The following is a 72,089-nucleotide window of genomic DNA, read 5'->3' as shown; positions in this document are numbered from 1 at the left end:
TTTCTGGATCTGGATTACCTCACTGAAGATGATTTGTTCTAGTTCCAGCCATTTGCCTGCAAATTTCATGATGTCAGTTTTTTTTTTTTTTAAACATCTGAGTAATGCACTCTGCCTTTTAAAAGAAAATTTAACATATAGAGATATCAAATCAACAAAATAGTAAAGTCTGGAGCAATTATCACTTTGGAGCCCTGGAAGGTTCACCCTGGCCCTTTAGAAACAATAGCTTTCCTCCTCCATTCATCCTTTAAATTGAATTGATCTGTAGTTAGTGAAACAAGCTACAACCATTACTGGACACATTCCTGGTGACGATTCTGGGCTGAGGGCCAGGGCCACTTTTTCCTGCTTCAGGTCAGCATCCAACTTTGTACAGTTGTATCCAGAGATGCTGGTTCAAGTATGTGGGATGCAGGATAGTAGTATAGACAGCCTGCTCCACGGAGAGACTCTCAGGTCCCATCTCCTCTGTCAATCAACTGCCGAGACAACTTTATCCCCTAGTCTAAGGTTTTCCTTATTCTTCTTTAAATTCCAACAGGCTTCTGGCAATGTTTACTGCAAACACACCCCTGTTATGAGTTTTGTGGAGATTCATAAGTGGATTAAACCCCTCGTCACCTGGGCCAGGTGTCCTAGACAGCTTCTCATTTACCACCTGATCCCAGGGAAGAGAGGAGGTCAAGGACTCGTGAGGGTCAGATGACAGACAGCCTGTAGGACAGGGCAGGAGGGATGTCTAGGAGGCTAGAATTCAAAGCAGCGCTGTTAGCCCTGAACCATCTGTATCCTGGGATTGGGGGGCCTAAGGAAGAGTGGCAAGAGTTGGGGAGCTCAGTGGTTAAGGGGCCTCTACTGTGAGCAGAATGCTGGGTTCAGTCTCCATTAACAAGAAAAAGGCGAAAAGCCAGACCTCTGCTTCTACAGCAGAGAGGGAGAGAGAACAGCACTGAAACTGGGACAGTTAGGTTCCTGCCTCCTTAGACTCATCACATTCCTGGGAAAGAGCAACAGTCACCTTCTCCTCACTCTTCTGATGGTGCTACATGCCTCGTGGCTCCCAGTGACTTCTGAGTAATGCACTGTAACTGGCTTCCTTTTCTGTGATTTTTCAGCAAAACACTTCACTCAGGGAACTTAGCTGGCTTGGTCTCTATAACATTGCAGTAGAATATACACATAGTGGAGCTCTGGCTCTGCTAATGAAAGCAGCCTTAATTGATGATATGACTGTGTGCACTCCAAGAGGCCACTTGTGCACAGTGGTGTGCATTACCTGGTTACCTAGTTCATTTTCACACTGCCTCTTAAAAAATATTCCTGTGGCTGTGTATGGTGGTGCACACCTTTAATCCCAGCACTTGGGAAGCAGAGGCAGGCAGATCTCTATAAGTTCGAGGCCAGCCTGGTCTACAGAGTGAGTTCCAGGTCAGCCAGGGCTACACAGAGAAACACTTTATTGAAAAAGCAAAAAAGGGAAAAGAAATAAAAGAGCTTAAATACCACTCACATCACAATAGTCAAAAATGATGCCAAATAAGGGCAGGGGTTTTGGTCCAGGAATTCCAAGTTTCTTAAAAGTCCCATATCTGTAAAGTAACAGCGAAATCTAAGTTGCTGGGATTGTGATTGTGACTTTACACAGATGGACACGTGTCATTCATTGACTCAGGAACTGTAAGAATCAAACCACAGAAGTAAGATCCAGGTAACAAATAGCAGTAAAACCCAAACAGCTACTATCTCAATCACTCGCCTCCTCCCAGTGTCCACTAAGTAGGCCACCCTAGTTTATATGATGGGATAGGGACAATGGAGGCTTTAATGCTTCTAGTCCAAGAGACCATAATTGATGAAAACCCCCAGATTTGGATTTTAGACCCCCTGAAAGAGTCAGGCTCAAGGTTTCCCAGGGTGTTTCATTTGCTCCTGTCCATTTAGAAAATTCTATGAAGAAGTGAGTCTCATTAGCTAAGGGGTTTTATTTGCATAACTGAATGCACTTTATGGCATAGGGCATTGGAGATCTTACGGTATTGTTCTTCCAGATTGGCCAGAGACATGTTTTTCCTTTTCTCTAAGCCATGGGCTTGTTAGAGGCTCTAACTGTTCTGAAAAGTTCCTTTCTAGAAAGCTTTCAGATCTTTCTAGATCTGAAACTCCATGATGTTCTTATGTCCATATAATGACAATTGAGTTCTGAAACTGTAAGCCAGCCCCAATGAAATGTTTTTACTATGGTCATGGTGTCCCATCACAGCAACAGAAACCCAATTAATACAGAAATACCAGGGACTGGAATATTACTGTGATAGACCTGTCCATGCTTTTATTTGGAGGCATATGGACTTTGGATTAGAAAAGCAGCTGAATGTTTTAAGTGGACCTTAGTGGGCTGTACTAGGAACATGGAAGCCAGTAGCACTGGAGTAATTGGAACTGTGGAGGTCTGGCTCAAAATGTTTCAGAGGAGCAGAATATTAGTATATGGCCTACAGGCTGTTCTTATATTTTGGCAAAGAATGTGGCTTTCTGCACTTGTCCAAAAAATCTGCCTGAAGTATATAACCTTTCCCAAATCAGATGGCTAGGTGGTGTGTGTGTGTGTGTGTGTGTGTGTGTGTGTGTGTGTGTGTGTCCTCTTCCTCATCAGAGCCCAAATGAGCTGCCCTACACCATCAAAGGCCTGACACCACTCAGTGTCTTCTAGGACCACCGTCAGCCATTTTTTGATGGTGTAACGGTGATTGCTGCCTTTGTCCTGTGGAGGATTGCCAGTATATAGTGAACAGTAAGACTGCATCCAATCCATTCCCCACAGACAAATGTATAAAATTTCCATGGGCTCAACATCTTTTGCCAGTCACACTCAGAATTGTGGGGAAAGCCTGGCAATTCTTTATGAAAATGATCTGTTGATGGGCTACAGAGATGGCTCAGAGGTTAGGAGCACTGGCTACTTTCCCAGAGGTCCTGAGTTAATTCCCAGCGACCATCTAGAATGAGATCTGGTGTCCTCTTCTGGCCTGCAGGCATACTTGCAGACAGAACACTGTATACACAACAAGAAAATGATCTGTTTAAACATGTTAGGTGGGGTGTGACAAAATGTCACAAGGAGCAGTGAGTGTATACGCATGCCTCTGGGTTCAGGGTGGACACCATTACAGCTTAGCTGACTTCACTGCACGGCTCTGCTGTCCAGTTGACAGAGCAGAAGCCCAGGAAGAAAGGGAAACCCTTGTCTGTGGACCCCAGTGTGTTTGAGCTCAGAAGCTACGTCCCTAACTGTCAAGGGCGCCACTGAGCACAGGACTACCCATTCACACTTGTATCCTTTGCATTCCTTGCCATTTTCTGCCACATCAGCAGTTTGATTTCCCCTGATTCTAGGATGCTCTGCAAGGGTCCTCCTTCCATGTTCCATATTTAGCTCAGAGCTGCCATCCGCACCTTGACACAAGTAGATTGTACTACGTGGGGAGAATAGACATCATGTCCCTGAACAATATCACTTAAAATGAATAAACAATACCTTTTTATTCAACAATGAAAACAATAAAACATAATTGAAATTTAAGGAGGTATTTAAGAGAGGAAGGACAGCTTATACATGGAGCTGGTTCTGTGTGGAACTCAGCAGGTAATTCTATTACCTAACTATATGTCAACATCAGGCAGAGGGGAAATAGGCTCTGGTGCCCCTAACTGCACAACAGCAGGTAGAAATACCTGCCTGGCAGCTGGAACATCTGCAGCCACACATAGAGATTTTTGTGTATCAGCTGATGCGGGCAGAGACTGATCTAAAGGCAGAAGCTGCACGGATTCAGCTTCTGGCACAGCTGGTTCTCTAACTGCTGGGTCCATGAGCTCAGTGTTCTCTTGGGGTTTCAGATCTCCCTGTGGCCCTGCCACAGAAGCTGGTTTCAGATCTCCCTGTGGCCCTGCCACAGAAGCTGCTCTCAGATGCACTGTCTTTTGCATCCCTGAGGCATCCAGCATTGGGGCTTCTGAAGTTGTTGACCTGATGAGCCCACAATCTAGGACAGAAAGAGACAGACCATTAGTGGAGGTGGCCTAGAAATTTCCAGGATGCAGTGAGCTTCCCAGAGACCTGCCTTGCTGGTCACACAAGGCCTGCTCATGTCAGATAATCCCCAGTCCCCTCTTCCCACAAGTGGCCATGTCATCTGACCGATGGACACCTCTGGTTGGAGGTCAAGGTTTCTGGGGAATTCCCTCTCGGAACCCATCACAGAAACTACGCCCTCCCTTCCCAGGCACCTACCTCGAACCTCCCCATCTTCAAGCATTTCACAGCTAGCTCCTCTAGCTGTGGTATAAGCTTCTGGACATGGATGCGGAGGTTTGAGAGAGGCATGCTGAGCCACAGGTAGACCAACAGCTCGTTTGGGGTGACCCGGACTGGAGACCCCTTATAATCCTGGGGCACTCTTTGCATCCACAGTGCCAAAAAAGAATTGTAGGGCACTGCATGGCCGAGTAGTAGGTTGGCACGAGTAGACTCAGAAGCCTGGCCTTGCTTCACCAGCACAGCAGAGGTCCCTCACATGAGTAAAAGGCTGCCCGGCCCACTTGTTGCTAGACATAGTAGTCAGGAGTGTGGGGTTGTCTTCCCTTGGAAGACAGACTGGGCACACTGGGCTGGTCTGTGGTGGGGATGGACTCCCGTAGGGCCCTTTAGCTTCATCCATCCCTCTGTTCCTCAGAACCAAGGAGACCATGGAGATCTGTTTTTCTCCACATGCAGGTGAAGTCTCTGCTACTGTCCTCTAGTGGGAATCCCAAGGGGAGGTGACTGGTGACGGCTTAGTCCTCAACCCTAGCCACCCCAAACATCCCACTGTGCATATCTGTGCTCTTACCTCCCTCCCCACCCAAAGCCCGCTCACATCTTTATATGCCCGTCATCCACACAGTCAGGCCTGTGGCATTTCTTGAGGGCAGCTAAGGCCATGTATCCCCCACCCACCAGAGATCTAGAGGGAGCTGCTTGAATAGAAATAGAAGCCAGGGAGAGAGTGGGAGTTCAGGGGGCTCTCTGCACTGTTCTGGCTTCCATGCTGAGGGACTGGGGATGAGCTCACAGATCTTCAAGGATCTTCATGCAATGGGTGGAACCCAAGCTACTCCTTTTTCAGGTTGGACAGGGCTTCCTGGGGACTCCGCGGGGATCCTCGTCTGGCTCCATTGGTCCCATATAACCCAGATAGGGTCTAGAACCTTCTTTCCAAATGGGGAAAAGGCTTTGCTCAAAGCATAAGATAGTGTTTGACACTTCTTGGGCAAAAGTAAATTTCCCAAACTAGATTCATCTTCCTGCCCTCAATCTTTGGTCCTGTCACTTTGAAGGGACAGGCAGCAGACAAATGCTGCCAGGGGACAGTTGTACTATTCCTATGAGAGACGAGTCTTCCTCAAACCAAGCCAGGGGCTCACGGCCCTGAACTTAGTTGTAGCCACTGACGCTTTCATTAGGAGGTTCAGCACCTCCCAGGGGTGGCACCAAGGAAAGTAATGACGAAGTATTGGTCATGGGTTTTCACAGCAGTTGCTAGGTATTTCACTACTTAGTTTGGGCTGTTATGACCAAGCCTGAGGGCCTTAAGGTGGGAGTCTGGGTCCATTTTACCTGGTGGAAGGACCAACGAAGAAAGCAGGTTTAAATGGGGAAACTCTGAGAGGCATCATCAACCCATTGCCACACACTGAAGTGAAAAGCAGGCATAAAGGATGCTTCTCAGGGTTCTCACAGGATCACACACCCAGGCAGGGACTGTGGTGGATCAGGGGGACCAGAAAGGAAACCTTGGCCTGCCTGTGTTACCTCGATTTTTCTTTGAAAAAAACAGCGAGTGGGTGCCCCCAATGTCTCCAAAGGTGGCCAAGGCCACAACTCTTGATGTTTCTGTGGCCTGAGGTGCAGAAGTATAGAACTCCTTAATCTCTGAAGCGCTTCCGGGCGAGTCGGTTTTATCAGTTGAGTCAGTTGAGGGTGCTGAGGCTGCTGCTGGCCTCTGGTTACCTGGCAACCAGGAGTCCTTGTTCCATCTGGACCATTTTAAGGAAGTGAGGTCACTTCCTGGGGCCCTCCAGCCTGAGACTCTTCCACATACGCTCTCTCTGGGGCTGACCAGGGCTGCCACTGCTCTCCCTCTGCCTTTCCATGTGTACAATGGGACACAATGGCATCTATATGTTCATGCCACACACTGACCTGTGGAGCCTGTTTTCAGCCAGACCCTCAACTTTGAGAAGCTAGAAGAGCTTTCCAAACTATTCCCTCTATACCACAAGCATCCCAGGAAAAGGAATTTCTCTTAGGGTCTTCCACTGTCCTGGCCTGCTCCTTATAGATCATTCTAGTGTTGATTTCCTAGTGTGTCATCATGTGGATATGATCACAGATACCCTATACCTGGGAAACCCCATACCACTGTCACAAGATGTGAAGGCACAAATAGAGACAGGTGCCCATGTCCTCACACCCACACTCTCACAAGGGCACACAGAGGACCCACTTACAGATGCCCAGGAGCATGTTAGTATTGAAAGGAACATGCTTAGGTGGCCTTAGGGATATTTAGGATGAGGTTAGGGTTGGGGAAAGAGACAGAAGCAAACTGTATGCGCTCATGTTTAATGGTGCCTTTCCATTAGAGGACCAGGCTGGGCTTCTCTCCTTTTCTATGCATTCTAGTGTTTATTCCACAGGCAACCGTGTGCCTCTTCTGCATCCCCAGGCACTAGTGTCGGCCTTCTGGTTTGTAGGTGTCAACACCTCTCCCAACATTCCTTACCCCAGGGAAAGTATGAACTAACTTTAGGCAAACTTCCAAAGCTACAGAGAAACCTTGTCTCCAAAAAACAAAAAAAAAAAAAAAAAAAAAAAAAAGGGCTGTGGTAAAATTTCCTGATCTTCATTCTTCAATGACCAGTTCAAAATTCATTCATATTTAAGTAAGTTTCAGGCTTGTTTATGGATAAACGAGAAAATTTAAAATTCTATGAAAAACCAGAAGGAAGGAAAAAGAATGGACTAAATTTACGATCCCTAGATTTTACAGAAATACAAAATGCATATATATATATATATATATATATATATATATGCTGTAAAGTGTCTAGCAAGTTAAAAGTGACCAATGACCAATGGAGTTCAAAGGGACTTATGGGGATAGAAGTATGTATGCCAGGGGATATGCTCAATATATATATATATATATATATATATATATATAATATATGACAGCATTCTCATATTACACATTACATAATCAAGAACAATGATCATTTACATAACTAAGAAAATGGTTTTGTTCTTTAGAATGATCATTTACATAATTGAGAGAATATTTTAGTTCTTTAACAAATTTATCTTATTATTTTTCGTGAATGAGTGCATGTGTCTATGCAGTGATGTGTGCAGTACCCAGAGAAGCCAGAAGAGTGTGTTGAATCCCCTGGAACCGGGTTGTGAGCTGCCGTGTCAGTGCTGGGAACTGAACCTGTATCCTCTGCAAGAGCAGCCAGTGGTCTTAACTGCTGAGCCATTTCTCCAGCCCATTTCTGTTCTCTCTGTGGTCACAGTAGCCCATTGTAGAAACCATGATTAGTGTCACTTATTTCTGTACTGTTAATTAAAATATCATACCACGAACTATAGTTGGTTTCTTTCTTTTTCTTTTCTTTTCTTTTCTTTTCTTTTCTTTTCTTTTTTAACTCTTAGCTCTTTGGGAGCCTGCCACCCAACTCCACAATAAATACACTTACGAATACCCAACCTTAGCTTGGCTTATTTCTAGCTAGTTTTTCTAACTTAAATTAACCTGTCCTTCTTCTACATTTTGCCTCTGGGCCCTTAACTTTCCCTATTCTACATGTCTTTTCTTCCTTTCTTACTTGGTGGTTGGCTGTGTAGCAGGATGGCTGGCTCCTGGCATCTTCCTCTCCTTCTTTTCTGGGTCCTCCCTCTTCTCTCCTCTCCTATTTATTCTCTCTGCCCCCCAGTCCTGCTGATCCCTCTCCTGCCCAGCTATTGACATTCAGCTCTTTATTAGACCAATGAGGTGTTTTAGGCTGGCACAATAACACAGCTTCAAAGAGAAACAAATGCAACATAAAAGAATGCAACACACCTTTTCATCATTAAACAAATGTTTTACAGCATAAATGAATGTAACAAATCTTAACATAATATTCCACAACAAAGAACCTCAAATATTAGCAACCTCGGTTGATGGCCACACTTATTTTGGCTACAGCTGTGCAGTTTTGGTGACAGGTCAGCGTGGAATGGGTGGAGCTGTAGCCCAGAATGCAGGCAGGGCTACAGCAGCTGGGGTCTCAAGGGTCTAAAGCCTTGCTGACTCAGGTCTGCCAAGGGATGCTATGCTGTCTGCCAGTGGGGACAGCTGGGGTCTGGCTTCCCCACAGCACACTAGTGGTGACCCAGCAGACGGTCTCTCAGAGCCTGGCCTTAGATGTCAGTCATGCAACAGGGCAGGGTCAAAAGCCCAATAGCTTCATTAGAGGGAAACATAGTCAACCTGTTCTTATGGAGTAGAAGATTCTAGAAGAAATACTCTTGTCACTTCTAGAACCTGTCTTAGTTTGTATAGGGCAAATATTTTTTTTTTCATTTTAAATTGAGGATTGCTAAATTGTGCTCCTGAGAAATTGCACAAATTCTCTCCCAGTACCATGGTGAGGAAATGTAATATATATATGTATATGTATATGTATATGTGTATGTGTATGTGTATGTGTATGTGTATGTGTATGTGTATGTGTATGTGTATGTGTATGTATACATGTATATATGTATATATGTATATATGTATATATGTATATATTATATTATATATAATATATATAAATGCAATATATATTTATTTATATTTATATATTTATATATATTACATTAATATATATAAATGTTATATATATACATATATATATAGAGAGAGAGAGAGAGAGGAGAGAGAGAGAGAGAGAGAGAGAGAATTGGAGTGCCTGTGAGCCTTTCCTTAAGGACATTGTTCTTCCTCTTCTGGCCACTAGAGGGCAGTGGTTCTCCATGGAAACACAAGGAGACCTTCCTTGACCTGTTTGTTGGCATCTCAGTGACATTTCATATAGGATGGGAATAGGGGTAGCTGCTGAGGTGAACTTAATACAACAGGATTGGGAAGGGCTTCACTCCTAACTTGGATGTCTTTGATAGGCTGTTAAGATGAAATCCGATGTTGTAGCTTTCCATTTATCTGACTCTCTGCAGAGCAGGTGCCGGTGGCTCTGTGAAAGGTGCCTCCCTCCTGCAGCAGCATGAGCCATATCAGGACTGGCAGTTTGTTTTCTGGGGCTCTGAGGGTGGTGGGGTAAGTGATGGAAATTCTTCAAAGGCAGATTTCCAGATAGTTTTAACTTTACCTAGGAGTGCTGAGGCTTGTCCCACGTTCAAGGAGAACCAAGCCCTTGTGTGTTCTGGGTGGCCCTGCGTGACATCCCCATCCCAGTCTGTGTTCACATGGAGACCGTGTTCACTGAAAGAAAGTGTGAGTGTGAGGAGGTTCTGAGAGATCAGGCACCAGAAGGCAAGACTAATGCCATTTTAGGCTGGATACCATCTTGAGAAGCAGCTGACTGGCCCCTGCAGCCAGTTCCTGGTAAAACCACAAACAGCTAAAAGTTGCTCCAGGGCCCCCACATCCTGCTGAATCGGCCTGACACTAGGAAACACATCTTATCTTGGTCACCAGATGCTCTAATGAAAATTTCTGAATGTTGGCTTAACTCCAGGGCCAATCCACCCAAGAAACATCCCCCCTGAACCAACCAGAAAAACACCATGGCTTGTACTCCCCTAGCTTGTGGTTTTCCCTTTATAAGCTCACTCCCCTGCTGGTTCTGGGCTGCTCCTCTCACCTGCTGTGTCTGAGTGCTGCTGGAAGGCCTGAACTCAAGTTTGCTCTCAATAAATTCCTGTTTGATTGCATTGGTACCTAGCTCTGTGGTGGTCATGTTTTGGGGGTCCTGCATTCTGGGCATAACAGTTCAAGCTTCAGGCCTGGAGCACCATCAGTGGAAGGTCTGAATCCCAGCCCAGAAGCAGAGGCTTCATACAGAGGGAGGTATGAGCTTCAGGCAAGAACTTCAGGCCTGGAGCAGTGTCAGTGGAGCCATGAGCCTCAGATCCAGGGCAGTGTCAAAGGGAGGCCCCAGCCTCAGGCCCAGGAGTGAGGAGCAATTGCTGGGTGAGACTACAGCAGCAGTTTCCAGCAGTAGCTTCTAGAAATTATCACAAAAAGTTCTTCTGGGAAAGAGCACCTGTGTCCCAGCCAGCATCCACTGCCATTTCCTGGCTGGAGATACCCCACTGAGGCTCCAGATACCCTCAGCCCCATCCACACTTCCAGGGGGAGGAGTGTCCTTTGGAACCTTAGCCCCACCTGTATCTGAAGGAGCTACCACCCGAGCCTTGGGCCCACTTCCACCAGGAGGAGCATTCACTGGAGGCTCTGCTCTGCTTGTGCCTGAAGGAGTAGTCAACAGAGCCACAGTCCCCAACTGGAGAAAGAGAGACTCCCACCTGAAGCACAAGCTCCACCTATATGTATTAGAGAAAGAGATGTGTAGACAACAAGGTAAGAACACACTTAACAATACAAAGAGCAATAAGGCACCACTGGAAGCTAGTGGTGCTACAACAGCAAGACCTGAACATCCCAACACACATGAAGTAGAAGAAAATGACCTAAAATAACTTGATGAGGATTATTGAGGCCCTTAAAGAGGAAATTAAAAATTCCCTTAAAGAAATTGAGGAAAAGACAAACAAAAATGGAAGGTATCGACAAATCCCTTAAAGAAAACCAAGAAACAGCAATCAAACAAATGAAGGAAATGATTCAAGACTTGAAATCTGAAATAGAGGCAATAAAGAAAACACAAACTGAGGGAATTCTGGAAATGGAAAATCTGGGTAAATGATCAGGAACCACAAATGCAAGCAAGCACAAACAGCAGACTACATGAGATGGAAGAGAGAATTTCAGGTGTTGAAGATCCAATAGAGGAAATAGATTCATTGGTCAAAGAAAAATTTAAATCCAACAAATCCTTAACACAAAACATACAGGAAATCTGGGACACCATGAAAAGAACAAACATAAAAATAATATCTATAGAAGGAGAAGAACTCCAACTCAAAGGCACAGAAAATACATTCAAAAAATCATAGAAGAAAATGTTCCCAATCTAAAGAAGGATATGCCTATGAAAATACAAGAGGCTTACAGAACACAAAATAGACTGGACAAAAAAAGTTCCCTCACCACATAACAATAAAAACAATAAACATACAGAAGAAAGAAAGAAAGAATATTAAGAGCTGCAAAGGAGAAAGGCCAGGTAACATATAAAGGCAGATCTATCAGAATTATGCCTGACTTCTCAACAGAAACAAAGAAAGTCAGAAGGTCCTGGTCTGATGTTATGCAGATACTAAGTGACCATGGATGCCAGCCCAGACTACTTTACCCAGCAAAGCTTTCAATAACCATAGATGGAGAAAACAACATATTCCATGATAAAAAACAAATTTAAACAATACCTATCCACAAATCCAGCCCTACAGAAAGTACTAGAAGGAAAACATCAACCCAAGAAAATCACCCACATCCACAAGAACAAAGGAAATAGATGAGCTTACAGCAGCAAACCCCAAAGAACGAAACTGAACACACAATACCATCATGAACAACAAAAACAAAAATATCAGGAACTAACAATTACTGGTCATTAATATTCATTAATATAAATGGTCTCGGTTCATCTATAAAAAGACACAGGCTAATAGATTGGATATGAAAACACAATCCATCCTTCTGCTGCATACAAGAAACACACCTCAACCTCACAGAGAGACAATACCTCAGAGTAAGGGGTTGGGAAAATTATTTTCCAATCAGATGGATCTAAGAAACAAGCTGGTGCAGATTGTGTATATTTACACAATGGAGTACTACTCAGCTGTAAGAAACAATGACATCCTAAAATTCACAGACAAGTGGACAGAACTAGAAAAAAAAAACATCTCAAGTGAGGTAACCCAAAACCAGAAAGACAAATATAGTATGTACTCACTCATAAGTGGATACCAGACATAAAGCAAAAGATACACAGCCTACAATCCACAACCCCAGAGAAGCTAGATTCCTCTTCCAGAAACAGATGGAAGCAGATGCAGAAATCCACAACTAACCATGAGACCAAGTTCCTGGAGTACAATCAGAGAGAGGAAGGAGCGATAATATGAACAAAGGAGTCAAGACCATGATGGGTAAACCCACAGAAACAGCTGACCCGAGCTAGTGAGAGATCACTGTCTCTGGTCTGACAAATGGGGAACCTACTAAGACCAAACTAGACTCCCTTAATATAGGTGACAATGGTGCAGCTAGGACAATATATGAGGCCTCTGGCTGTGGGTCCAAGATCTAACTCTAATGCACAAACTGACTTAGTGGAGCCCATTCTATATGGAGAGATACCTTGCTCAGCCTAGACACAGGGCTGTGGGTGGAGAGGTGCCTTGGTCCTGCCTCAACGAGATGATGGGACAGACTTCATGGACTTCCTAGTAGAGGACTTACTCTCTCTGAGGAGCAGCTGGGAGGTGGGGAGCAGTGGAGGAGCGGGAGGAGAGGAGGGAAGGGGACTGGGATTGGAATGTAAAAATAAAAAGAAGGTAGGTCTAAGAATTTAGCCCCCAACCTGGTCTGATTAATCATCTTTTGCCTAGGTAACCAAGGGGGGCCTGTTGTTCATCTCAGGGGTAGTGTTGGGGCCTTCTTGGCGCAGTATTCCACCAGTCAGACTCCACACCTTGTCTCCTGACACCCCAGTTCCTCAGACATTCACCTGAGGGCTGTTCATAGGATAGCTTACAGGCAGGGATGCTCCGGGGGCTTGTTAGGGTCAGAGCCTGGGCTCTGGCACGTCTAACAACCAAGACTTTGGTCACCTATCCTCCACAGGCCTGGTAGACAACAGTGAAGAGCAGGGAAAGCCTGGGTGTGGTGGTACACACCTTTTCTCCCAGCATTCCGTAGGCAGAGTCTGGTGGATGTCCATGAGTTTAAAGGCCAGTCTGGCTTATCTACATAGTGAGTTCTCAGAAAGCCAGACGGAGAGATCCTGTTTCAAAACTAAAATACAAACAAACAAACAAACAAACAAAAACAAGCAAAAGAACACAGAGAAAGAGATTTAGTTCAAGTAGCCACATTGGGAAGAGGAGCTAATAATGGGGTCCAGTGACACCCACTCATATTTACGGACCTGACCTGAAGAGTTGGTTTTAATATGAAGCAAGAAGTATGTCAAACGAAGCAGTCCTGATTAAGGTGTGGTCGTGTCCACCACTGAACCATCAGTCCCTCTGCTCCAGTGTCCCCTGCAAGGTGATCTGACAAGTGACCAGAAGTCTGTGAATCTTACAGGGAGCCAAGTTTTCCTTCCCTAAGTCCAGCACCAGGCTTCATTCTTTTTCCTTTGCCTGCATAAAATTCCTGGAGTGATTCCCATTATTACTGGGGTGCATTGACCCAATCTCCTTGTGTCCAATTGGGAAGGCACAGTGTCTCTTTGGAGGACCCTCACTGTTTCCAGGACAGTTATATTGCCCCCATCTTCCTTTACACTACCGGTTTTTGAGGTAAAAGGTCTGATATCTAAATCAAATAACATAAAGGGAACGCAAGCAGGAACACTGGAGGCCATGCCAGGCAACCATGCACAATGATCATTTCTCTATACTGCCTTGTTTTAGCTGTTCATGAAAGGACTGGCACTAGTGACTCCATTTTTGTTGGTGGTGTGGTGACAGGTTCTAGCCACAGAGCACAGGCTGGCTTCAACAACCTTGCTATTCTCTGCCCCAGCTTCCCCAGCACTGAATGACATCTGTGCCAGTTAGTTTTGTCAACTTGATACAGCCAAGGTCATCTGGGAAAACATCTCCCTCAGGTTGTCCTTTAGGCAAGTCTGTGGTTCATTTTCTTGATTAATGGTTGATATTGTAGGGCCCAGCTCACTGTAGGAGGTGCCACCCCTGAGCATGTGGTCTTTGTTTACATAAGATGTGGCTTGATCTGTTTGGGGGAGGGCTGGCGGTGGGATGAGGACTTATCCTGGGTGTATGAACTGGCTTTTTGGAGCCCATTACCTAGGTCGGGATACCTTGCCCAGCTTTGACTCAGGGTGGAGGGGCTTGGTCCTGCCTCAACTTTGTATTCCTGAGTTTGGTGACTACCCCAAGAAGGCCTTAAACCCTCTGAGGAGTGGATGAGGTTGAGGGATAGGGGGAGGGGGAAAGGGGAGAAGGGAAAGAATGGGGGACTGAGGTTGATATAGAAAATGTAAAAAATTTAAATCAAAATTTAAAATTAAGAATATAGAAATTAAAAAAAGAAAGAAAACAGCTGAGAATGTGGAGAAAGCCAGTAAGCAGTGTTCTATCATGGCTGTTGTTTCAGTTCCTGCCCTGACCTCCCTCAGGATGCATTGTGATGGGGAAATGGAAGTCTAATAAATCCCTTTCTTCCCCAAGATGTTTTTGGTCAGTGTAATAGTGTAATGCTTTTGGTCACAGTAATAGAAACCTAATGAAGATGACAGGCAAAGGTTACTCTGCCCAGAGAGATTCCTTTTTATTCAGTCAACTCTTCCCTCATCTTTTAGTAATATTCCCAGTAGACATCACTGATCTACCATCTTGTTCCATCTTGTCCACCTGTCACCACTGAGGAGATCATTTCATCTGGTCTGAATCTGTGATGGGGAAGAAAGTGTCAGATGTCAAGGAGCCAGGGCCACTAAAACTCTCCAGCCAGGTTTTAGCAGCTCAGAGCTGCAATCCACTGGTAGACATGAGTAGAATATACCACATGGGGAATAGACATGGAGTCACTGAGCCATATAATTTAAAACAAGTAAAAAATAAATTTTTATTAATATTAAAGCATAAATAACAACCCAACAATAAAAAAGAATTAAACAAAATTTTAAGTAATATTAACAATAAAAACAACAATAAAAAGAATGAAGTGAAATGAAAGGCAACGATAACAATGTAAACAACAATAAAAAAATCAACATTAAAAATGTTTTCTCTGAAGAGGGGAAGTGGAGCTGGTTTGAGATGGAATTCAGCAGGTAACTCTATTACCCAACTATATGTCAACTTCAGGCAGAGGGAAAAAGGGCTCTGGGTCACCTAACTGCACAACACCAAGTACAAATATCTGCTCGACAGCTGGAACATCGGGGGCCACATCTAGAGGTTTCTCTGTATCAGCTGATGTGGGCAGAGGCTGGTCTGGAGGCAGAAGCTGCACTGGTTCAACTTCTGGCACATCTGGTTCCCCATCTTCCAGGTCTATGAGTTTAGTGTCATCTTGGGGTTTCATATCTCCCCATGGCCCTGCCACTGAAGCTGCTCTCAGAGGCAGAGTCTCTCCCATCCCTGAGATATCCAGCACTGGGGTTTCTGGAGTTCCTTCCCTCAAGAGGCCACAATCTAGGACAGAAAGAGATGGACAGTTACTGGAGGTACCCTAGACGTTTTCAGGAAAAGGTGAGTTTCCTGGAGGTGTCCTTGCTGGTCACACAAGGTCTGTTTCATGTCAGAGAATCCCCAGTTCCCTGTCCCCACCACAGGACATCTCACCTGACTGGCGTCCAGCTCTAGTTCAAAGCCCGGGCATCTATCTGGAGAATTCCCTGGTACAACCCATCACCAAAACCACCTCCGAGCTTCCCAGACACCTACCCGAGGCCTCCTCATCCTTTTCCAATTCCTGCTCCTCCAGCACTGATAGGAGATCCTCAGTTTGGATAGTGACATCTGAGGAAGGCACATTGAGCCTTATGTAGTCCAACAGCCGCTTCATTGTGGCCACGTCAGGATAATCACAGAAGTCCTGGGGGTGTGTGTGGACCCACATGGACAGAAAGCTGAATATGGCACTGCATGGGAGAGAAGGTTGGCAAGAAGTAGAAGTAGAGTCAGAAGCCTGGCCTTTCTTCACCAGCACAGCAGAGGTCCCTCACATGAGGAAAAGGCTGCCCAGCCCACTTGTTGCTGGGCATAGAGGTCAGGAGTGTGGGTTATAGAGAGAGGGCTCCAGACACTTTCTGTCCCTTGGAGAACAGACTGAGAAAACTGGGCTGGGCTGTGGTGGGGATGGATCTCCCTATGGCCCTTTAGCTTCATCCATCCCTGTGCTCCTGAGAACCAAGGAGACCATTGGGGAATCTCTGCTTTTCTCCATCTATAGGTGAAGTCTCTGGCACTGTCCCTCTAGTGGAAATCCCTCAACCCTAGCCACCCCAAACATCCCACTGTTCAGAGAGGCTCTTACCTCCCTCCTCACCCAAGCCCACTCACGTATTTGTTTCTTGATCCTCCACACAGTCAGGCCGGAAAGATCCATACCTGTGTCAATCCATGAGCGTGTCACTGCTAAGTCCAAGTGTCCCCAACCCACCAAGAGATCTAGAGGGAGCTATTGGAATCTGGTGTGTGTTAGAAGCCAGGAAGAGGATGGGGGTGCTGAGGGTTCTTTGCACTGTTCTGACTTCCATCCTGAGGTTCTGGAAATGAGCTCACAGCTCTTCAACAATTTTCACGGAATGCGTGGAACCTAAGCTCCGCCCTGCTAGGTTTCTCGGTTGGTACAGGGCTTCTTGGGTAACCACCAGGGACTCGTGTCTGGCTCTATTCATCCCATCAAACCTAGATAGTGTCTTGAACTTTTGGTACAAATGGGGGAAAGGCCCTGCTTGAGGCATAAGAAAGGAGAGTGTCTGACAGTTCTTGGGAGAGTGAATGACACAATCTAGAGTTGCCTCCCCCAACCCATCTCTGGCCATGCCACTTTGAAGGGCCAGTACCCAGGACCAATGATGCCGGGGTACAATCATCCTTGTCCTATGAGAGCATACAGTCCTAGAGAAGAGTAGAGCCTCCCTAAAACCAGAGCAGGAAGCTTGAGAGCCTGAACTTGCATGGAAGCACTCACATTTCCATTATCAGGTCCAGCACCTCCCAGGCGGTGGCAAACTTCGGGTACACAGCCAAAAATACATATATCTCAAGGATGTCCTGGTTCTTAATTGCAGTTGGAATATAAGATATGAAGTTTTCCAGGTAGTCTGGGCTGTTAGGTTTGAACGTGGGGGGCTTATTCAGCTTCCTTTTACTCTGAGGAAAGACCAAGGAAGGAAGGAGAATTTAAAGTAAAAACTCAGAAACATCACCAACCCATTAACACATGCTGAAGTGAAAAGCAGACGTAAAAAATGTTCCTCAGGGTTCTCACAGGAACACACACCCCATCAGAGACTGTGGTGGATCAGGGGGCCCAGAAAGGTTTCCTGCTACAGGTTGGCCTGTATTACCTTGGTTTCCCTGTGGGAAAGTGGCCATAGGTATTGTGTAATTGGGCGCACCCAACGTCTCCAAAGGTAGCCAAGGCCACGCCTCTTGGTTCTTTGGTGGCCTGAGCCTTCAGAAGTCTGGAAACAGCAGAACATCCTGAATGTTCAAACACCTCCAGAGAAGTGAGTCAGTTGAGGCTGCTGCCAGCCTCCAGCTACCTAGTAACCAGGATTCCACATTCCATCTGAAGAATTTTAAGGAAGTGAGGTCACTTCCTGGGGCCCTCTTCCTGAGACTCTTGTACATGCGCTCTCTCTGGGACTGACGAGGGCTGCCAACTGCTCTTCCTCTGCCTTTCCATGTGTACAATGGGACACAATGGCATCTATATGTTTATGCCTCTCACTGACCTGGGGAGCCTGGCTTCAGCCAGACAGACCCTCAGCTTTGAGAAGCTAGAAGAGTTTTCCAAACTATTCCCTCTATACCACAGGCATCCCAGGAAAAAAGAATTTCTCTTAGGGTCTTCCCACTGTCCCAACCTACTCCTTGTAGATCATTCTAGTGTTGATTTCCTAATGTGTCATCATGTGGATAGGATCACAGATACCCTATACCACTTTCACCAGAGGTGAAGGCACAAATAGAGACAGGTGCCCATGTCCTCACACCAACACTCTCACAGGGACACACAGAGGATCCACTTACAAATGCCCTGGAACATGTCAATACAGAAAGCAACATGCTTAGGTGGCCTTAGGGATATTTAGGGTGAGGTTAGTGTTGGGGTAAGAGACAGAAGCAAACTGTATGCGCTTATGTTTAATGGTGCCTTTCACTTAGAGGACCAGGCTGGGCTTCTCTCCTTTTCTATGCAGTCTAGTGTTTATTTCCTTTGGCTTTCCACAGGCAACAGTGGGCCTCTTCTGCATCCCCAGACATTGCATGTGGGTTCTGTTTTACAAAGTGTTCCCCACTGCTCACAGCATTCCTGCCTCTGAGCACACATTAACGTGAAGACTTTGCAAGTTTCTGTATCTTCATTTGTTGATGACTAGTTTAAAATTCATTCATGTTTAAGTCTCAGACTTGTTGAAGGAGAAACACGAAGCTTAAAAATTCAATGCAGAGATGTGGATTGCCTGTGCTGCAACCCAGGGTCATGGTGACAGCAGGGCCTGAGCTGCCAAGGCTTATGTCTGGGTCTGTAACCCTACCAAATCCAGGGTCTGCGTTGATGTCCATTGCTCTTGTTCCAACCAAAGGCCATGGGGATGCCTGAGGTACGCGTTGACACCTGAGGCCGTTTGTTTCTAAGGCCATACTGATCTGAGTGGCCTGTGCTGCAACCTAGGTTCATGGTGGCATCTGGGCCCAAGCTGCTAAGGGCCATGTCTGGTGCTGTGGTCATGCTACAACTGTAGTCTGTGTCGATGTCTGTGGCCTGTTTTACCACAGGGGGCATGAGAATCATGTGTGTTGAAATCCAAGTGTCATGCTGAGAGGACCCTGCCTTTTGCTGGCCTTGGGAGATCTGCCCCTACCCTTCACTGACTGCTGCAGCAGGAGTGCTGGCCCTTACCCTCAAAGAAAGCTGTCCCCACCCTTCAGCGGCACCGAGAGACCTGGCTCTGATGACCCAACCCTGGGAAAGCTGGCTCCATATTCAGGAGATGATGGGGGATATCCTTCTGTATGCTGTGAATGTATGTTTCTCTTATTGGTTGATGAATAAAGCTGTTTATGCCAATGAACAGGCAGGATTTAGCCAGGTGGGAAATCCAAACCGGGATAGAAAAAGGTAGTAGACAGAGTCAAAGAGATGCCATGTAGCTGCTGAGTAAGCAAGAGACTCCAAGATCACGTGGAGATACACAGATGAATAGAAGTGGGTTAATAATTAAGAGAAAGCTAGCCAATAAGAAACCTGAGCCATCGGCAATACAGTTTATAATTAATATAAGCCTCTGTGTGTTTATTTGGGAGTAAATGGCTGTGTGACCGGTTGGGGCAGAAACTTCCATCTACAAGGAGAGCTGGCCCCACACCTCACCACAGGCATGGGACAACTGACCCTGATGGTGTGGAAGTCCTATCGGAGGCCTGGCTTCACCAACTGAGCTACCACCCAGACCCACATCCAGTACCTTGAGTTGGCCCAACCCAACATCTACCCCGCCTATGACCTGCTGGAGTATATGAAGGGACTGGTCCTGTGAACCAGAGCTTCTGGGTCTCCATGACTCAAGGCAACATCATGAGATCCAAGAGGACTTCTGATGAGGGTCCAGCATTAATGGTGTACCTTGAACCAGACCAACATACTCTTACAATTAACATTTGCATGTAAAGCTGTTTGGACAAAAGGGTCTACTGTGTGATACACTACAGATCCCAATGCCACTAAGACAAATGACAAGGTGATGGAGAGGTGGCAAAGACTGAGAAGTGATGTATTGTTTTATTATTCATATTTTTATTTTTAAAATAAAACTTTCTTTTGGGGGAGGGATACTGCAAAGGTGATTGGCAGATATGGAGGGACTGGGAAATGAGTGGGACTGGGGTGCGTGATGTGAAATTCTCAAAGAATTAATAGAAATATTATGTTTAAAAAATCCAATGCAAGCTACACAGTGGTACATGCTTATTATCCCAACACTTGGGAGGCAGAGGCAGGCAGATCTCTAAGTTCGAGGCTGACTTGGTCCACAGAGCCAGTTCCAGGGCAGTCAAGACTGCACACAGAGAGGCCCTGCCTCAAAAACTAACAAAACAAACAAACAAACAAAAGAACAAAAAAGTATATGCAGAAACAGACAAAGAAGGAAGGAAAAAGAAAGGAGTAAGTTCCTGGTTCCAAGATTTATAGAAATATATAAACTCATATTGGTATACATGGCATGAAACTTTCTAGGGAATTGAAGTGACCAGTGGAGTTTGAAGGGACTTCTGGGGATAGAAGTATGTATAGGAGGGGATATGCTCAATGTATTTTCTGACAATATTTTCATGTCACACATTCCATAATTAGGAACAATGATCATTTAGATAATTAAGAAAATATTTTAGTTCTTAAAAACTATCTTATTTTTTTTTTGTGTATGAGTGTATTGTGTCTATGCACTAGATTATACAGTACCCATGAAAGCCAGAAGAGGGTGTTGGATCTCCTGTAACCCAGGTTATGGGTGGTTGTGAGCTGCCATTTCAGTGCCGGGAATTGAACCTGGATCCTCTGCAAGAATAGCCAGTGGTCTTAACCACTGAGAGATTGTCCCAACCTGCAGGACGTCAACTTGGGGCAAGAGAGTCAGGGATAGGGAATGGGGACAAAAGACGCAGAAAGAACGACCACAGGACAGGATTCCTATCAAGTGGCAAATTTTACTTTTCTCAGGCTAGCTTATATAGTCAGGATATGGGGAGGGGCAGAATGGATTGTTTGTGCACCAAGTGTTAGTATAGGCAGGATATTAGGAAGCCACAACGAGGATGTTTGGCAGGGTAAAGAGTTCATGAGTAATAGGTCCAGGAAAGGGTTGCCTAGGTGACTGAGCCTGTGGGTGGAGGACTGGGTCAAGTTGTTTCTTTTCTTGAGCTGAGGTTCTAAGGAGCTGCTATGTAAAGGCTAACTATGTGGCCTGCCAAGCGTGGCCTAGGAGCTCATGCCCAGCCCCCAACAAGCAATCTCTCTAGCCCAGTTTTGTTCTCTTTGTGGTCACAGAGGAGCTCATTGTGGAAACCATGATCAGCATGCAGTGCTACCCAGTAAAAGTTTCCAACTGGGATATTTTATACAACTTGGTGGTGTCATTCATTTCTATTCTATTAATTGAATTCCTGTACAAAGAACATCAAATATTAGCAACCTCAGTTGATGGCCACACTTATTTTGGCTACAGCTGTGTAATTTTGGTGACAGGTTGATGCTGGGATAGGTGGGGCTGTATCCCAAGATGCAGGCAGGCTGCCCAGCAGCTGGGGTCTCAAGGGGCTGAAGCCTTGCTGATTCAGGTCTGCCAAGGGATGCTATGCTGTCTGCCAGCTGGGCCACCTGTGGCCTGGCTTCCCCACAGCACACTGGTGGTGACCCAGCAGAAGGCCTCTCATAGCCTGGCCTTAGATGTCAGTCATGCAGCAGGGCCAATGGATAGCTGGGAGGTGGTGAAAACTCCTTTAATCACAGCACTTGAGAGGCAGGGGCAAGCGAATCAGTTAAGACCAACCTGGTCTACAGAGTGAGTTCCAGGACAGCGAGGACTGTTACACAGAGAAGCCCTGTCTCAGGAAAATAAAAAAGCACAATAGCTTCAATAGAGGGAAACATGGCCCACTTGTTCATAGGGAGTAGAAGATTCTAGAAGGAATACTTATTACCAGTTTTGGAAAACTCCAGCCTGCTTTGGATATACTTCTAGGACCTGAGCTGCTATGTTTGGAGCACATATGCCTGGGCCCTGGCAGCCCTAACACTCAGACTTTGGCCACCCATTCTCCAAAGGCCTGGTAGACAACAGTGAAGAGCAGAGAAAGACTGGGTGTGGTGGTACATGCTTTCTCTCTCTCTCTCTCTCTCTCTCTCTCTCTCTCTCTCTCGCTCGCTCGCTCGCTCTCTTTCCCTTTTTTATGAAACAGCAGCGGCAGAAGCAGGGGATATCTATGAACATAAGGCCAGCCTGGTCTACAGAGTGAGTTCCAGGATAATTCATGCTCCATAATGGAGAGAACTTGTCTCAAAATCAGGAAAGCAAACAAACAAAAAAAGAGCAGAAAAAGCAGATTTAGTTCAAGTAGCCACACTGGGAAGAGGAGCTAATAATGGGGTCCAGTGACACCCACTCATATTTACGGACCTGACCTGAGAGTTGGTTTTAATATGAAGCAAGAAGTATGTCAAACTAAGCAGTCCTGATTAAGGTGTGGTCGTGTCCACCCGACTGAACCATCAGTCCCTCTGCTCCAGTGTCCCCTGCAAGGTGATCTGACAAGTGACCAGAAGTCTGTGAATCTTACAGGGAGCCAAGTTTTCCTTCCCTAAGTCCAGCACCAGGCTTCATTCTTTTTCCTTTGCCTGCATAAAATTCCTGGAGTGATTCCCATTATTACTGGGGTGCATTGACCCAATCTCCTTGTGTCCAATCGGGAAGGCACAGTGTCTCTTTGGAGGACCCTCACTGTTTCCAGGACAGTTATATTGCCCCCATCTTCCTTTACACTACTGGTTTTTGAGGTGAAAGGTCTGATATCTAAATCAAATAACATAAAGGGAACGCAAGCAGGAACACTGGAGGCCATGCCAGGCAACCATGCACAATGATCATTTCTCTATACTGCCTTGTTTTAGCTGTTCATGAAAGGACTGGCACTAGTGACTCCATTTTTGTTGGTGGTGTGGTGACAGGTTCTAGCCACAGAGCACAGGCTGGCTTCAACAACCTTGCTATTCTCTGCCCCGGCTTCCCCAGCACTGAATGACATCTGTGCCAGTTAGTTTTGTCAACTTGATACAGCCAAGGTCATCTGGGAAAACATCTCCCTCAGGTTGTCCTTTAGGCAAGTCTGTGGTTCATTTTCTTGATTAATGGTTGATATTGTAGGGCCCAGCTCACTGTAGGAGGTGCCACCCCTGGTCTCATAATCTTAGGTTGCATAAGAAAACAAGCTGAGCAAGCCTTGGGAAGCAAGCCAGTAAACAGCATTTCTTCACAGCCTCTGCTTCAGTTCCTGCCTCCAGGTTCCTGCCCTGACTGACAACCCTCTGGATGGATTGTGATCTGGAAATGGAAGTCATCTGCTCTGAACCTGTGATGGGGAACAAAGTGACAGATGTCAAGGAGACAGGGTCATTAAAACTCTACAGCCAGTTTTTAACAGGTAAGACGGATATCAGGAATAGCTCTTAGCACAGACCTACCTGGAGTCCTTTCTTGGATTAGATTCTATTTGTACTGTGAGTATGTCCTAGCATCTCAAAAATGCTGCTCAGGCTCTTTCACTAGGTGATGTTTTTCCGCATAGTGTTAATAGACAACAGTTAAGAACTTTACAAGAAAAACAAATGATAGCAACAACAAAAAAGAATAACCATTTGTTGCATTAAAAAAAATTCGTGTGGATGTTTTTTCTGCATGTGTCTTTGCACCATGTGTATGCTGTACCTATAGAAGCCAGAAGAGGGCATTGGATCCTCTGGAACTGGAGTTAGTACATGATCCTTCAAGTGGGTTCTAGAAACTGAAACTTTTCCTAGGAAGAGTGGCCATTGTTCTTAACCACTGGACCATCAGCCCCTTACAGCACACACTTAAAGAAGACTTCAGATGCAGTCCTTAGGTGTCCAATACCTTTCAATTATTTAAAGGCACTGGTTGGAATGCAGAATTGTTTGCTTGTTTGGTTGCTTCTGCTTACAGATTCATGGCACAGTTGGGACTTAGTGCTAGTGACAGACAGACTTTCTTTTAGATAAAAATTGCATCTTATGCCAGGTAGTGGCGGCACACGCCTTTAATTCCAGAACATGGGAGAAGGAGGCAGGTGAACCTATGTGAGTTTGAGCCAGCCTGGTTTACAGAGTGAGTTCTAGAACTGCAAATGCTACCTAGAGAAATCCTGTCTCGAAAAATGAAAATGCAACAAAAGAATTGCATCATAGATACCATAGCACACTACTTGTTTTCTCAAAGCATCATAGATACCATAGCACACTACTTGTTTTCTCAAAGCAAGTAGACATAGAGAGGACAACCTGAATGGCAGGTTTTCTCTCTGAATGGCACTGATAAGGATTAATAGACCTGTCCAAAGAACCTCACGGGCTACTTTGTATGTTGGGAGTCCAGGCATAATGTAGATTTTACATATTCATGAAAAACACTGAATGGCTTCTTAGCATGTATTTAGCTGACAGATAACCCTATAAACTTGTGCAAATATATATAAAGTTCAAAGACACAGCCCCAACCATTGTTAGACATGGAGACATAGGGTATTAAAGCAGTTGCTTATAAAGTGCCCATTTCAAATGCTTCAACAATGGATACTTAAACACACCTCGATAGGATAATTCCTACGTAGCCAAAAGCCTGGCAAAATCAGTGAATAACAAAAACAATTAATTGGTTTTTATGTTTGATTTATTTGTGTGTGTGCATGTGATGCATGCAATCCTGGGTATGCGGGTGTGTGTGCATGTGTGGGTCAGAGGTCAGCCTCACGTGTCATTCCTTAGGTGCTATTTTTGGGGCCAGATCCCTCCCTGACTGGAGACTGCCTAAGGCTGGACTTGCTGGCTAGTGAGCCCTGGGTATCCACTCATCTGTGTTTCCTAACCACTACCATGTCCAGCTCTTGTTTAGTTTAATGTGGGTTCTGGGAATCAAACTCAGGCCCTCATATTTGTATGTTGAGTACTTAATACCAACTGACCTAGCTCTTTTTTTCTTTTTTTTTAATATATTTGAATTACAAACAAGATTGAATTACATAACAATCCCAGTTCCCTTCTCCCTCCCTTCCTCCCCTACCACCCCCAACTAAAATCCTGCCTATCATATGTCCTTTCTTCTAATCTACACCTGACTCAAACTTTCTGCTTCCTCATGACCTCAGCATCCTTCCTTTTCTTCCCTTCTCATTCTCCTAGCTTCTTCCCCCCTCTTCCCATGTTCTTAATTTGCTCAGGGGGTGGTGACCCTTTCCCCTTCTTCAGGGGACAAAGTTTGTCTCTGTTAGGGTCTTCCTTGTTTACTAGTTTCTCTGGCAGTGTAGATTGTAGGATGGTAATCCCTTACTCTATGTCTAAAATCCACATATGAGTGCGTACATATGTTTGTCTTTTTGTCATTGGGTTACCTCTGACCTAGCTCTTTAGAGCCCAGTTATCAGAGTAAACCATAATGTCTTGGTAATTTCCCATTGTATATACTGTGAATAAACGACCACAGAATGAAAGCTGTATGTACACCTCCTCTGAAAGCCGATCAGCTGATGAACTTCAACAATTACAGAGAGATTGAGAACCCAGAGTCAAATTATCTTAGGGCATCTATAGTCCCTTTCATATCTATTCATTACTAAACATTTTTGTGACCATTAGGTAACTCATTGGAACTTAACAGAGCACTACTTTCCAACCAACCAAAAGCTGAGGTGCCCCCAGACAACATCTGAGGACTGTAGATCCCCTGCTCTGCTTTAACTCACCTTCCTAATGTTTCCACCAGTGTATGTGACAGGTTCCCTCATTTATAACTATCCATGAAGCAGTCACCACATAGGAACTTGGAATTTGGGGGAAAACTTAAATCTGTATTACTGAGCCACAGCCATTACAACTTCATCATCTTTCTGTCTTTCCCCGCCTAACCTTGACTATGTTGAAACTTGCTCTGTAGACCAGGCTATGAGAGCAACTCCACAGCTTTAGAGGCTCAACCATTGGCTAGAAGCACACATGTGGGTGCAAACTGCCCCCTGGATCTGGCCTGCAAGTTGCTATGAAAAGACTTGGAATGGTCACTCACTTTGTAAAACAGACATCTCTGGGAGACATTTGGGTCCTCAGACTCACACTTTCATTTTGCCAGCACATCTTGGCAGCTTCAGACACCTCCAGCACAGTGACAAGTATCTTGAGGTACCACTAGCATCCCTCTACAGCCTGAGTGGCAAGTTTGCAAGAACAGGTCTGAGCAGAGGGCTGAGCTTGGAGCCTCAATTCTGTCTCCAGGCAATGGGCTGGCTTCTGTGTTTTCCCCTGGAAGATGGTGGAGTTTCTACTGAAATCCTGCTTCCAATGAGAGCAAGTGTGAGAAGCAGCACAGATGTCTGGGGCAGCATCTACAATCAAAGACTGGATATGCCATGTATTTAAAGGCAGTTTACATTTACTTTCTGCTTACAAAGGTGGGAAACCTGTCCTCTCATTTCATCATTTACCAAGACACTGCTCACTCTCCAGGAGCCTGGGCACAGAACATAGGCTTCTGGGTAAGTCAAACACTGTGCTCCAGGCTGTGCAAAGACTCTGGCCTCCTGTGTTGACTCCCAGTGGAGGCAAACAGGGCACTCTTGGTGTTCAAAAGCAGCCATCCAAGGAAGCACACATTCATTTCCTCACTACCTACCCAGGCTAGGCTTGATTTCCACTGCTCCACAAATGGAATGCTACCCCCTGCTTGTGTTCTGTATCTAGCCAGGTCACAGTCAACAGTGCGGCTTTACTCTAGTTTCCTTGGGGGGAAAGAGGGCAAGCATCCTCCTGAGAAGATGTAAGTAAAGTACCTCATATGACACGAGGGTCACAGATAATGCATGATTTTTATGGAGACTCAATGCAGCTAAGACTGCCACTGTCCTGGTCTCTCTACCCAGTGACCATGTTGTCACCATCTGAAGGGCCATCTACCTATACACTAATCCTTCCCCATGGCTTTTCTAGAATTCACTCTGAACCTGTGGTCAGAGAAATTTAATGCAGATCATGGTGGGATCTCCCACTGTCTCCTGAGGATAACATCAACTACAGATCCTGTATGTGCTCAGCTTCTCTCTCAGTGGGGTTGAGCACATAGTGTTTTCATAAATAAACAGAGCCATGTAGGGTTACACGTGTGATTTTATTTAGATGTTACTTGTGATCTATAGTAAGATATACAAACAGATTAAAAATTGTTTGACAGTTTTTAATACTTTAGATTCAATTCACAACTGCATTGATAATACTGCAATATAACAGATACTCTCGTTCATAAAACAAAAACTCCTCATTAGTCTTGCTGATACACTCTTTGCAGTCTTTAAACGTTCCAATATATCACACATTTCTGCAGAAAATCTTACAAAGCTTTCATGACCCTTCCCATCCTATGCTCATAACAATTTTGATGTGTTAAAAATGAATGAGGATGAAAACATCCACCTTCTAGCAGCATCTTAGTGAATAAAATCTAAGTACGAAGCTCATGGTTTGTGCACTTATTTGCCTTCTGTAGGGCAGTGATGTGCAGACTCAGGAATCTTCTGTCCACCACCTTTCCACACATCCATCCATCTCCCACCCATTCATCCATCCACTCACCAATCCACCTACCCACATATCCATCCATTCACTCACCCACCCACCCATCTACCCACCATCTATCCGCCTACCCACCCACTCACCCATCTATCTACCCATCCATCCACTCATCCACCCACCCACCCATCTATCCATCTACCTACCCACACATCCATCTATCTATCCATCCGCCATTCACTCCCCACCCACCCCTCCATCTATCCATCTGCCTGAGTCTATACCATGAGGAAAAAAAAAAAACATGTCAGATACTCAGTTAAAATACATAGGGAACAATAAAGCTTGGGACAATTTAAAACAATCTTAAAATTTATAACTGTAATTCTAAGCATGAACTTTATAGAGATCAAATATGCTATGAAATTCTGTTCTCCATTTGTTTCAGTAGACTCTTTTAAAAAATAGAAACAGAAAATTTAAACTTTCTTACTTTGTGCTCTTTTGTAAAGTAGTGTATTAGAAGCAACCTGGGTTTACATTTTAGACTAGATCAAATTTGCCGAAAAGATACTCTGGAAGTAATCTAAACTGGATTTTAGCCACCTTCCATTCTTTCAAAGGGTACAGAACACAGTGGGCAAAAGCTTTCTCACTAGCTACAACAAACCAAAACTAACTGGTTGATGAAACTACAGGACAACCAACAACTGATAAGCTCATGACTATTTATGAGTAAAGTGCCACTAACTTCATTATGATGTGATATCAGGAAAAGAAACCCTGACAATGGCTGGTAGCTGTAATGCTTTTCCTCCACCCTGAGAACATAAGGACCCTACCACATGAAGGAATGCTGCCAAATGTGAGTTCTGGAGTTCCACAGGGCACAGGAACACAGGAGGAACAACAGAGGCAAACCACTGTAAGTATAACAAAAGACTCAAAGTGGCAAAGTCATGAGGATGATGCCAACAAGTTAGGTCTCAGTACTGGAAAAACAGAAACGAGAAAGAAACATAAAAGCTTCTTAAACTTAGTAATATGGCAGCAAGTCACAACATGGCCGTGTGTGTACAGGCTCCAGGATGATCACTGGAAGTGACTGCCAGTCCACCCAGCAGCAGACATCACTGGAACACACGCCAAAGCAGGGCATAGGGAGGGGGCTGTAGATGGGTTTTTAGTGTCAAACTTGATGTGACGAAAACCTACTACTGGCAGGTGTTGCATGACGGCTGCCCAAGTGGACAGATGTCCACTCACACAGAGGGTGATGTGGGCAGCTGGGTGATGTCCCCAAACTCATGAGCAAAAGTCACTTGTCACTACCCCAATGACATTCTGCACCAACTGACACAACTTCGCCCCAGATCTAGATTCTGCTTTCCATCAAAAGTGAGTGATATAACGGGCTGCAGTCCATTGGGCATGTGCACCTAAGGAGGCCTGGGGAATCAGGGTCCTAGCACATCCATGAGGTCCTTCTGTAACCCAAGCCTGGGACACCCAGTGACTTATTTCAATGAGCAGCTGTCTTTCCAACTGCAAAGCTGACAGTGTCCTCCTGGAGTTAGAGCTCCTGCCTACACCAGGGACCAGACAGCAGGGGGAGGTCAGGGTTCTCTGCCATGGCAATGGGCTGGATCCAGTTTATCTAGTGAGGTACTTTTTAAAATTAAAATGTGCCAACAACATGAAAGACGAGTACTGTGCTTCAGGAGGGGGTGAAGGCCCTGTTTGAGAGACTGGGAGTGAATCCAGCCACAGCACCACGGGTCGTGAACAGCTGACAGCATCTCTCAGCTAAGCCCAAGCCCCTAAGATTCTGAGCAAGTGGGGTGAGGTGCTGAACTATGCTCTCTCCGTGGTGAACAGAGGAGGAAGGATCCCAGGAAATGAAATGTGTAGGTCTCATCTGCACTGGGTGGAGAAGGAGGGGACCAGATGCGGCGGCTTTACCATATAAGATCTGCAGACTCTGGGCAGCTTGCATCTTGCCTAGCTAACTGGTGTCCACACTATCAGGGCTGGGCACTATAGTGAGTTCCATTTGCAACTTTGTACAAAAATCACTAGTGAGCACTTCCCATGTGAGTGCCCACAAGGGTCCCTGTTGAAAAGGGAGCCCTCTGTTGTGGGTGCAGAGCTAACAAAAGCAACAGAGCACACAAGGAAAGCAGAGCACGCACATTCACTCAAAGGCCACCAGGCCAAGAGTCCAAATGGAGAAACATCTCATTCTGATTTGTTAAACCTCTCCCTCTAGAACCAAGTCCACCCAGAAATCACCCTGCAAAGGAAAGAAACAGTAAAGCAGTATCACCTACTGGTTGGAAGACATCACTGAGACACATAGCCATTCATTTTGCAAAGACCTGACACTGGCAGCTCCACAGACACTGCCAAATCAGGATGTACATGAGTGAGACTCAGGGCCAAGAGGGAAGTAAGATGCTATTTCAGGACTGTGCACTAGTTACAGCATATTTCCTGGTGTGCAGCACGGTGTGCTGTGTTTAGTGGCACTTAAGTATTACACAGTAAATACTCAACAAATCCAGAAGGATGTGCAGAAGCAATAGCACACTGTTAATACAAAAGTTACTAAAGCTACAGGGTAACACCACTATGTGGGTGCAGAGATCACACACGCTCCTAACACACTTCCATACGGTGCCCTGGCTGTCCACCTGGTGCCTGGCCCTGTGCTATTCAGTCGGACCAGTCATTCTCGTCAAACTCAGAGTCATCATCTGAGTCACTGTACTCCACAGCGATGCGTCTGGACAAGATTGTGGCCACATCGTTCCCAACAGGCTCCCGTTTGGCTTCCTGCTCACGTTGCTCCTGAACCTTTTTCAGCTGGATTCCTGAAAACACAATGTGGGGAGGACAATCAGTCTCTTTGCTAGCTCCCAGTGAAGGAAAACCAAACAGGTCTCCCTGTTTTTACTGAGTTTACAAATACAAGGCAGTGGCCATCTGAGGATGGAGAGAATGTATGTGCTAAGCCTACTGCAGTAATGGACACAAAATACAACCTTCTGCACAACTGTGTGGGAACACAATATGCAGGGGACCTAACTTGGACCACTTTAAACCTTTCTCTTTGACAGAATTTCAGATTTATGGGCTCACTATGAAACCAGGAGAAAAATAGTCCCAGATTATTTGCACTGGCAGTGTTAAAACAAGCTTTTGCAATCTGTCACACACATACATAGACACAGTCACAGTCACAGTCACAGTCACACACACACACACACACACACACACACACACACACACACACACACAGCACACACAAGCACAAGTACACATTGGCCTGGTTCAATGAGCTCAGGCAGAGGCAGATGCATCACAGCTCTGTCAAGGATATTATGCCAGTGGAGTTCCTATGGTTGCAGACCGGCAACTGCCCTCATTTATTTTCAGCTGAGACAAACTGTAACCAGGAGGCTGTACTGTTCCCTAAGGCTCAAGCAGCTCTGTGAGTATCCCACAGCCTGTTTCTGCCCTGGCCACCCTGAGCTTTGACTGGTTAAGGATGAATGGTACCACGCACACACAGGTCTTCCTGGAAGGCTCTGGGGCAGTCAAACAGGCAAGGGGCCAGGCTCCCTCTACTGGGTGTACACAATGAGCATGATACCTCTCCAGTTAAGGACTGGTCGGAAGGGCAGGACTTTTGCCTGGCACAATCTCTATGCTGCTGAATAAATGCTGGAACCACTGGCTTGGCATATGGAGCTTCTCTGTCAAGTCCAGAATAAACTTAGATTTGTTTAAAATGAAACCATTGCTGGTGGCTCACTTTCTTCCATTTTATTCTTGTGGTACAAAGTGGAGAAAGGTCTTATTACTTAATCTATCATTTGGTGTCTAATTTCTGGTTTCTTGTCAAGCACGCATTTCCTGAATTTTTAACTTTTTATTATAATGTGTTTCCATGCTTCCAGTAAAAGAAAGTAAGAAATAACAGAATGTACAGTTATCTTTTGAAGGCAGTGTAGCTAGCTGAGCCCCAAAACAGTCTCTTCTAAAAGGGAGACTTGTGACATGAGGTGTGCACTCACCCATCCGGATGGCAGCCAGGAGGTCACTTCTTGCATCACTTATGGGTGGCTGTGCAGGTTCCGGGCGCTTTGCCTCAGCCACAGGGGGACCATGCAGTGGGGAGGATGAAAGAGAAGAGGGGCCTGGAGGACCAGGTGGAGGAGGTGGGGGGCCTGGAGGTGGTGGTGCTGTGGCCAAGAGCCCAGTGGAGGGCTGGTGGGAAGGGGCGGGGTACGTGGAAGCAGCTGAGGCCGGGAATGGGGGCTGTGTGGGGATCTGGAGAGGGCTGACGAAGGCAGTTTGTGCTGAAGGAATCATGGGTGGAGGGGGAGGCGGTGGTGGTCCTGAGGGGTTGTAGTATTCAATAATCTGTGCTGGAAGCATCCTAAAGAACAATAAGATACAGTCACCAGGGTCACATCTTCCTAGTTCTAATAGAGTTTATAGAGAAGGTCCTTTCAGACACAGTACAGGGCTGCTGCCAGCTAGACAGAGTCACTGTGGGTATACGTGTCCACTCCGAAAGTCACACAATTCATCACGGCAATGAAAAACCCACTGAAATGCACCTAAAACGACCATTTGAAAAGCGTGTTGCACTCTTTGGATGGCTAGGGTACATTCATGACAGTAAAAGGCTGGTGCTCTTTTCATCCTGGGTATCTCAAAGATGCTGTGTAGCTCCTTATCTTATCTCATGAGGCTTCCAAAACATAGGAGACAGGGCTTGGGAGGATGTTGTTTTCTTTGACCCTGTCCGATGAGAATCTCCAGGGTTAAGGGGCCCAGCGACATGTCAAACACCCCAAGAGACATGACAATGTTTTTCAAAACCAGAGACTCTCTGTTATTGTTCAGGCATCTGTACTGGCCTGTCCTTGGGGTTCTGACAGGATATGCCCTCAGCTGCAGTCACTAAGACCACCACCTGTGTATATTCACTATGTTCCTTTTTAAAAAGGTCCCTGCCCAACTCCCATCCTCCTTTCTCTCCCTCTCTCCCTCTCTTTCCTTTCTCTTCTCTCCTGCTGCTCCTGTCTCCGGAGGCCAGTCTCCCCCTTCCCTTTCCCCCTTTTTCCCTTCCCCTAACAACAACAACAACAACAACAACAACAACAACAACAACCCCTCTGCTTGAATCCTGTCCCATGGCATCTTTCTCTTGTGCTCTGCTTTTCTGAAATTACACTTTCCATGCGCTTGTTGTAACAGCCTTAAAACACACATTCTAGTAATTCCAGCTTAGCCAATGCCTAAGGATAGGGGACAATCAGACCCTGTGGTCTCCTCTTTCAGGATGTGGGTACAATTAAAAAGCCAAGGCCAGCACTCTGGTGGAGGCACATTGCTATATTCAGATTTTTTGGGTGCAGACACTAGGGAGCAGACATTTGAAGACTAATTTTGAAAGAGCTAAAGGCAACCTACCAAAATAAAGGGGAGGGGCTCAAATGAATTAACACATGACCAGGAAGGGTCTGTACACAGTGCAGGCATTCAACCCACAAATCAGAAAACAAGAGGGTGTAGGGCAGAATGCTCCAGGGGCCCAGAGACCAAGAAAGGGGCTTACAGGATGAATGGCGAGGAGTGTGACATTACATGCTTTCTTTGTCTATGACCAGCAGTCCTTGAGAAACTTGAAGGTGTGAATAGGTTGGCAAATAAGCATTTTACCCTTTATTGATGCCTTGGCTTAGTATCAGTACATGAGCAGAGGAACAGGGGAACACACACAAACACACTGTCCACCTGGCATGTGACAGGGTTCTACATCTATTTTATTTGACACAGACTCTGTCAACACTGGTATTATGCCCAACCATTCTTAACTATATTCTATGTGATAAAATCCTTTCAAGACACAAATTCAAGAGCAACAGCGAAAGTGAATAGCAATTTACCCATAGTCGGCAGGAGCCACTGATGTAGAAGCCTGGGCCCCCTCTGGGGCCTGGGGAGGAGGTGGGGGTGGTGGCTGCTGAGGTCTGTTTAGGGCCATGTGCCTTGCTGAGGCAGACGAGGGTCGGTACTCGTGCTCAGCGCCTTGGTTTGTGGTTCCATGCAGTGGTGCATCACCAGCTGTGCAGGAAGGTGTCGTCGGCTGTGCTTGCAAAGAGTGGCTGGGAGTAGCAGGATAAGAGTAATCGGTGACATCGGATGTGTGAGACCTGATTTCCAAGGAAATGAGTGGGGGGGGGGAGAAATTGAAGTTTTAAAAATGTCTCCTAAGAGGCAGATGCATATCTACAAATAACAGCATTGTCAGTACACAAGGATGAGACACTTATTTCTTTTATGATCAGCTAGGTCCAGCCCCATGAGAGCTTCCAAGCACAACACAATGATTTTAGCAGCAAGCTCCCAGTATTACATGGATTCAGATTTGAAGCTTTGATAAGTCAGATGAGTAAGTGGGGCCAGCAGAGCCTCGATTTCACAACATTTCATGTACTTCTTTATGAAGACAATGTTATATGTCAAACCCCATTTCATTTAGAAACAAATCCCAGATGGACAGAGAACTGCAAAGGCAAGAAAATATGACAGCAATTAATTAGACAGCAGGAGAACTGGATACATGTTAACGGCAAGAAGAGGAAGTGGGGTCCAGAATGCAATAGTGAGCTGCATTTAAACGGCAGGAATGTGTTTAGCCCACAGAAGGGAAAGCCACACCGACAGGTTTCCTGGGCTGTAAGCACACCGTCGCAACAGAGCTCTAAAAGGAAAGGAGACCGTGAGTTAGTGAGCAGCTTGGAAGGGGCTGACGATGGGCTTCCTGCATGGCCTGCGAGGAGGGTGAGAACTGGCATACATAGGAGCCATGAGCATGTTAGTAAGAGGCACACGTTCTCGCCTGAGTTACAGGACAGTCAGCAGGGGCTGCACATCCTCCCATGATGCTGAAGCAGGGCTCGACCATGGGCTGGGGATCCAAGAAAGCAAAATGACGAACCCTCTGGGCTTCCTGTCTTCCTTCGCGCTCCCTGCCTGATCCAGTTTCTTTGCGTCACTCATGAACTCAATGCCCATTTTCCTCCTCTCCCACTCTTCTCGTCTGGTTCTGACTTTTCTCACGTATACTTGTTGGCTCCTGTTAGGATTCAGCTTGTGTTTCTCTCTCTGAAGGGAAACAGGTAAACATACACTGGGGATGTAGAGAGAGCAGGAACTAAGATACAAACTCGTGTCTGCATTTGGGACTTGGTGAGTAGCTTTCCCCAGCTGGAGCACTGAGCAAATCAAAAGAATCTACTGCTCCTCTCTGTCCCCTAACTACAGCATAAGGATGAAAGGCTTATTTCTCTCCCATTTGGGAGCTGTGGTCTTCATTATGATGTGCCTGTGATGATGTCTGGTCTACTCTGCCAACCTCTAGCAATATTTTAGAGGTAGAGGCTATCTGCCCTGTACTTGGACTCAATGCATTTCAAAAGTATAAACAGATCTAAAACTATGGGGTCACTGATGATATCCACACTCTGCCAAGTAACTAGATCACCAGTATGTACTCTCTAAAGGAAACAGTCACCCAGTACATTGTGGAGTGTCTCCAGTGAGACATGGGAAAGGACACAGCATATTCTGTGGTATAAGTGAGAATGCCATTCTTGGAAAACAGACTTGAGAAACAGCAAAAAGGAGTCAAGACAAAGGGGGTGACCAGACCGAGACAGAAGTGATACACAACTGATGGGAAAAGGAAAGCACAGGATTTCTAGAGGACAGGACTCTGATGAAGGGTGAAAACAGGAGAAGTAGAGAGCATTTGCCAGCAGGCTGTGGGGGGAGGACTCGGAGCTGGCTGAGTGGGCAGGCAGAAGTGGCTATGAGGTGTTGGGAGCCGTCCCTGCATTCTCCATTACAATGATGGCGCCTGCAGGCACTGAATGTAAATAAGATTATTGCGCAGGCGCTGGGTAATTTTCCATTCCTTGATCTCTGCCTATTCCGTGGCGTTATATGGCCTGATGAGCTGCAGCCAATCAGGGTGACACGTCGGGCGGCTGCCAGCCTTTATTAGGGGACGGGATTCTTGGCTCGGGGTCTCTGCTCTGGTAAGCTTATGCTCTCCTCTCAAGACGCATTAAAGCTTTACTACAGAAGGATCCGAATGTCCTGTGTCGTTCTTGCTGGCGAGGCGATTGCGCGGGACAATGAGGCACACCACCAACGTGGTGATGAGGGTGTGAAATCTGCAATGGCCAGTCTCCATGTGCTGCAGCAGAGGGAACTGGTGGGTTACGATAAAGGGGCAGGAAGGAGGCTATTCACCTAGTGGGAGAATGCCATCAATCCCTGGGGTCAGTAGAGAGGCAGGTGGGCAGAGCCACAGCACTAAAGCGTGGCCCAGAACTGGATAGTAGAAACAAGGCAGGGTGGATGTGGAGAGGCACCGATTTCTGACTACAGAGAACATTCCATCAACTTGTCATCCAAAACTCACAGGTGGAGACAAGCCATGCCTAGCAATCTGAGTTTAGTTCACCTGGGCTGAGCTAAAACACTTTGCATATATTACTGCCTTTGTACACATACCATGAAACTTGAGATGAATTTCCTTGTTATGCTTAATGGACATGTGAGAAGGAGGCTTACCACTAAAAATCCAGCTTTTACCAAATAATACTTAAAAATAAGATATTTTTAAGATGTCAAAGAGCTTGGTATAGTGGTGCACGCCTTTAATCCCGGTATTTGGGAGGTTGAGGTAGAGGGATCTCTGTGTGTTTGAGGTCTACATCAAGAGTTCCAGGGCACCCAGGATACATAGTGAGACCCTGTGTCAAAAAACAAAAACAAAAAACAAAACAAAAGAACAAAAAAAACACAACCCAACAATAAGAAAAAAAAAGTCAACAGGAAATGTACAGTGTGATTCCAATGTTGTAAAGATAAAAGTCCCACACACAGGTACAGAAAAAAGACTAGGGACAGATACAGTAAAATGCAAATGGTGTCTCTGGATGATGTTATAATGGATATTTAATTTTAATTTCTTTCTGCAATATCCAGATATGAGTATGTTTTGTTTCATAATTAGGGTTGGAGTGATGGATGGCTCAGTAGTTAAACACACTTGCTGCTCTTGCAGGGAACCCAGGTTTGATTTCCACACCCACATAGCAGTTAAAAACCATCTGTAACTCCAGTTCTAGGGGATCTGACACCCTATTCTGGCCTCTGCAGGCACTGTACACACACACACACACACACACACACACACACACACACACACACACACACACAATGTCATGTACATATGCATACAAGTAACTCAAAAGAAAATAAACATTTTCTTAAAAAGAGAAAAGGCTGCAGTTTTAATAAAATAAGGCAAACTTTCCAAATTAACTCAAGGTGTTCAGTCTAAGCCCAGCGATGCATTGTGATCTGTTTGCTAATAAGTTATGTATGCCAAGAGTAAGTTACTGGAAAGACTATGAGACAAAAGCTAAGTTTTGACAAAATGATCCACCTAGCTCTATTCTGGTAAGCTAAGAGAAATGAAACCTTATCTAAACCATGTGCGCACACAAGCAAAGTATCAAATAATTCCAACGACCCTTGGCATCATGCCATGCATGGAACAATCTCATCTTAGATGGTAGGGTGAGAAGCATTTCAAGGGTTAAAAAAAAAGTCCACATGTTTTCCATCTACATGTTTTCCATCCCAATTAGAGCATCAATAGAGTGAAAACAGGTATGTGCTTTGCATGACAAAATTAAAATTCCAACTAAGTTATCTGTCAAAACAACAAATTGATGCTGGTGAGGACTCTTGGGTCCCTGTATCCCTCCCTCACCGTAGGAGCAGAACCATAATATCAATAAACTGACATTGAAGTTCAATTGTGAGGCTAGAACCCAAGCTCCCAGAGTTCTCTGAATACTGTAGGTAGCAGGTGTGTAGAAAGATGACCTGGGGCGTGCCTTTTCAGAGCTCATAGGCCTGGGCAGGAAGCAATATCAAATGCCCTGCAACAAGTTTAGACTTGTGTCCTAGTAAACACCCACCTACTCCTTGGGTAGGTAGAGACTGCTGTAATTGCTGATGTTTAAGGTGAAAAGAAGAAAGAACCAAAGAGAAGAAATCAAGTATGAAGTGCTTGATTTCTTGCTATTTTTGACATTTTCTTCATAAACTTAGAGCTTTGTTTGTTGTTAATTTAAAGATAGAGTCTCGTGTGTCCCAGGACAGCCTTAGGTATGTAACCCAGGATGGCCTCAGGTATGCAGCCTAGGAGGACCCTGATTTTCTGATCATCCTGCCTCCACCTCTGAGTGCTAGGATTAGAGGCATGTGCCACCACACCAGGCTTGTGACACTCCAGGCTTCACACCCAGGCTTCACACATGCCAGGTGCTCACTCTTCCAACTGAGCTGTGCACCCAGCTTGAATTCAAACTGTAATGCTGTAGACTGGAAGTCCAAACAAATGGATCATAATGATTTGATAAAACAGAAGCAAGACATTAAACCAAAGTTAAAACTGGCTGGTCAGTCACTGGGTGAGTTTCTGTGACAAATGTGACCTCATGACTTCACTGTTTACACCTGCAAGAAATACTCTTACTTAGGTGCTGCCAACTTTTAAAAGAAAACTCAGTAGGAAGTCCTCCTGAATTGAGAGCCTGTAAGATGAGTTATCTGGAGTGAGACATCAGCCCTCTGTCGTCTGTCTTCTTCCAATGAAGGTCTTCCTGGATCACTACTGTAACCACCCCATGATCATAGTTAGGTGACAAAGAACAAAGGAAATTCAACATTCTATATTAAAGTAAGAGACAATTAAGCAAAATTCAAGTCATTGACAGTCACCCAAGTTCAGAATCCACTTTAAACTCCACTTTACAGATTAACCCCAGAGCAAACTTAAAGTTTAAACAGCATGTAAAGTAATCCAACTTCAAACAGCACTGCCATAAGGCATTATTTTCAAAGCAAAAGATGGACATCATTTTTAAGACATAGCAGGGCACATAGAAACCCAAAACACAGGGGCTCAAACATGGGGAGAGGGGTCCGTGACATGCACACACCTAGTATCTGGGGACAGAGATCCCTCGGAGGATGCTCCGTGGTGCACACTCTGAGACAACCTGTTGTCGGGCCTAAGCTCTTTGTCATACGCCATCATATTCCACTCCTGGCGCCTGTTTCTGGCTTTTCTAACCTTTTTCACCTCACGGGTGGTGCCATCTACACGTTTTTGCTCCTGATGTCCAGGAAAAGAAAGCAAGCATGCCAAGACAGAAGGGAAAGGAAAACAGCAGGTTAGATGCAGTTAAATGCACAGCAAACAAGCCTGGTGCACACACGAGAGGCATTTTCATCCTGCTTATACCCGAGTGTAAGGAAATTCTAAGACAGCATATGCCTCAGGTTCACCAGGCCCATCAGAAATCAAGTGGGTCTCTAAAGAAACAACAGGCTCCCACTCCTACTAGAGCACTTACCTTCGCCTTTGGAACTGGACTCTGGCTCACTAGGGTTATGGACTGTTTAACACACTCACACTTAGATCTGCATTGCCCATGTGAAGTATCTGGTAAAACCATTCATAAAAATCATTTCCCTCATTGACATACTTTGAACACCCTACATGAGCATGTGTGTGAATGCATGCACACTCACACACACACACAGATAAAACTTACCTGTTCATACACAAAGCTATTCTTACACCAGTCCTGTTTGTCAGCTAAGGCTCATTCAGTGTTCACTGTGGTCCCATGCAAGCCCCTACTCCAAGTAAGACCCTCTTTAAGACACATCTGTCCCTTTTCTTGCACAAACATTTCTGATCTCTTTTGACAAAGGTGGTGTGCTCCCCCCGCCCCAATTCTCACATATGGACCTCACCACACTGTTTTACCTTTACAGGAAGCATACAGTCAATACATGCTGGCTGAATGATCAAAACCACACACCATGCCTCAAGCATAAACATGTCCCGGGGACTATGCTCAGCACTCAGACACTGATGACACAAATGGCAAACACACACACACACACACACACACACACACACACACACACACACACACCACACAGTTTCTATCCTCATGGAGCTTGTACGCTGGAAGTCTGAAAGTTGGCATAAACAAGTGTCTCTATAGAATATTGTAAAATATAAATGTATCTATATTTTTAAAAAGTGATATATCTTACATACAACTTTATATTAGATATGCATATTATATGTTTCTACATCTCATATATTTAAATATGTGCATGTGTATATATGTACACCAAATGCCATCTTGTCTGCAATTTAAGGCAGTGAGAGAATGGTGGACAAAGTGGATCGTTTTTAGAGGCTCTGGAACAAAGAGTAAAGACATCAGATGCACACAAGATGTAGAATGGCAGGAGAGGACATGAAAAGACGCGATGCAGATGAGAAGGGACACTCAGCAAACTAACACTACTAGAGGCTGTGGCGAAGGCCTGTTAGCAGTAGAAACTAAGTTTTCAGCCTTTTGAGAGGCAGGGGGGATATGACGGGACCACCCAAATCTTGCCATGCTTTCTCCTCATTAGCAGCAATTCAACTTCTAGGAATTTATCCTAAAAACCAACTCTACTGCTGTAGGAATCCTACTGTGGTATTTTAAAAGTGCAGTTTACAATCAGTATCCATTCATCAACATGGCAAAGGGCAGGTAGTTAATGGGGCACTTGTATTTCAGAAATCTGTACACTATTCAGAAAAAAACCCCACATCTTTAATAATTCATGTGTGCAAAAATCGTGTCTGGTATGATTTTACATATATAAAATGCTTCACCACATGTGTATGCATGCCTTAATACATGGTCTGAAAAGATGCTCATGAGACTCCTAAGCAATGGTAGGTCCTCACAGAAAGGGTGTGCCTTTGTCACCTTCAAAGCCACTTGGCTGTGCTATAGCTAGGACATATTGTTTGTCTACTTTTAAAACCCAAAAGAAAAAAGGGGGAGGGGGACTTCAATGTGAAGTCAGTTTGCATCCCAATTGAGAGCCGTGGTGTTAAAGGCACCCACCAGCCATCCCTCTTCCTGCTCGAGAGGCACACATTGACATATTCAGGAAATAATTGTGTTATTTCTTCACAATGGTTCAGTCTTCAGTTATCCAGTAACAAGTATATAAGATGGAGACACACACACCAGGCCATCATCGCTAAATATTAACGGTAATAAACTATCTCAACCACACTGGCCCACATTAGAATTCCCAGACTATGCAACACAGCTCTGTACCCTAGGCTGCATCACCATACTTTTTCCAAGGAAACCCCTAACTCTTGAAGCCCACCCACCACACCTATCTCCTGTCCTAACCGACCCCCACCTCATGCATGCCCTTATTCTGCTAACCCAGATTACTATGTCCAGCAAAACTACCAGTTATTGTTGAAGGAGAAACACTTCCACGATGAAGAATACAAACTAAAGGAATCCATGATGTAATGGAAGCAGCCCTATAGCTGTGACGTGTCCACATCTTAAAAATATGAGGGATTTGAAATACAAATTTAACAATGTGTCTTAGAGCCTTGGAAAAATAAGAACAAGAAAAACCCCATCAGCAGGTGAACAGAAAAAACAGACACCAGGGGAGAAAGAAATTGTAAAAAAAATAAATAAATAAAAAATAAAAGGGTTGATTATTTGAAAAGATAAAAATGATTGACATTTAGTCAAACCAACAGAAAGAATCCAAACAAAGATCCAAATTAATAGGATTAGAGGTGAAAAGGGAAATCCAGGAACAGACAACACACAATTCAGAAGCTCACAGGGCTATAACCGAAGACTAGCTTTAGAGTAAGTTGGTAAACATGAAAGAAATGGATGCATTTCTAGGTGCCTATGACCTACCAAAATTAAGCAAAGAGAATAAAAACTACTTAAACTTCTATAAAAAGCAACATTGAAGCAGTAATAAAAAAGAAAAAAAGGCTGGGTGGTGGTGGTGGTGCACGCCTTTAATCCCAGCACTAGAGATGCAGAGGCAGACGGATCTCTGTGAGTTCAAGACCAGCCTGGTCTACAAGAAAGAAAGAAGGAAAAGAAAAAAGAAAAAAAGTCTCTCAAAAACCCTAGGTGCCTGAGGGAGTCACTGACTTCTGTGAGGCAGTTACAGAGCTAACAGGGATGCTTCTTAAGCTGTTTCCTAGACTAAAAAGGGAGAAATGCCATCAAACGTTCTAAAAAGAACCAGTATCACCCAGATACAGAAACGGGATAAATATAAAACAGCAACAAAAAAGAGAATTATAGGCAATTTCCTTATCAGAGGCACAAACATTTTCAGGAAAATGCTTGCAAATGCAACTCAAGAACACATCAAAAAGATCATTCAACATGATCAAATTGGCTCATTCTGGAGGTGTGAGGATGGTTCAGCATATGCACACTGGGGAGTAAGACCCTATGTAACATATGAAAACATGCTCTACCCCACTGGCCCTCAGGATATGCAAATTCACAGACTACCAGAAGGAGCCCTTCTTAGGAAACACAGATGACAGCTACACCCAGAGTCTGTCTCAACTCAGTCAGAGAAACACTTATTAAGAAAAGTACCGCCTGTGAGGACAGAGAGAAGGGAACCATAAACACTGTCTGGGCCTGGATGCAAATTAATCCTGCACCTAGGGAAGCAATATAGGGGTCCCCTGAAAGCCAAATCAGACCAGCGCCCCCACTTCAGGGATTTGTCCAAAGGACTCTAAGTCAATTTATCAAAAAGATGGTTCCTCCCAAGCTTTCCTACAGTGTCACTCACAACAGCTAATTGCTGACTGTCAACAGAGGAGTTGATAAAGACAATGTCAGGCACATGCACAAGGAACTGAATTCAGCTAACAAAGAATGAGGGAAAATGGATCTCCTAGAAATTCTGATATTAAGTCTGACTGTGAAAGACAAATATCACATGTATTCCTTCATTGATGGGTCCTAGAAATTATCACACACACACACACACACACACACACACACACACACACACACACACACACACACACACACACACAGCAATATCCCTGTGAAATAGTACAATTGAATGTATGCCAGCAACAACAAAAAGAATTTTCTTTCAACAGGCTATGGGCCAGAAAAGTAAATTCCCAGAACTGGAGGGATGGTTCAGTGGTTAAGAACACTGGCTGCTCTCAGAGGACCTGGTTTCCATTCTCAGCACCCACACCATGGCTCACAACAACCTGTAACTCCAGTTTCAGGGGATCTGATAACCTCTTCTGGCTCAGCAGGCACCAGGCACTCAAGTGATACATGATATACATATAGGCAAAACAAACCTGAACAAACAAACAAATAAAACTTTCAGAAGGGAAACCTCTCCTGAAGAGGACCCTAAGAAGGGAGGGCATTTTGGAAGGGCAGGAAGTGTCCAATACATTTTTTTTCTGCCATGACTTCTTGGCTTGAATTCTTGAATTCTTTGTAAAACTCGGAATCTTCCCAGATTCCCCCATTACACCTGTGCAACCATGAGTGTAGGAAGAGAGTGTAATCTAACACACATCTTATAGACCCTGTCCCAGAATTGGGGCATCCCCCTGTTTCCTCTTCTCTTTATTCTTTAGTCGGTGCTGAGAAGTGAAGCCAAGACCTGTGCATACTATCTGGTGCCCCACTGCTGAGCTGCACCTGGCCGACCTTAAATCCTATTTCCAAACCTCAAGTTCGTATTCATCTTCAACTCTACTCCAACTAGGTCAATACAGCTAAACACTTCAAACCCCTCAGACTATCCCACAGAGGACTAAGTATTTCTTCCAGTGTAACCTGGTATTTGTCAAGTAAGCTGGGTGGTTGTTTTGAATATATATATATATGTCTCTGTCACCAGTCCTTTTATTCCCATGTAGCTTCTGACTCAGGTGAACCGCATGTTTGGAGTTGTCTTGAGTCAATTATGCTACAAAGACAGTGCAATCAAGGAAAGAGGAAAGAGGTAGATACCGATCAGGGATTAGTGATTATTTTGTTTCTAAGAAATCCTCCTCGTTATTTTTTTAATTCTTTAATTACTACTCATATTTACATATCCATCCCCCACATTCTCTCACCCTCCCATCCTCCCATTTTCCTCACCAACCTCCCAACCCATCTCCCAATTCCTCCCCAGGCATAGTGAGGCCCTCCACGGGGGACCTTCAAAGTCCGTCATATCATTCGGGGAGAGCCTAGGCCCTCCTTGTTGTATCTGGCTATAATAGTATCCCTCCATAGGGAATGGGCTCCCAAAGTCCATTTGTGCTCTATGGATCAACACTAGCTCCACTGTTAGAGGTCCCATAGATTTGTTTTGTTTGTTTTTTTGAGACAGGGTTTCTCTGTGTAGCCCTGGCTCTCCTGGGACTAGCTCTGTAGATCAGGCTGGCTTCGAACTCACAGAGATCCCATTGCCTGTGCCTCCTGAGTGCTGGGATTAAAGGTATGCACCACCAACACTTGACAATATTATATTATTGATGTTTGTTCTTGGTTTTCTGGTTTGTATTTGGTGCTTTTTCTTTTGAGACAAGGTCTCACTATGTATCCTTGGCTGTTCCAGCATCTTTTATGTAGACCAGGCTGGTCTTGAACTTACAGAGATCTGCCCGCTTCTGCCTCCCCATGTTGGGATTAAAAGCGTGGCCTGGGGTTGATTTCTGAACAGTTTATATATAAAATTCACTACTCTCAATGGGGTAGGTCTAAACTATGAGCCCTAAGGGGCCTGGTTTCAAAGTAGAAGTTTCTGAACCTGAACAAGCCACCTTGTCTTGCCAAGATGCTGTGTGGGGCAGCTGGCTCTAAATGTGCCAACTGGGATTCCTCTTGTTTTCTATCTCCACCCTCCCCCAGGGGAGGCTCATTTGTAGGATAGATCTCTGAAAGCACGGATCACTCATGCTTCCCAATCTCTCACGAACACCTCACCAAGTTTTCAGTCACAGTGAGGTGGCTCCCCACAGCATGACTGTGAGTAAGACAAAGCACCCTGATGCCTGACAGGAGCACTGACTGTTCTATGAAACTGAGGGAGCCAAGGGACAGCAGTTATGAAACAGTCAGAAATCAAACTGAAGAGGTAGCCACTTCTTTTGTTAGAGACAGACGAGTGCTGTAGAACAAACCCTGTCATATTTATTTAAAAATAGTCTTGCTGTGCTAGATTAAAGTGTCAGGACTGTTGTGTGAAAAGAGGACACCCTGAGAAAACCTGAGCACTAGATGTAACATCCCAACTATCTGAGCAAAGGACCCGTGTGCACACTGGTGAGTGCATCCCACCCAGCCACGCACCTTCTGACGCCGTTTCTCCTTCCTCTTGTCTTCTGTGTCCTGCAGCATCTTTTCTTTCCAGAGGTCAAAGAAGTAAGAGGGATCCGTGTAGAACTTCAGCCCATCTTTCTTATCATCTCTATGGACCAATGCATTCAAAGTCAGGGCAAGAAAGATTGTTAGCAGCCTTCATCAGGGGAGTGGCATTAAATTTACCTCTTTGGATCCTAACACTTAACAAGGAATCCTAACCACCTTATATATTATGCCCTAAACTTGCCTATTTGCAGAAACATGGAAACAGGCACAAAAGCAAATAACCCTACAAACTTAAAAAATGAGAGCTAACTAGATGTAAATCCTCTGTGAAAATTCCCTCCAACTCACAAATATCCAGTTTCAATAGCTCACACATTTAAGGAACTATTTGGTTTATTCTAACAGCAAGCTACATTTAGAGGCAGCTGGATGCTCAGTGCACATTAACTTCTACTGGGAACTTCAATACGGTTATGATAATAAAAAACTAGTAAGTGCTCTGTTCCTCTTTGTCAATTAAGGTTTACTTTTTTCCCATTTGGAAAAAAAGGCAAAATGTTTGTGGTACGTAGACAGGACAGAAACATATTCCGTGTGGCTATGTCAGTTTCAAGTACTGCTATGATTGCTATAGTCTAAATAATATTTCAAGTCATTATATAAATTACTCCCTTACCATTGAGCCAGTAATAACATAGCCACCATGAATTCAAGGTTGTGATAGCAATCAACAGCCCTGCTCAAAGGGCTACAGAAATGGCTCAGCAGCTAAAAGCTCCAACTTCTCTTCCATAGGACCTGAGCTCAGGTCTCAGTACCCATGTCAGGTGGCCACAACTGCCTGTAACTCCACCTTCCCCTTCCAGCCTCTGAGGGCACTGTACTCTTGGGCCCATACATATAGACAGATACATAATCAAAAATAAAAATAGAATCTTTAAAGAATGCTTTCCATTGCTCTCAGAATAAAAATGGAGGAATTAAATTTTTTCTGTAATGTTTGTGATAGTCATGATTAATGTAGACACTATGTTCAAAATTAAATCAGGAGGGCCGGGTGGTAGTGACGCTGCCTTTAATCCCCGCACTCAGGAGGCAGAGGCAGGTGGATCTCTCTGAGAGTTCAAAGCCAGCCCGGTCTACAGAATGAGTTCTAGGACAGCCAGGACTACACAGAGAAATCCTGTCTTGAAAAAAAAAACAAAACAAAACAAAATTAAATCAGGAGTTTTACTCTTTATATCATGTTCTACTAAGTTAAATATGCACAAAGGAGATGCAAAGTCAGTTAAATACATAGACAGGAGAATATTTATGCCCAAACAAAGGAACAACCACAAAACAAAAATTAGTGGGAAAAGAGGATGGGCAGGAGAGATGTTTCTATTCACACACATCTTGGTTTTAAATGTGTGTGCTTTAAATTCTAGGAAAGCACACTTGTCTCACTGAAGCTGAGGCACGTTGCCATCTCCTGTCAGTTTCCAGGGTGCATGCCCATTTGTCTGACAGAATCTCTCTGTCCAGCAGAAAGAAAAGGTGACACTCCCAATTTTCTTATCATGGAGGCTAGCTCCAAACCAGACCAAGAGCCTGAGCCTTTCTGAGGAGGACCAAAGAGCCCTGTAGTAGGAATGCCAGGATGGCAACCACAGACAAAGAACACACAAGCTTCTCCATGACCATCACAGACATTGAGCTACAGCCCGGATTCTGTGACGTGAACACTATTGGCTCCCACCACTGTGCCCAGCAGGTGGTGGTGAAGTCAGACCCATAGGGGGTGGGGTGGGGTGGGGTGGGGGATGGGCAGAGGGGCAAGGCCCACCATGGAGGACAAGGGGACAGTAAGAACAAGCAATAAAGATCCAAAGGTGATGGCAGGAGGTATAAGAAGAAAACCATGGTGGTGGGAGTGACATTCAGTGCTTGATAAGAGTGTGTGCAAGTGGCCTCTTCCTATGAATGTGGCACTGTTGCTTTTCTATTCTTTCTCTTGGAGTCTGTCCCTAATATGCCCAACCACTGTAGCAACAACAGAATGGCAGATGTCTGTGTGGGGCTGGAGGGCTGGGTTGAGGGTTTTACCATGCTATAAATGAACTGTGCCATTTCTTTCCAGATAGCTTTGAGCACAAGCAATGACATACCCACACCTGGTATGCAGTGCGCAGTGCCACTTCTGCTGAAGATATCTGCATCTGAGTGTGAAAATCAGAGCTTACCTTCTCCTGGTGTGCATCTTACAATTATGAACTCCAACAATTCTGTCGCAATAGCTCATTTCATTGGGTATGATGCAGTAGTTAACTGTTTTCAAAATGTTTTTCAACCCAAAGGAGCCCTCAAAGGTGGCTCCACCCAGCACATCAGCACATTTTTGCTGTCAAGCATCCATCCACCTCCACTGCAAAGGCCATGGGGGAAGCCGGGAGGGAGCTGTACCTGTACGGTGTGAGAATGTTCAGAGGCGGAGGCTTGTCACTCTGGTTGTAAATGTCAGCAACAGGGTTGGGAATGCTGTTCTTGGAAACCACCTGTTGATCTTGGATGGTGGAGCTTTTGAACGCTTTCTTCATGTTGATATCCTGCAGTGAGACTATGGAGAGAAAAGTCCCCAGGGTGAGTGACAGAAGTGTTTTCTGTTTGACTCAGAATCGTAACATCTCCCAGAATGACCCACTTTTGGCTTTTTTGTTTGTTTGTTTGTTTGTTTTTCAAGACAGGGTTTCTCTGTGGTTTTGGAGGCTTTCCTGCTCTTGTAGACCAGGCTGGTCTCGAACTCACAGAGATCCACCTGCCCCTGCTTCCTGAGTGCTGGGATTAAAGGCATGTGCCACCACCGCCTGGCTTCAATATTGGCTTTTTAAGTCAGAGATTTATTTTACGTGTATGTGCCTGAGTGATGTGTGCAGTTCCAGCAGAAGCCAGAAGAGGGCATTGGATCCCCTGGAACTTGAGTTATAGGCAGTTGTGAGCTATCCAATGTGGTTTGCTGGGGCCTGACTCTGAGTCCTCTGCAAGAGCATCAAGTGCTTTTAACCAATGAGTCATTCTCTAGCTCCTGAAACGACAGTTTCTGTTGTTCCTTTAAAACCTTGCTTAAAGCCTAGCGTTAGTGGTGCATGCCTTTAATCCCAGCACTAGGGAGGCAGAGGCAGGCGGATCTCTGTGAGTTCAAGGCCCGCCTGGTCTCCAGAGCGAGTGCCAGGATAGGCTCCAAAGCTACACAGAGAATCCCTGTCTCAAAAACAAAAACAAACAAACAAACAAACAAAAAACCTTGCTTAAGCAGAATGCCCTTTCCTCTCTCTAAAGAGTAAGTTCTCTCTATGACATGAGGTCAAATTACAGCTTCGGTTTTTTTTTTTGTTTTTGTTTTTTTTTTTTTTTTTTTTTGTGACAACAGAAATACTTCATTGAACCAGGGAATCATTTTGTTGCTGTTGTGTGAGTAGCACCTCTCAGACACCACACAGTAAACATCTGAGTATAGCAGGCATATGCACAGATCTGGAGATCTTAGGAGAAGCCATTAGCACCAGTTTCAGTGAAATGCTTCACAGAACAATACACCAATGGCAGCATCTCTCACATTGATGCGGAAGAGAGACCGTGAAGCTCTTCCACCTATGACTCACACGGTAATCATCCTGATCTAGGAAACAAAGTTGAGTTAGGAAAGCACCCGGCTGATTGGGTGGGTGAGCCTTCTTGCATTTTCTCACAACTTTAACTCCCCCGACCTGGACATTAGGTGTCCCTGCTGGTCCTATCTGCCCTCCCACTAGATCATCAAAACTGTAGGTCACATATGCTGTTGGACATTACCAATGAAGTGATGGCCCAGAGAAGGGACCTAGATTCCTTAGCTTTTAGGAAATGTCTCAGCAATGTTCATATGCATGGCAGTGCAAATGATACAGTGAAATCACGCTGGAAACGGAGTTTAAAGACACGACACATTCCCTGAAACTTTGTATCACTTAACCTATTCATCGTTTCCAGTGTAGAGTTAATCATAAGCATCCACTTCTAAGAGTCAACAAAAAATGCGCAAGAAAGACACTGTAAAACTCAGCTGTGAAATGAGGCCAGAGACGGCACAGCAGATAGGAACACTTGGTGCTTTTGCAGGGGACCTGAGTTTAGTTCCTAGCGCCCACACTGGGTGGCTCACAACTGCTTGTAACACCAGCTCCCGGGCTTTCAATGCCCTCTCCTGGGCTCCATGGATACCTACACTCACCCACACACAGACACAGAGAAACACATAATTAAAAAGTAAAATAAATCTTCTTTTAAAAAAACACTAAGAATTCCTTACCTGAATAGACCAAGTAACCATTAAAATTTTATTTTTTAATCTGTAAATAAAACTTCAAAACTCAATGAAAATGAGACTGTCCTAAGATTATTATTATCGAATTCAAATGTAACACCTGCAACTTTTTAAAATAAGAGCATGACATATGAAGTAGACGAGATGTGAATCTTTTTTTTTAAATCACTAATTAGCCAAGTGTTATGGGGCATTCCCTTCCCATTCTTCCAGGAAGAGACAAGATAAGTGGCAATGTGCTACCCAGAGGGAAAAGCGGAGATTACACTGAAGTTAATTACTGCTGTTGTGTAGTTCACTGCTTTCGTGCAATTACCTACCCTCCTCCACTGTGGAGTCCAGCTGGGTGACTTTGACGGCAAGGCGATCAATTCTGTCTTGAAGAGAATTTGCTCGGATGTAGAAGTTGTTAGCCTCATTAAACAACTCACCAAATATGTCTTCTGCATGCTTGCCTAGAGAAGAGAAGGACACCTGCTGAGGAACTGTGAGGCAGGCTCGTTGCCACCACCACATAGTGCTTGTCCAAGTGAATATCAAAGCACATGTCATGGCCTAAGGCCTTCAGAACAGTAAAATATCCCAGACAGCACAGCATCCTCCTCACTGCCTGAGCTGTCAGTCAAGCCAAGCTGTCACTCAAGTTGTTACCACTAAGCGAAACTTCTTTAAAGGAAAAAAAAAAAACTTTAAGTTCTCATTTTACACAAAACAGAAATATTACCTCATGAATTAAGCTCTCCTTTTATTGCTCAATGGAATTCAAGAGATCACATTGGTCGTTAAATGTAGAATGTCATTGAACAAATGGCATTGATTCTCTTGCATTGCGCTTGATGCCTTTTGATGACATTGTATTCCCTGAACACCTAGAAATGTAGTACTGAGTCTCACATGCTCTAAAATTAGCCAGGCCCACCTCTACTTTCTTATGATTGCTAGACATAGTGTAGGCAGTGTCTCACTTTGTAGCTCAGGCTGGCCACATTCCCTTAGCTCAGCCTCCCCGGGACTGACATTGTTAACATTTGCGAGCATGTCTGGGCCTGTCCTATATTAATATCTATTTAACATTTCTGGATAGATGTGTTTTCTCGCCTCAAATCTCCAAATCTCATCACCATTTTTGATTCATTCTACAAATGTTTAGTGAATGGGAACTTAGTGCATCTAAAAAATTAATGCCTCTGACAGAAACAACTAGCACCTCTGCTGATTTTCATTTTCTATAGAGTCTTTGCCCAACTGACCAAAGAGAATCTGAGCATTCCAGGAAGACGGGTTGCCTGGGGTGGTTTGAAACAGAAATACTCTTCATAGATTGATGTATGAGAATACTTGGTTCCCAATGGGTGGCACTGTTTGTGTGTGTCTCTGTGTGAGTGTGTGTGTGTGTGTGTGTGTGTGTGTGTGTGTGTGTGTCTGCCTGTCTGTGTGTGTGTGTGTGTTTGTGTGTCTGGGTGTCTGTGTGTATCTGTGTCTGTGTGAGACCTGTCGGGAGCGGAGCCTTGCTGGAGGAAGTGTATTCCTGGGGATGGGCTTTACATTTTTGGTCTTACCTACTTTCAGTTCATCCTCTCTGCTTCCTGCTCAACCAATGGCCACCATGCCCCTTCTGACATTACAGACTGCCCTTTGGAGAATGTAGGCCAAAATAAAGTCTTCCTTCTATACATTGGTGTTGGTCATGTATATCACACAACAGCAGAAAAGTAACTAATACAAACAATCTCCTTTTAGAAGACACCTGCAGCTGATCAACTCAGGGCCAAATCCATGACAACAGGAACTGTGTCTGTGTACAACTGTAGCTCCAGCAACAGAGCCACACCTCTCTATCACTCACTCAACAAATGAATGAGTGAGCCCAGCACACAGACAGGAGTTATTGCTTTCATTCTCTAGACGATTACACTGAGAAGCACAAATGTTGATCTCTAAGCAACAGACCTTGTAAGTGGCAGAAATAGATGAGACAAAATTTTACCTTGTTAATTTTAGCTTCTATCATCTAACTCACTGAACCTCCTTGGCCACATACAACAGTGTGACAGATCCTCAGAATATGCAACACAGAATCACACAGAATCCAGTCATTTCATTTTTGAGCATTGCCCAGAAAAAACAACTGTCTTTTCTGTCAAATAAAATTTTAATGGCTGGAGAGAGAGCTTGTGGGTTAAGAGCACTTTCTGCTCTTGCAGAGGACCCAGGTTCAGTTTCCAGCACATGGTAGCTCACACCATCTGTAACTCCACTTCCAGGTCATCCAATACCCTCCTTTTGCCTCCGAAGGCACTAGGCACATGCATGCATGCACAGGAAACACTCATACACATAAAATAAATAATCAAATAAATGAAAAGTAAGCAATAATAGAAACAGATGTTTGTACACACATGTTCACAGAAGTATTATTCAGTATGGCTAAGACGTAAAAGCAACTCATGTGTTCACCAATAGACAAATGGGTAATAAAGTAGAATATCTGCCTTCAGATGGCAATAAATTCGGGCGCATTCCACAACATGGATGAGCTTTAAGGAAACTATGCTAAGTGAAACAAGATGGTCACAGAAAGGCAATCCCATCTGATTTCATGCACAGGCATTATAGAACAAATTAATCAGAAAGCAGACTTGGGGAAGTTACCATGGACTTGAGGAAGGTGGGTGGGTGGTGTAATGTGGCAGACTCAGTTCTGTGAGAGGAAACATCTGGACATCTGTCACAGGGCATTGTGACCATAACTCAGCACCACTAACTACACATCTAAACACAGTAACAAGTGTCAATTTCATGATATGCATATTTGTCACAATTAACACTAAGAATGTGGAAGCCTTGAGGAGGGAGGTTGGCAGAGTGGAAGCTTAACTACATTAAGGAGCAAGACAGTGCTTTCTTGCCTCGAAGCCAAGCTGTGCCCTCTGACTCCCCAGCTCCTGATTTACAGAACAGCTTTCATGACAAACTTCCAGAACAAACACACCCAGGCTGTCTCGTGAATGCTGAGCAGCCACCAGAGCTCTGGCTACCACAGCCATCTTACTGACCAAAGCCAGCTATTCCCACGAGTGAAGTGCTCTTAGGAATGGCACTAGGAGTTTAGAGTTTGGGAATTACAGAATTAAAACACATGAACTGAACCATGAGTTGGTTAACCTAAAACCAAGTCCTCTGAGGTGCAGGGTGGGGTTTCTGGTAAGACACCAACACCGAGCTCCCATGATACCCTGTTTACCTTGCTCCTGGCTCACATAAAGATAATTCTGTTTTTAAGTCACTAGCTTTCTGAGCATGTGAACTAAGCCTTTGACCCTTGAACACCTTACACAGAGCTGGTTCTCAAGGCTACTGAAGAGAAAAGACATGGGCTGAAGCAGGGTCTTCTTGTTAATTAGTAAACATGCAACAGATGCTGCTGCCATAGACTTGTTGGGAACATCAGCTACATGGATCAAATGTTTCTACTCCTTTGGAGCACCTCAAAATCCTGACCGGGCACTGGGGATTTGACAGCAGAGCATTGATCAGACCCTGTGTGAGAAACGTCAGTCTACCAGTGTTCTGTCTGAATGTGTGACATAACCACAGGCCACGAACTTGTCCAGCACTTGGGAGGCAGAGGCAGGCAGATCTCTGTGAGTTTGAGGTCAGCCTGGTCTACAGAGTGAGTTCTAGGACAAATAAGATTGTTACACAGAGAAACCTTGTCTCAAAAAAAAAACCAAAACACAAAAAACCTCACCCTTATGAACAGTGTGCATCACCAAGACAGATACAAACATCTCAGTCTCTTGCAGAAGTCACAGCATCCTTTCAAAGCGTGGTAACTCTTGTTGAGAAAACTGTACACTCTATGCTAGATGCTATACAAGCAGAAAATGATAGATAACATGGAACTCTACCATCAACTCAGCATGAACTTGATGCTATCTTTCCACTCGGAAGCTCTGGATTTATAAAGACACAGAAATTAAAGACTTCTGTAATTAATATTTTCCAGCTGTGGAAAGCAGATGAGTGGCTAAAAAGGAAAGAAATTGAAGGAAGTATATTTTCTGGTGAATATGTATAAAGTGTTGCCATTACACTTTTCAGTTTTCCAAGAAGATCTGAAATGCTGAATTTTACAAATATATATATAGCAAGTCTAGTGACAGTTAAAGTAAAATGATTCTGAAGTGAATTAATGACCGTGTTGAGAGAGTTGCAAGTTATTCATTTGTTACTGACAAGTTCCTACCTCTGGATTTATCAGGACCTTGTGAGCCAACAACATCAGATTGTGAAATAAACCCCCAAAGTGTCAAAGCATAAAGATATGAAGGGATTTTTACCCATATTTGACAGCTAAGAGTTTTTCATTATTTTATGTGTATGGGCGTTTTGCCTATATGTCTGTGTGTGTGCACCACATGGCCTTGGATAAAGTATATCAATGGAAGCACAGAGGGTTCTATCAGGGGAAGAACTGTCCAGCAGAAGACAGCAGTTGACTTGATACATGTGCACAAGACCTAGGAGGCCAGAGTGGCTGAGCCCAGAGAATGGTGGAACCTTGGGAGTGGGTCAAATGTCAGCAAGACAGGAGGCTCCCGTCCACCAGAGAAAAGGTGGTGGTGATTAGGATGGGGTTACTGGTAGCAGGGAAGTGAGGGGGTGTGCAAACTAAGTATTCTCAAGGTAACTGAACACATTTGCTATGGAGTGAATGTTTGGTAAGAAAAAGGAGAGACAAAGGTAGAAGTTATACATTGTGTTTCAGGCATATTGTCTCTGATGTGCTTATGAGAGACACTAGGTGAAGGTATCAAGGGAGCGGTTGCATAAATGAATTTAAAATCTAGGGGAGAGGTTAGAACTGTAAATGTAAACTTGGAAGTCACAGCATAAATACTGGCAGAGTAGTTTACCAAATGTTTGGGAAAAGGCAAAAAAAAAAAAAAAAATCCCAATGGCCACTCCCAACACTCTGTTGTGCTTGTCCCAATAGAGAGAATGGAAAGATGAGACCATCCAGGAGAAACATCACAGTGAGGTGCTCCAGAAGCCAGTGCAGACCAAAAGCTATCCATGAGCAAATGTCAACAAAATCAAGTAATGCCGGCGAGACCGAGGGCATTGGCCACTTGGAAGTCACTGCAAAGATTGATGCAGCTTCTAAAGCCTGGGTGGACAAAACCTGAGCGGGAACAGGAGACAAGGAGGGGAGTGGAGGCTGTGGAGACTGAAGAGTCTTTGAAGGAACCTTGCTGTGAAGAGAATCAGCAAACAGGGGGCGGATGATCAAGAGATATGGGAGCACTCTCATTGGGTTATATTTGATGGGAGGACAATGAAGAACAAGAGGACTGAACAGGAGCTTGTGGGCTACAGTGGCAGAATTGGATCCAACAGATGCATGAAGACCACATCTGCGGTGAAGAGGGGCAGCAGTGTAAGGGTTGACGCACTCAGAGAGGAATGCGGTTCTCTTCTGTAAGTGATAGAAACATCATGTTCGCTTGAGTGTATACGTGAGGTGGGAAGAGAAGACAAGAAGCAGCAAGTGTAAAAAAAAAAAAATCCACAAAATCTGATGAAGAAATTACAGCAGTACCACTGAGCAATTTACCATGGATTTCTATAAGTAAATCCTACAAAGACAATGGTATTTTGTGTTCATTATCACTATGAATGTATTTCTAATTCCCATCTTGAGTTTTTCTTTGACCAGGAATACTTTAAAAAATATTGCTTGACTTTCCAATATTTGAAAATTATCTTAAAGATAATTACCATCACACTCGCTGTATATTAATCTCTTCAGACAGATTTGCTATATTCTAGCAGATGTTCCATCTGATGAATGTTACCTGGGAATTACAACAACGTATATTCTTTTAAAAAGAAAAAATTTATATTTTGGTGGGAGAGATGACTCAGGGGTTAAGAGCACTGGTTGCTCTTGCAGATGCTCCGAGTTTAGCTCCCAGTGTCCACATGGCAGCTCACAGCCATTTGCAACTCCTGTTCTCTATATAATCAAGATGTGAGGTTCTGTCTGAAGTACAGCTGCCAATGAGTCTCTCATTCCTTGGGCTGTTTGATCTGCTGAGGTGTGCCTTTGCTGTGGAGAAGTTTTTAATGATATGAAATCCCATTTGTTAATTTTTGGTGTAATTTCCTGTACTGCAGGAAGTTCTTGTTTATACCTGTATCTTGAAGTGTTTCCTCTAGATGCACACACTGAAGACTGGCCCATGCTTGTGGCCCCTTTATCTCTACAAAACACCCTCCATCTCTTTCCTAGTCCCCTCTGTCTGATGTCAACCAAAGCAGCTTGGGAAACTATTAGAATAAAATAGTTTCTTCCCATGATTTTTCTTTAAGTCTGTGTATTTACCCTTTATTATTATTTTGGTTTTTCAAGATAGGGTTTCTCTGTGTAGCTTTGGAGCCTATCCTGGAACTCTCTCTGGAGACCAGGCTGGCCTCAAACTCACAGAGATCTGACTGCCTCTGTCTCCTGAGTGCTAGGATTAAAGGCGTGTGCCACCAACACCCGGCTTTTACCCTTAAATTATATGTGTTTTAGCCTCACTATTTTAACTTAGAAGATCCCACAAAATGCTACATGGTGAGGATGGGCTAGTTTGTATCCTGAGATGTCAATCTTAGAAAGACATAAACAAAACATCATCAGTAATTTCATGTGATTGATATGTTGTATATTGTGTACTTTGTATAACTTTGTGCTATATTTTTACATATAATTGATAATACAAAGTATAGTATGTGTGTGGGGGGGGAGAATGAGAGGAAGAGAGAGAGACAGAGGGAGACAGAGAGAGAGAGCACACAGGATACACTGAAGTTCTAATTCCTTTCTTTGTGGCATCTTGGGAACATTCTAAAGGGGAGAAGGGAAAACATTTATTATTACAAGAACAAAGAGAAATTCAGTAATAATCACTGCTATGTGTAAGGACTCCTGTCACAGCTGGCATAGACTCCAGATGTTCCTCTTTCTTTAAAAGGAAAATTACCTTGAAATCAAATTTTAATGGTGTTGAGTATCTTTTTTGTGTGTATTTATTAGCTCATTTTTCCTTAAAGGTGTACTGTTATTTATCCATTTTTTTAAAAAGACTTATTTTTACTTTATGTGTTTGAGTATTTGCCTGCATGTATGTATGTGCACCACATGCATGCAGTACTCGTGGAGGTCAGAAGAGGGCACTGGATCCCCTGGAACTAGAGTTACAGATAGTTGTGGCTAGCAAGTGGATACTGGGGACTGAACCCAGGTCCTGTTAGAGCAGGCAGTGCTCTCATGACTGAGCCATATCCCCGGTATTTGTTCTCTTCTGGATTAGTTCCCTGACTTGCTTACTATTGAGTTTTTAAATTTCTTTGATGTCTCTTAACAGATCTGTGTACAAAACATATTTATTCGGTAGCTCATCTTTCCATTCATTAAAAACCATCTTTCTTAGAAGTTTCTAGTTTAATAAAGTTTTAACTTACACAAACATTATACTATAATACCAGCAAGGAGCTGATTGCAAGCTACTGCAATTTTAATTGAGCAGCTGGCTGAGAGGGGCAAGAGCTTGAGATTATTAATCAAGGAAAATGGTGGAGAAGCAGTCTCAGTTTCATGTTAATTGGTGTGCAGAACTGACTGTCATTATCTGAAGGAAATGGCTCAATGCTCCTCAGCTGGACACCAAGTAACAGAGTTAGCCAAAGCTGTGTCAGCGAGACTTTTCTCCTCCAATCTCCTATAATGGAAGTTGGTACCATTCCAAAATAACCTGAAAATTCATAATGAATACTTTGTAAATGTTACTGGATAAACTCTGAAGGCTTGTGGGCCTTTGTCTTTCAAACTAACACTGTTCAAGTTACAAATGTCTCCGTTCCTGTCTATGATTGTCCCTAACCTTAGTAGCAGCAGCCAATTTCCTCTCATTGTAAAGGTTTCCTAAAACCCCACTGGGAAAAAATGCTGCAAAAATCCTTTGCCTTGACAGCTGGTGTTCAATTAGTCTGTAGAAGGAATGTGCCTACACCATGAAGGCACACAAAGACATCATCTCTTCAGGCTTTGGACAGTATCTTCAAAACTCACTTCTTGAGTTTCCAATAAATTTAGGAGAATCAGAATGACCAGGTGAGTGACAGACAACCACCATTCTGGGGATTCCTGGTGTCTTTGTCTACTCTAGAACCACAAGAAAATGGTTGGTCCCCATGCAAGCCTCTGCTCTCAAGAGAGGGATACCCAATGTAAAGTTTAGGCAAGTCCTTAAGCTCTCATAAAACCCTCCCCCTGACCATGATGGTCTGATGGGCAGTCAGCCTTTCTCTCACACCTGAAGGAAATCCAGATGCTGAACATCACCCACCTGTACCTGCACCTGAAAGTGTTGATAGTGGGTGACAGCAGGAGGGGCTGATGTGATGGAGGGAGGGAGTGATGGAGGGAGGGAGGGAGGGAGGGAGGGAGGGAGAGGAGGACGGAGGGAGGGAGAGGGGTTGATATGACAGAGGGAGGAAGAGGGGTTGGACTTGAAGTTAGACAGGAGGAGGGTTTGGATAGAAAAGCAGAAGCAGTTAGGTAATCCTCTCCCATCTTGATTGCCTGAACAATCCAGGGAGCCAAGAAGATCTTTTAAAAGATTCTGCTTTGGCTCTATCATAAAGAATGGAATATTTGCTAAAAGTCTTTCTAAAATGACTACTTCATGCATCCCTAAAACTCTGTTATAAATTCTGAGAATTTGGAGGGATGGGTGCAGCTTGGTTGGTTATTTGAGCAGACTCATGCTCTAGAGTGCACAAGAACCTGGGCCAGAGCCCTAACATTAAGAAAAACAATAACACCTTCTGATGATAATGAATTAGAAAAGCAAAGACCAGAAAAGACAGGGTCTCATGGAGTCAGGCTGGCCTGGAGCTCTCTTGTGCATTCAAAGATGACTCTAAACCCCTGATCCTCCTGCCTCCACTTGCCAGTGCTGAGGTTGTAATAACCTGGTGATGGTATAAAGGGGGTGGAGCCCATTGTGACTAAGGCAATACTGATCTAAATTATACTGTAAATTCTGATCTGGGTGCTAACTAGCCCACTTTCTCATGGTGGGCCACTCCTTGGGTAGAAAGCTAGAGGGCCAGTGCAGACTTCAGAGATGTGGGCAGTGAGGCTGAGATTGGTCATAAATACTGAGGGGGAAAAGCCCAAGGGTGAAGCCATCTCTTGCCTAAGCAACTAAAATCAGGCTGCTTGGTTCTACTTGACCTGTATCTTGCCCACCATCATTGTCAGAAAGTTGCTGATGAGTACCTAAGGTCAGCAGCTCCCACCCTGCTCATACACACACTTGGAACTCAGTCACCAATAAATCCCTTCGAGGAAAGACTCTCCAAAGACTGAAGCACAGTGGGGGCACATTCAATGCAACCCAACAGAATATGTTGCAGAGAACAAGGTTGACATGTATTATAAATGTGCTGGTCTGAAGGAGGAATGTCCCCCACAGGCTCAGCTACTTGCTCACTTGGTCCCCTGTTGGTGGTGCAGTTTGGGGAGTTATGGACCTATCAAGAGATACAGACTCCACTGACTGCGTCTCTCTTCTCAGATCTGTCTCCTCTACAAATTGGGTTTCCCTGGTGGTCATCATGGCTCCCTATTGTGGGATGACATTTTAACAACAGGTCCTATAAGTCACTGCATTTCTTAATTCAAGCTTCCTAAAATGAATTGATTACCCTAGATTGTCTTTTAAATGCAGACACACAGGTCTGCAATTCTGTAATTGGTGGCTGGCATCTCTGCTCCATATTCCAATCAATACCCGTGGGATGCTTCCTGGAAGCTTGTGTCCTTGAGAGGCAGGTACCCATTGCTGGTCCAGTCACAAGGCCACAGATGATCAGTGGTGTATAGCAATGCCAAGTCTGTGTATGATCATGTGCAATACAACAAAATCCACAGCAGAATAACAGATGGGTTTCTATTGTGGGTGTAGGATTCACAATGAACTACACTCATTATCCTCTACCTGGAGGACTGACATCTAGAATGGACTTGGTCTGCACTATATTATAGTCAAGATATTAGCAAGGCTATGTTCTTTTGGAAGCTCTCAACAGGACCATTCCCCTGCTTTAGCTTTTAAGGACTGCCTGTCCTCCACCTCCAAAGGCAGCAGTAGTTGCTAAGTCATTCTGATAGGAAACAGTTCGACACCAATTTTTTTACTGTCCCCATCCACATTTAAAGGAATCCCACAATCTGTGATTTCCTGGGCCCAGCTGCTTTCTGAATGTTCCCTTGTGTGTAACTAACACATCTACAGGTTTCAAGCACAGGAACATGGCTACATCTGGAGGGGATTTGGGGAGTACATATCGAAAGGGCTGAAAACCAGTTACATGAGACTGTGAAAACAGGCAGAATAAGCCTGATTAATATAACATCCTGCTGAACACCACAGTTCAAGGGGTAGCCTTGTTATTAAATTCTAAGTTTAAGTCAGTTTCTGTTACTTCAACTTTACGTCAGCAGACAGTCTAGCTACAAACAAGAAAGTGAACTTGAAAAAACATACAAAAGCAAATAGAATCATGTGTTTATCAGTAAATTGTAAGGGATTTTTTTCTGTAACTATATAAATGTATGTATTCTATGAATAACTACTACCTCAAAGTCAGTTGTAATTAGTTTAGATTCATGAGGATATCCACTCCAAAATACATGTTAATTAAATTCCAAGTTACGTTTTCCTTAATTTACAAATCTCATTAAAAACATAAGTACCAAATATAACTCTTATAAAGAAATAGTTACCTGTAGTTGTTCTTTTCCAAAACAAATAGATTAAAGCTCTTGAGTCTCTGTGTGTGTCTCTGTCTGTCTGTGTCTCTCTGTCTGTGTCTGTGTCTCTGTCTCTCTCTCTCTCTCTGTGTCTGTCTCTGTCTCTCTGTCTGTCTCTGTCTCTCTCTCTCTGTCTCTCTGTCTCTGTCTGTCTCTCTCTCTCTCTCTCTCTCTCTCTCTCTCTCTCTCTCTCTCTCTCTCTCACACACACACACACACACACACACACATACACACACACACCCCTACCTTCTGTGCTTAAGGCTACCAGAATATAGAATTTCATGAAGATTTTCCAGCTATTACCAGTGCCTACAAATTTTAAGTGTGAAAATCTGTCACCACTGAAAAGGAGTGGAGACGAAGTGAGAAAAGAAGGTCAGGACGGGAAAATCAAAGTGGGAAAAAATAGTACAATTTCAGAAAGCTTTGAAAAAAAAGGCTTTCATGCATAGCTGAGTCCCCAAAAGAATATCCTTTGGGTATTTAATATTAATCTTCACTGACAGAATAATGGACTCTTTCCTTCCTTAAGGTATATCCACTATCAATCAATGGCATGTATGTCTAACATATGTAATATGTATGCAATAATCAGCATACCTGTTTATTTCCTATTTGGAATTGGGAAGATATCTGTTGAATACCAACAGCATACTGTTACACTGTGATGCTAAACAGGTTAAAAAAAAAAAACCTAGGTTGTGTCAATTTAGTAAGACAGTTCATTAAAGAAAAAAATTTAATCCACAATCAAATTCATCTTAAAAGGTATTAAAAATTAACACTGAAGATGTGAAGTCTACACATTTGGTTCTCTCTAATGATGAGCAAGCTCATATTTTCATCATGACAACTTTAAATGTAGAGCCAGGCTTCAGGAGCCCAGGGCAGACACAGGCACTGCCATGGCAGATGGAGGAGGATTCCTTTCCTTACAGCTGCCACTCTTGAGTCAAAACCCATGGGATAGTGTGAAGTCTGTAAAACACACCAATAACCAGGGGAGAAAGCAGGGACTTACTCAGACTGCTTAGCTGGCGGATGATTGCGGCGAGGGTACTATTGGTTACACATTCAAGCTCACTGGTGATTCCTTCTGGCAGAGCACCACGGCACAGGTGCCGGGGTTCGATGTTCCTCTTCACTAAAGGCATGGCTGACAATCTAAAAATCAAAAAGATACATGTTCTTTAAAAAAAAAAATTAAGGTCTCATTTAAACAAATCTGTGGTTTTAATATTTTTTGGGAAAGGACTCTTGGTCAGGAATTTTAATTTGCTTCTCATTCCTATGTGAAAGAACTGGCTAGGAAATACATGTTTAATTACCTTAAAATTTCACAGATTTCAGATATATGTAAAATTCTCCTTTAATAGAAGTATATGCTCGAGTTCCAGATACATGTAAGAGCCTGAGACCATGAATCATTCCCTCACTCCCTCTCCACTGAAATGACAGCAGACAGAAAAGGAAAAAGGCAAGAAAAAAATAAATTACAACCGGGCATGGTGGTGCAGGCTTTTAAACCCAGCACTCAGAAGGCAGAAGTAGGTGAATATCTGTGAGTCTGAGGCCAATCTGGTCTACAAATTGAGTTACAGGACATCCAGGGCTACACAGTGAGACCTTGTCTCAAAAACAAACCAAAACAAAAAACAAACAAAACCCATTAGTATTAGTTAAAAGCAAAATATATGCAAAATGCAGTCTACATCTCTCACAATGTTTAAAGACGCTTTGACATGCTTGTGTAATTATCACGGGGTGGAGAAGTAGGGATTGCTGGTATCCAGGAATGTCTCTGAATGTCCCTTCCTGGTCACAGCTCCCTTCTCACTCCCCAAGACCCTGAGCAGGTGTCTCTAGCCCTTTCTGGACCACCTATGCACGAAGCTTCTCATCGTATGGTTTTTAGTTTTTGACTGAGTTTGCTATAACTGGAGTCATACCAAGTCTTGTGATTTTTCTTTCAATGTAATGTTTGTAATATCTATCAGAGTTGGTGGATTTCATTTCTTGCTTTATATCAACAGGAGAAAAACCTAGCCAGCTTCCAGGGGATAGTGAGGTCTTGGACCTTAGAAAAGAATCCACACGGCCACTGCTAGAACAGCATGGTCCCTTACTACATTCTAAATTTCATCTTTATATCACAGGTAATTGTAACTACCATATCTCATCAAAGATGCGCCTCTCTCTACAGTGACTGGAGACCATCACAGAAAACTACAACTGGATATAGGGTAGAGATAACAGATTGTGGGGAGTTCAACTCAATGGATATGCACAGCTCCTGCATCTATGGCTTAGGAGACATCCAGGAAGAAAGGGCAGAAAGATTGTAAGAGCAGCGTATCAGGAAGTCTGCTATGAACCAGTCTCTTCTAGAAATGGCTACATAAACAGGGCTAGTACAATGGCAATATCAATGGACATGTCTGATGGGGGAAGTCCTACTGTATATATATTTCTCTTATTGGTTGATGAATAAAACACTGTATGGCTAGTGGCCAGGCAGGAAGGATAGGTGTGGCTACCAAAGGAGGAGAATTCTGGGAAGTATAGGCAGACTGGAGTCATCATGTAGAGCCCAAGAAGAGAGGATGTGCAAGGCGTTCTCTGGTAAGCCAAGAGCACACGGAAATACATAGATTAATAGAAATGGGTTATAGTTAAGACAGAGCTAGCCAATAAGAAGCCCAAGCTACCGGCCAACATTTGTGTAATTAATATAAGTTTTGTGTGTTGGCTCTCAGGGGCCGAAGGACCGGCTGGGACAAAAAACCTCTCGTTACACATGTCAACACTGGAGGGGCGACATTTTGCAGGGTCCCACTCTAGACAACAAACTACAGGCAACCTGTGACTTCTGGGAGAATGAAAATTAGCCTATCTTAAGGATGAGCCCCTTATTGGTTGTATGAAATGGTATGTACACCACCATTAAAAATGGACTTGGCAGGATATGTATGTATGTATGTATGTATGTATGTATGTATGTATGTATGTATAATTTGTTGTGCATGTACATGCATACATACACACATATAAAATAATAATCAAATAAAACGAGGCTATCAACTTGAAAGTGGGAGGCATGAAAGGAGTTTGAGGGAGGTCAACTGGGAGGGGCTGGAGAAAAGAAAGGGGGAAATGATGTAATTCTATTTTAATTAAAAACATATTTAAAAATTAAAAAGATTCCATAGCATTCATTTTTATGAATTTTTAATACTTCTATGAACTATCTGAAATATCTGTGACTATTCATGGAACACACTACATACTATTTATTTCCTTGCTGTTCAACATTTGTTGTTATATATCAGCCATGCCTATGCTACAATTTACTTACACATTCTACTGTTGCATGCTTTTAAGTCATTTTAACTTGGAGTCAATTATAAAGGATGCCACTTTGAAAAGCAATACACACGTGGACACATACAAACACACCAACTGGTGGATTTCAATGTCCTCCAAAGGCCCAAGTGTAACAGTCCTGGTACCTGAGGCAGAGCAATGAGGGGAGGGTACAAACTTTCAGAAAGTTTGTACCAGGACTCGGGTCACTTCAGGAGTCCCCACGAAGGAGGCTGGCAGACTTTAGTCACTTCCCCCTTTGTGTTCTTAGCAACAGTTTGTCCCACTATTGCCTCCACAACACATTACTTCAGCAAAGGTCCAATGAAACAGGCCGACTGTTTCTCTTATTGGTTGGTGAATAAAACACTGTGTGGCTAGTGGCCAGGCAGGAAGGATAGGTGTGGCTACCAGAGGAAGAGGATTCTGGGAAGTGTAGGCAGATAGGAGTTGTGATGTGATCCCGGGAAGACAGGACATAGCCAGGCATTCTCTGGTAAGATACATATATTAGTAGTTATGGGTTAATAATTACAATGGAGCTAGCCAATAAGAAGCCCAAGCCATTGGCCAACAGTTTCAGAATTAATATAGCATCCGTGTGCTTATCTGGGGCTGATGCACCTGTGGGACCAGGTTGGCGGGAAATAGTGCTCATAACAGCTGATCAACCAGGGATGCAACCATTGAACTGTGAATCAAATTAGCCTATCCTCTTGAGATGATTAACTCAGGCATTTTATAACACATGGAAGAAAAGCTGATAAATACAGAACAAGACAGGCAATAGCCACAAGACTGCAGATCACAGACAGAAAAGGCTACACCTAGACTGCAAACATGAAGTAAATCCATCTGGACTCTAAAACATTCCCCTTCCCCACGACCAAATGCTCAGGAGTCAGAGGTACCAGGTAGGAGGGAAAAGGGAATGGAATACAACAAAATTGGAAAATTGGCTTTTAAAAAATGCATTAAAAATCCTTCTTCCCTTTCTGGGAGTCCCCTCTTGCACCCTACTCAGCACGACACTGGGCACAGGAATAGGGATGAGAAACACAGAGGTTCATTAGCTCTAATGTCTTAACTGACTGAAGTACTACTCGTCTGAAAACTCCCTACCCAGAGACCAGAACCTTTCTCCCTGGGAATGTATGAAAAAAAAAAAAAACTACAAATACTGACACTGGAGAGGAGAGTTTCTCCCTACTGAAATGACAGCCAGTTCACCCTGTGGTAACACTTGTCAACTGTCCCTAGGGCATACAATGTTCAACCAGCCTTCTGTGTCTCAGATTTCAAAAAAAGGCAGTCACAGCAGGAAAGTCCAACAGGATTTATTCCCACCTACCCCCCTCCTCAAATATTATATATTGTTAAACAAAGAACTGCTTCCCCAAGAGGAGATGGGATTCTTTGGTTTTGAAAAGATTTTTCCAATGTTTTATTTCATGTGTTCCGAGTGTGTTTGCCTGCATGTCTGTAGATGCACCATGCATGTGCAGTGCCCCCAGAGGCCAGAAGAGCATTGGTGTTAGAGTTATAGACGGTTGTGAGCTATCATATGGGTGTGATAATTGAACCCAGTTCTCTGGAAGTTCAGCGGGTAGTACTCTTAACTGCTGAGCCATGTCTCTAGCCCCCACACATGTATTATAAATGCAATTAGAACTCCACACTCATTGAAAGGTTTATGAGTCTTATACATGGCTCCTTATTGAAACACGAGAAAGTACAACTACTGGGATGAATTTTCAACTTCACAAGCTTCTCCTACTGCCCAACTTCCAGGAAGAGAAGCCAGTACCTAGATGACTCTTGCCAGCAGTTAAATCAGCCCCTACACAGTGACCTGGGATTGCTATACTGTGAGGGAAATTGATAACCCATGTTTAAGCCCATGTAGTTGAGTTTTCTGTTGCCTGAAGCAAAACTTACTGTCAACTGGTACAGTAACTGAATGCCATGCTGCTTGGAGGGAAGCCAGAAGTCACAAGCGTGGACCAACCCTCACTTCTCTTGCTCCTCTATTCATGAGCTCAGGTCCACTGACTCCAAAACAATAACTTATTGATCACCTGCCAGGTTCCCATGAGATGCAAGGTGCCATGGATGTGACGGTGAGGGAATGACCCTCTTCCAGAGGAGCTTTAGCAGAGAAGCAGGACATTGGCCAAATCATAGGGTTGACGTGTTCACTGTGACGGCAATAAAGCACCGGGCTTTCTTGGGGTTATGAAACCTTGCAAGGACTGATGAATGAAAACCTAGGAATGCATGATGGTTGACTTCCAAAAAGCCCACAACAGAGATTATGTGAAGGAGAGGGAGGAGGATGAGGGAGAAGAGGAGGAGGAGGCAAGCCTTGAGGTATGAAGGAGAAGTTCTGTCTAATCAGAGCTTGTTATATTTGCTGTTTCTGCCTCTGTCTACCATGGATGTCAACTGAGTATGGTGATGACATTTCAGACCAAAACTACTTCATCCATTCAGGCATGTGCCTAGGGCACATCTGCACCTTAGATGTTTCTCGAAAAAGTGGGGACAATGACATTTCCCCAAGGGGATCTGGGGCTGTGTGCCTCCATGATACACACATCAATCTTTCAGGAGACTGACTAGTATGAAGTAACACTAAAAATTAACTGGTTATAATAACTGCATTTATACATCAACAATTATAATTTTAATTATTATTCTCATTATAATGAGAACAGTTTGCTGATTAAGGACAGACCTAAGAAAATTCACAGCGTTAGCCAGGTGGTAGTGGCACACGCCTTTAATCCCAGCACTTGGGAGGCAGAGGCAGGTGGATCTCTGTGAGTTCAAGGCCAGCCTGGTCTACAAAGTGAGTTCCAGGACAGTCAGGGCTACACAGAGAGACCCTGTCTCGAAAAGCAAACAAAAAATTCACAGCATTATTTGCAAAATATCATTGAAGAACATGTTCAATGTGGGTGCATTAAAATACGAAATTCCAGATAGCAAAGTCTCTGACTAAATACAAGATTTATTATGAATTAATGTTTCCTTGTGGGACAATCATTTAAAACAGAGTGGTAACAAGCCACAATGAGCTACAAAAACTAGGGTTCTTTATAAGGAAATAAAAAAGAAGAGAAACCATTAGTATGCTTGTGTTGTGTGATGCTGATCCCAGGAGATGGGAATGAACATCCGCTCACTCCAGATTAGGGGAACAGACAGACCAAAGGAGACCAGCGTGGTGAACCCATGAGTTGACTAGTGTTACTCACGGAAGTAGAAATGACCCATACATACTCTGGCCCGCCAAAGCCTACCCCAGCCTGGGCGACTGCTCAAAAAAGCTGCAATCCTACAGCTCTCTGCACCACTTATAGCTAGAAGTTTCCTCCCTGACAGCTAGCTCTCATGGTGCCAAAAGGTACTAGATAGTTGCTGGCAGGTCACACCAATGGTTCTACCCAGGTGTGGACTTGACCGATTGATGATGCAATAGTAACGTGACTTTTATGGGAGTGATCAACTTTCTTTCTATTGGGATGTGAGACCCTTCCCGTCAGAGGGGACTCATGCCTCATCTGTAAACCTGGTCAAGAGTCTATGGCTGGTGATGTCATAGGTCCGAGGGGAAAACGCACTACTGCTGTTTTGTAAATGGAGACGACCTTCCTTCTAAATGTTTGTGCTTATATCCACAGACTACCTTTGCTCTTAGCCTTTGTCAGAGGAGCATTTTCACAACAAATGGTGATGAACATAGAGACGCACAACTCATCAAAGTGCTGAGGGTGAGTGACTGTAGTGTGCTTGGTCCTACACAAGCTACCCTCCCCCACCCAAGGCTCTGGAACATCATGGAAGGAGGGGCAAGAAGAATGTAAGCCTCGGATGTCGAGGAGGAGTGCTGTAAGACGGTGCTCCAGTCATGGCACTGCCACTGCATTGATGAACTCACCATAGCTGTGGTTACCTGCATAAAACCCGCATAGGACTGGGCTGGTCACCAATTCATTATGCATGAATGAGGAACCAATGAGGCCCCATCCCTCACAGAGGGACTGTGGGCAGTTAATGGGTGCTTAGGAGAAATAGTGACATTGATTGTAATAGTGTAGCTACTGATAAGTTGCCCATGTTTCAGTGAATAACCCCCCGTAGATACTCATGCAAGCCATCTTAATTAACCTCAGTGGGACACACACACACACACACACACACACACACACACACACACACACACACACACACACACACACAAAGTCCCAAGGGCTATGTTGGGAAGGAAGATTTCAGCAGGAGAGAGAGGTGGATGAGAGACAGATGTGAAAATGGCCAAAGTTCAGCATATGCATGTATAAAACTGTCAAAGATTTTTTTTTAAAAAAAGTAAAAAAAAAAAAAAAAAGGAGCAATAGAGCAATAAAGGCAGAAGGGATGGCCAGGGCTTCTTAAGAGAAAGCCAGGTAGATGATGAAACAGATGCCAGACAGGACCTGCATCACAGCTCCCAATGCCAGCCTGTGAGACTGCCTAAGCACTCACTGCCTTCTAAGTACTTTATACCCCACAAAGTGTGGCATGAGTTGGACATAATATTCACTTCTACGTCTGTTCAGAACTCAATGCCAAACTTTTAACCTTGGACCTGCCCAGAACCATGGTTGGTATAGAAACCTTCAGGACAGAAAGTTGTCACCCACGTTTGGACCTACAATCGTTCAAATGCATTGAACCCTAACCACACACATATCACTGGGGCTTCACTTTCAAGTCTACTACTTATTTAAAATGAGAGATCTTCTCCAGAACTATTCGACACCTCCCAGGTTGGGAGTTAAATGCACATGTCTGTCCTTTCGGCCAATCAGGAGCTGGCTTGGGCTGATTCACACACATACACACAGACACACACACACACACACACACACACACACACACACACACACACACAGTCTCACACATACACCTACACAAGTATGTGTCCTGTGCTTCCTCATTCCACCCTGCCAAAGGGTAAAACAACATCTTCCTGTAACCTGGGGGGCTGCTGGCTAAGTGATGTGTAGCAAGGGGAGGTTCATGGCATCTTTGGGAGACAGCTGTAAAGGCTAACCTAAGACTAACAAGATGTTTTTAGGGCACAGATGAGAAAAGCTTAGTACCTCACATTCCTAATGGAATGCAGGCTTTTTCCAGGCTTTTCGGCCTGCCCCTGAGAGAGCTGCCAATCTCTAGGAACAGCATCACTGTGTTCTTAAGAGTAGCTCTCCCAAATCAGAACCTCACACCCACTACCTCCTTTGCTAAGTCCCTGCCCTGGGACTTAGCATTGTCCACCTAACCTAATCCATTCTGGGCCGCCTGTCAAGACAGCTACAGACAGGCCCCATAACCCAAAGACCATGAAGTTATTCAAACTAGCAAGTTCTCAGTCTTCCCTACCTCAGAGATTCTTTCCCACAGAAACTATGGTGAAGGTCTTGTTCGGGGTCCCTTCACCCTCACCTAATGGGCCAGGTGCTTTCCATTCAGCACAGCCAACCCTGTCCTGTTGGGAACTGTAATTGTAGCAATAATTGTCTCAATGGCGGGTGTCCCTGCATCTCAAGTCTTCACTCACCACACTATACTCTACAGCTACAAGGAGGTCTGAGGATGGAGAAGACACAGCAACTTGACACCCTCCTCTTCTTAAATTTCCCCACTTAAAATTCATTCCTGAAGCCTGCAAGAATGTCTGAGACTATCACAGGGGCCTGTGGCTGCCTTCTGAGACTATCACAGGGGGGCTGAGGCTGCCTTCTGAGACTATCACAGGGGGGCTGTGGCTGCCTTTTCTCCAAGGTGAGTCAACTCTATGGATTCTGCTCACTCCGATGCTACAAACGGTCCTCAGAGCAAACTCTCTGCCTTTGATTTTAGCAAAATAGCTTTTCAATCCACTGTTAGCAATGCTTTCTGGGCCAGTGTGAAGTCCTTGCATGCTTTTCCCAGGTTGCCTTTATTTTATCTGACACTAATTCAGTCTAGAATTAACTGAAGCGCAAGAAAGCGAAAGGAAAACGATCACAGGGTTGGTCATTACTGCTAAGAATGCTCTGCAATGACAAAGATAGACAGAGTTGATTAATCTTAACTGTCGCCCACAGAAGAGTCAGCACTAGTCTCTCTTTATTAGAAGAACCAGGATACATCAAACCATGCTTTCAAGTCTGTCTGTCTGTCTGCTAAGTGTGAAGCAAAGGTTGTCATTGACATTTTTATGGGTTGCCAGGGGCTTTGTAAAGAATTGTGTTACAGGTATAGTTGGTTTTTCCCACTTTTCTGGGAAATGATTTCTCCTGAGAAAGAGACAACCTAGATTCCAGAACCGCAAACTGTATCTCAGATCCCTAGGAATTTAGAAGTGGGACCACGGTACCCAGCTTGGAGTGACTGTACTCTTTAGTGGAGGAGACAGACAGATCTCACCTCATGAGACACACAGACAAAGTCTTCAGAGAGAAACTGGAATGAAACATCCGAGCAACCAGCAAAGGCAAAGAAAAGCAAAGGCCCTTCAACCTCTGCTGTGTCAGGAGGACGCTCTGTCCCTGAAGGGCTGGCTTTGTGCTCTGCTGGCATTTTGGCTTCCTTGGTGCCCTACTCCATCTCTTTTCACAGAGGGGACTTCCTTAATAATATCTTGGCCTCCATTTCTCAGAATAAAGCTAACACAAATGACCCCAAGAATGGTGAAAGAAAGCAAGTGGGGGCATGTGGGGACTTAGGGCTTGTCTGAACACCACTCTGCAGGTGAGAGTGAGGGAATGGTGCCCTTGCTGATAGGTAACATGAAGTCCTTGTCATGTGGCATGATTCAGTTACTGAAGATTTCACTGGGTAACCTGGATAATGTCCTGGTGGAGGGATGTGGCATGGTAGGGGCAACAGTACAGATATCTGGAAGATTCAGCGGTGACACCAGTCACAAAACAGCAACACAGCCAGTGACAGATGAGCTGTACTCATATCGCATGGAAAGTAAATGAGAGAACAAGAGCTATAAATGAGCAGATCACAGCCAAGAATGAGAACCGTGAGACACTGCTGGTGGGCACAAAGAGGTCCTCTGGGGACCTGTACCTGAAACATGGACACAATGGGCTGAAGTTCCACCTGTAGAATTAGAGTTGGGAAAGTCTGCCAGGCAAGACAGGAGCAGCATCTGGGCCCCAGTGGAGAAACTCGGCATCCTGAAGACTCAGAGGGGACATGTAGGTGGATGCATAAGATGCTGTTGGGGCCAAACACCTCCAACTGGTGCTGTAGCATATGTTCTTTCTGTGTAACAGTGGATCACTAGGGACAGACAGTGGCATAACCCAGCCTCGGAAGGGCTGAGCCCAGTAAGAAAGAGATCACTGGGCATCCCACTGATCGGTTAGAAAGACTGCATAGTGGCTGATATGCTGGAGGCCTATGTCTTCACAAAGGGTGACAGATAAATTCCACAGAGAACCTTATAATACTGATGCTGGAAAGGATCCAGTTGTCAAGGTTCTGCTGGGATATCCCCTCTGTGGTGGTTTGAAAGAAAATGGCCCCCAAAAGGAGTGGCACTATTAGAAGGTGTGGCCTTGCTGGAGTAGTTGTGGTCTTGTTGGAGAAACTGTGTAACTTTGGGACTGGGCTTTGAAGTCTCACATATGCTCAAGCCAAGCCCAGTGAGACAGACCACTTCCTGTTGCCTGGAAGTCAAGATGCTCCATCTCCAGCACCTGGCCCTCACGCCACCATGTTTCGTGCCATGATGATAATGGACTGAACCTCTGAAGGTGTAAGACAGCCCCAATTAAATGCCTTCCTTTATAAGAGTTGCTGTGGTCATGGTGTCTCTTCACAGCTACAGAAACCCTAAGACACCTTCCTAGGCCAGGTGTTGGTGGCACACACCTTTAATCCCAGCACTCAGAAAGCAGAGGCAGGCAGATCTCTGTGAGTTCGAGACCAGCCTGGTCTACAGAGCTAGTTCCAGGGCAGCCTCCAAAGCTACAGAGAAACCCTGTCCCCCCCCAAAAAAAAGAAAGAACAAACAAACAAACAAAAAGACACCCTCCTAGACAAAAGGCAAACTATTGTGTTTTTCATGCGCCAACACGAGGCGGGACAGTCAGTCAGTGCCTGTTAGGTTGGGCTTGGGGAACAACAGACTGGCTCTCACACTGGGTTGAAATCACAGCTTCCTGGTTTGGGTGGGCTGTGGCATGGGTAGCCCATCTACTTAGTCTGCATTACCCAGCAGACTCCAGATGACATAGAAGTATCCATGATAGAAAGGTGGGTTTAAGCTGAAGGCCAGCTTACCATCACTTCAGAGAAGACCCTTGGTACAAAGCTTTTGGTTTGTCACCAGGTCTTGGTAGGGACCACACAACACCAAGGAATTCCCAGAATTTGTGGAGTCTGTCAAGCAAGTTAGCAATCTGAGTCAGTGCAAGAGAGAGGGATACTCAAGTCAGAGTAGAACCGGAGAACAAAAAAGAAACCCTGTGAGTATCACGGCCAGACATTCCAGTCTCCGCTGGAGCTGCAGACTCACACGGCCAGCTGAAGGAGGGGAAGCCCCAGCCTAGTGTTCACAGTGTCAC

General features: G+C 44.4%; 2 protein-coding genes across 3 annotated transcripts; both read right to left on the bottom strand.

Moving 5' to 3' along the window:
- Positions 1–3,663: 3,663 nt before the first annotated feature.
- LOC100764810 (ral guanine nucleotide dissociation stimulator) lies at positions 3,664–17,628 on the bottom strand. Its single transcript, XM_027413406.1, has 6 exons — positions 17,494–17,628; positions 17,115–17,296; positions 16,481–16,528; positions 15,863–16,059; positions 15,308–15,610; positions 3,664–4,046 (listed from the first exon to the last, which is right to left on the bottom strand). The coding sequence occupies exons 1-6, from the start codon at positions 17,626–17,628 to the stop codon at positions 3,664–3,666; spliced, it is 1,248 nt and encodes a 415-aa protein (XP_027269207.1).
- A 12,581-nt stretch (positions 17,629–30,209) lies between these two features.
- Wasf3 (WASP family member 3) lies at positions 30,210–61,262 on the bottom strand. Of its 2 annotated transcripts, none has more exons than XM_035444746.1 (8): positions 61,130–61,262; positions 49,553–49,687; positions 47,336–47,489; positions 44,873–44,990; positions 38,603–38,778; positions 33,458–33,724; positions 31,574–31,938; positions 30,210–30,367 (listed from the first exon to the last, which is right to left on the bottom strand). In XM_035444746.1, exons 1-8 carry the CDS (start codon positions 61,260–61,262, stop codon positions 30,210–30,212), a joined length of 1,506 nt encoding a protein of 501 aa, XP_035300637.1. The 2 variants fall into 2 exon arrangements, with proteins under 2 accessions (XP_035300637.1, XP_035300638.1); XM_035444747.1 differs by lacking the exon at positions 38,603–38,778 and adding an exon at positions 34,513–34,679.
- Positions 61,263–72,089: the final 10,827 nt, after the last annotated feature.

This window comes from Cricetulus griseus, chromosome 4 (assembly GCF_003668045.3).
Source record: "Cricetulus griseus strain 17A/GY chromosome 4, alternate assembly CriGri-PICRH-1.0, whole genome shotgun sequence".
NCBI classification, from domain to species: Eukaryota; Metazoa; Chordata; class Mammalia; order Rodentia; family Cricetidae; genus Cricetulus; species Cricetulus griseus.
The sequence above is the reverse complement of the archived record's forward strand: the minus strand, read 5'-3'. Positions and strand labels throughout refer to the sequence as shown.

Coding starts and splice junctions, on each gene's coding strand:
- LOC100764810 (XM_027413406.1), bottom strand. CDS start 17,628: ATGTTCTGCTGTTTCCAGACTTCTGAAGGCTCAGGCCACCAAAGAACC. Junction 16,529..17,114: donor CTGGACCTGATAATGGAAAT/GTGAGTGCTTCC, acceptor GGATTGACACAG/GTATGGATCTTTCCGGCCTG. Junction 16,060..16,480: donor GAGGATCAAGAAACAAATAC/GTGAGTGGGCTT, acceptor TCTCCCATGCAG/TGCCATATTCAGCTTTCTGT.
- Wasf3 (XM_035444746.1), bottom strand. CDS start 61,262: ATGCCTTTAGTGAAGAGGAACATCGAACCCCGGCACCTGTGCCGTGGT. Junction 49,688..61,129: donor CCGCCAGCTAAGCAGTCTGA/GTAAGTCCCTGC, acceptor TCTCTTCTCTAG/GCAAGCATGCAGAAGACATA. Junction 31,939..33,457: donor GTGGCTCCTGCCGACTATGG/GTAAATTGCTAT, acceptor ATTGTTCTTTAG/GATGCTTCCAGCACAGATTA.